Raw genomic sequence first — 72089 nt, forward strand, 5'->3', positions numbered from 1 at the left:
TGTCATCTCAAATGAGGGCAAATCAGTTGCCTCTTCTAACTCTAGTCCTCTTTAAATAGGAGCACAATGCTTTTAATGGTTCAGTGTACTTTCCCATTACACCTCCTACTTGCTGTGCAGTCATATTTACAGGTAGTTACCTAGTGTGTAATTGCTGATGTCTGGTCCTCCGGTGTAATCGTCACCAAGGGCGATTGGTCAAGTGGTGCCATTACATCACAAAGCTACAGCAGGATATCATCTAACATGAGGGCCAATCAGTTGCCTAGTACGCAATAGGATACATGTATCATGGTATAGCAAAGGGAGCAATGTAGACAGGATGCCCAGCTGAAGACTAAGGTGGTGAGATGAAATGACCTAGGCCATTATTTGAAACGTATACATTTGTTTGAAGGAGTGGTTGATCATAACATTCTGGAGTTCTCTATAGGTTAGCTGATAGGGATGTGCTAAAATTAAGATGTTGGAATCTGTTATTCATAGTTTTTATTATTCCCACAAACTGTAGCGTAAACCTTCCTCCCTTAACATATCAGATCACTGAATTGCGATGGTGTACCATAACCTATAATAATTCCTGTGAGAAGGGCACACTATCTTGTCTGCCAAAGAGATCTTTCTATCGAAGTCCTCATATAGGTGCTAGAGTTGTGTAGAGAGTACCAGCAAATGAGGTATAGGATGGAAAGAAGTCTGCTAGGTTGAAATCTAAATTGAGATTATAATTTTTAGTGAGCTTTAAATTGTCACAATATTAGACACGCCATAGTACTAATAATTGATGCTTTATAAAAATCTTTTTTGGTAGTGTTGCATTTGGTTTGGAAATATTCAAGTTCTAAAAATTGACTAACAGTGGACTTTTCCATCTGCAGATTATACTGAATGGCCAACAGAGACAGTGTTGCAGAGGAATATTTCTCTGCTTGCTGAGAGAAAAAAAAAGAAAAGTCATTCCTCAGCCTTCTCCATTCCTCGATAAATATACTTGGTAAGTCAAACTCTCATTTAATAATTTTGCCAATAATAAAAATTTCATACCATCTGATGGCACTCAGTGCCTTTTAGTGGGGTCTTCCGCATTTATATAATCTTCAAAGACGGTAGCAATATGGGTAACGCTATGGCCATCATGATAGTTTATCAAAGACTTTGGCTGTCTATGTGGCTGACAAAATCTTCTTTAGATACTTGTGCAGGCAATTTCTCCTCTGAGTTAATTACCATCTTTCAGGCTGGAATGAGGTTTCTTAGGTTAGAGCAATTGACTTACTTTCAGATGGAGGGAAGCTATTAAACCTGTTTCCCTGCTCTCTGCGAGTGGGACACTGATACTCAAGATGGACTGGTATTTAGAAACTGTGTTCTTCGAACTCTAGCCCTCTTTAAATAGGAGCCCAATGCTTTCAATGGTGCAGAGTACTTTCCCATTACACCTCCTACTTGCTGTGCAGACTTATTCCCAGATACATCCCTAGTGTGTAATTGCTGATGTCTGGTCCTCCGGTGTAATCGTCATCCAGGGCGATTGATCAAGTGGTGCCATTACATCACAAAGCTACAGCAGGATGTCATCTCACATGAAGGCCAATCAGTTGCCTCTTCTAACTCTAGTCCTCTTTAAATAGGACCACAATGCTTTTAATGGTTCAGTGTACTTTCCCATTACACCTCCTACTTGCTGTGCAGTCATATTTACAGGTAGTTACCTAGTGTGTAATTGCTGATGTCTGGTCCTCCGGTGTAATCGTCACCAAGGGCGATTGGTCAAGTGGTGCCATTACATCACAAAGCTACAGCAGGATATCATCTAACATGAGGGCCAATCAGTTGCCTAGTACGCAATAGGATACATGTATCATGGTATAGCAAAGGGAGCAATGTAGACAGGATGCCCAGCTGAAGACTAAGGTGGTGAGATGAAATGACCTAGGCCATTATTTGAAACGTATACATTTGTTTGAAGGAGTGGTTGATCATAACATTCTGGAGTTCTCTATAGGTTAGCTGATAGGGATGTGCTAAAATTAAGATGTTGGAATCTGTTATTCATAGTTTTTATTATTCCCACAAACTGTAGCGTAAACCTTCCTCCCTTAACATATCAGATCACTGAATTGCGATGGTGTACCATAACCTATAATAATTCCTGTGAGAAGGGCACACTATCTTGTCTGCCAAAGAGATCTTTCTATCGAAGTCCTCATATATGTGCTAGAGTTGTGTAGAGAGTACCAGCAAATGAGGTATAGGATGGAAAGAAGTCTGCTAGGTTGAAATCTAAATTGAGATTATAATTTTTAGTGAGCTTTAAATTGTCACAATATTAGACACGCCATAGTACTAATAATTGATGCTTAATAAAAATCTTTTTTTGGTAGTGTTGCATTTGGTTTGGAAATATTCAAGTTCTAAAAATTGACTAACAGTGGACTTTTCCATCTGCAGACTATACTGAATGGCCAACAGAGGCAGTGTTGCAGAGGAATATTTCTCTGCTTGCTGAGAGAAAAAAAAAAGAAAAGTCATTTCTCAGCCTTCTCCATGCCTCGATAAATATACATGGTAAGTCAAACTCTCATTTAATAATTTTGCCATTAATAAAAAGTTCATACCATCTGATGGCTCTCAGTGCCTTTTAGTGGGGTCTTCCACATTTATATAATCTTCAAAGACGGTAGCAATATGGGTAACGCTATGGCCATCATGATACTTTATCAAAGACTTTGGCTGTCTATGTGGCTGGCAAAATCTTCTTTAGATACTTGTGCAGGCAATTTCTCCTCTGAGTTAATTACCATCTTTCAGGCTGGAATGAGGTTTCTTAGGTTAGAGCAATTGACTTACTTTCAGATGGAGGGAAGCTATTTAACCTGTTTCCCTGCTCTCTGCGAGTGGGACACTGATACTCAAGATGGACTGGTATTTAGAAACTGTGTTCTTCTAACTCTAGCCCTCTTTAAATAGGAGCCCAATGCTTTCAATGGTGCAGAGTACTTTCCCATTACACCTCCTACTTGCTGTGCAGACTTATTCCCAGATACATCCCTAGTGTGTAATTGCTGATGTCTGGTCCTCCGGTGTAATCGTCATCCAGGGCGATTGATCAAGTGGTGCCATTACATCACAAAGCTACAGCAGGATGTCATCTCACATGAGGGCCAATCAGTTGCCTCTTCTAACTCTAGTCCTCTTTAAATAGGAGCACAATGCTTTTAATGGTTCAGTGTACTTTCCCATTACACCTCCTACTTGCTGTGCAGTCATATTTACAGGTAGTTACCTAGTGTGTAATTGCTGATGTCTGGTCCTCCGGTGTAATCGTCACCAAGGGCGATTGGTCAAGTGGTGCCATTACATCACAAAGCTACAGCAGGATATCATCTAACATGAGGGCCAATCAGTTGCCTAGTACGCAATAGGATACATGTATCATGGTATAGCAAAGGGAGCAATGTAGACAGGATGCCCAGCTGAAGACTAAGGTGGTGAGATGAAATGACCTAGGCCATTATTTGAAACGTATACATTTGTTTGAAGGAGTGGTTGATCATAACATTCTGGAGTTCTCTATAGGTTAGCTGATAGGGATGTGCTAAAATTAAGATGTTGGAATCTGTTATTCATAGTTTTTATTATTCCCACAAACTGTAGCGTAAACCTTCCTCCCTTAACATATCAGATCACTGAATTGCGATGGTGTACCATAACCTATAATAATTCCTGTGAGAAGGGCACACTATCTTGTCTGCCAAAGAGATCTTTCTATCGAAGTCCTCATATAGGTGCTAGAGTTGTGTAGAGAGTACCAGCAAATGAGGCATAGGATGGAAAGAAGTCTGCTAGGTTGAAATCTAAATTGAGATTATAATTTTTAGTGAGCTTTAAATTGTCACAATATTAGACACGCCATAGTACTAATAATTGATGCTTAATAAAAATCTTTTTTTGGTAGTGTTGCATTTGGTTTGGAAATATTCAAGTTCTAAAAATTGACTAACAGTGGACTTTTCCATCTGCAGACTATACTGAATGGCCAACAGAGGCAGTGTTGCAGAGGAATATTTCTCTGCTTGCTGAGAGAAAAAAAAAAGAAAAGTCATTTCTCAGCCTTCTCCATGCCTCGATAAATATACATGGTAAGTCAAACTCTCATTTAATAATTTTGCCATTAATAAAAAGTTCATACCATCTGATGGCTCTCAGTGCCTTTTAGTGGGGTCTTCCACATTTATATAATCTTCAAAGACGGTAGCAATATGGGTAACGCTATGGCCATCATGATACTTTATCAAAGACTTTGGCTGTCTATGTGGCTGGCAAAATCTTCTTTAGATACTTGTGCAGGCAATTTCTCCTCTGAGTTAATTACCATCTTTCAGGCTGGAATGAGGTTTCTTAGGTTAGAGCAATTGACTTACTTTCAGATGGAGGGAAGCTATTTAACCTGTTTCCCTGCTCTCTGCGAGTGGGACACTGATACTCAAGATGGACTGGTATTTAGAAACTGTGTTCTTCTAACTCTAGCCCTCTTTAAATAGGAGCCCAATGCTTTCAATGGTGCAGAGTACTTTCCCATTACACCTCCTACTTGCTGTGCAGACTTATTCCCAGATACATCCCTAGTGTGTAATTGCTGATGTCTGGTCCTCCGGTGTAATCGTCATCCAGGGCGATTGATCAAGTGGTGCCATTACATCACAAAGCTACAGCAGGATGTCATCTCACATGAGGGCCAATCAGTTGCCTCTTCTAACTCTAGTCCTCTTTAAATAGGAGCACAATGCTTTTAATGGTTCAGTGTACTTTCCCATTACACCTCCTACTTGCTGTGCAGTCATATTTACAGGTAGTTACCTAGTGTGTAATTGCTGATGTCTGGTCCTCCGGTGTAATCGTCACCAAGGGCGATTGGTCAAGTGGTGCCATTACATCACAAAGCTACAGCAGGATATCATCTAACATGAGGGCCAATCAGTTGCCTAGTACGCAATAGGATACATGTATCATGGTATAGCAAAGGGAGCAATGTAGACAGGATGCCCAGCTGAAGACTAAGGTGGTGAGATGAAATGACCTAGGCCATTATTTGAAACGTATACATTTGTTTGAAGGAGTGGTTGATCATAACATTCTGGAGTTCTCTATAGGTTAGCTGATAGGGATGTGCTAAAATTAAGATGTTGGAATCTGTTATTCATAGTTTTTATTATTCCCACAAACTGTAGCGTAAACCTTCCTCCCTTAACATATCAGATCACTGAATTGCGATGGTGTACCATAACCTATAATAATTCCTGTGAGAAGGGCACACTATCTTGTCTGCCAAAGAGATCTTTCTATCGAAGTCCTCATATAGGTGCTAGAGTTGTGTAGAGAGTACCAGCAAATGAGGCATAGGATGGAAAGAAGTCTGCTAGGTTGAAATCTAAATTGAGATTATAATTTTTAGTGAGCTTTAAATTGTCACAATATTAGACACGCCATAGTACTAATAATTGATGCTTAATAAAAATCTTTTTTTGGTAGTGTTGCATTTGGTTTGGAAATATTCAAGTTCTAAAAATTGACTAACAGTGGACTTTTCCATCTGCAGACTATACTGAATGGCCAACAGAGGCAGTGTTGCAGAGGAATATTTCTCTGCTTGCTGAGAGAAAAAAAAAAGAAAAGTCATTTCTCAGCCTTCTCCATGCCTCGATAAATATACATGGTAAGTCAAACTCTCATTTAATAATTTTGCCATTAATAAAAAGTTCATACCATCTGATGGCTCTCAGTGCCTTTTAGTGGGGTCTTCCACATTTATATAATCTTCAAAGACGGTAGCAATATGGGTAACGCTATGGCCATCATGATACTTTATCAAAGACTTTGGCTGTCTATGTGGCTGGCAAAATCTTCTTTAGATACTTGTGCAGGCAATTTCTCCTCTGAGTTAATTACCATCTTTCAGGCTGGAATGAGGTTTCTTAGGTTAGAGCAATTGACTTACTTTCAGATGGAGGGAAGCTATTTAACCTGTTTCCCTGCTCTCTGCGAGTGGGACACTGATACTCAAGATGGACTGGTATTTAGAAACTGTGTTCTTCTAACTCTAGCCCTCTTTAAATAGGAGCCCAATGCTTTCAATGGTGCAGAGTACTTTCCCATTACACCTCCTACTTGCTGTGCAGACTTATTCCCAGATACATCCCTAGTGTGTAATTGCTGATGTCTGGTCCTCCGGTGTAATCGTCATCCAGGGCGATTGATCAAGTGGTGCCATTACATCACAAAGCTACAGCAGGATGTCATCTCACATGAGGGCCAATCAGTTGCCTCTTCTAACTCTAGTCCTCTTTAAATAGGAGCACAATGCTTTTAATGGTTCAGTGTACTTTCCCATTACACCTCCTACTTGCTGTGCAGTCATATTTACAGGTAGTTACCTAGTGTGTAATTGCTGATGTCTGGTCCTCCGGTGTAATCGTCACCAAGGGCGATTGGTCAAGTGGTGCCATTACATCACAAAGCTACAGCAGGATATCATCTAACATGAGGGCCAATCAGTTGCCTAGTACGCAATAGGATACATGTATCATGGTATAGCAAAGGGAGCAATGTAGACAGGATGCCCAGCTGAAGACTAAGGTGGTGAGATGAAATGGCCTAGGCCATTATTTGAAACGTATACATTTGTTTGAAGGAGTGGTTGATCATAACATTCTGGAGTTCTCTATAGGTTAGCTGATAGGGATGTGCTAAAATTAAGATGTTGGAATCTGTTATTCATAGTTTTTATTATTCCCACAAACTGTAGCGTAAACCTTCCTCCCTTAACATATCAGATCACTGAATTGCGATGGTGTACCATAACCTATAATAATTCCTGTGAGAAGGGCACACTATCTTGTCTGCCAAAGAGATCTTTCTATCGAAGTCCTCATATAGGTGCTAGAGTTGTGTAGAGAGTACCAGCAAATGAGGCATAGGATGGAAAGAAGTCTGCTAGGTTGAAATCTAAATTGAGATTATAATTTTTAGTGAGCTTTAAATTGTCACAATATTAGACACGCCATAGTACTAATAATTGATGCTTTATAAAAATCTTTTTTTGGTAGTGTTGCATTTGGTTTGGAAATATTCAAGTTCTAAAAATTGACTAACAGTGGACTTTTCCATCTGCAGGTTATACTGAATGGCCAACAGAGGCAGTGTTGCAGAGGAATATTTCTCTGCTTGCTGAGAGAAAAAAAAGAAAAGTCATTCCTCAGCCTTCTCCATGCCTCGATAAATATACATGGTAAGCCAAACTCTCATTTAATAATTTTGCCATTAATAAAAAGTTCATACCATCTGATGGCTCTCAGTGCCTTTTAGTGGGGTCTTCCGCATTTATATAATCTTCACAGACGGTAGCAATATGGGTAACGCTATGGCCATCATGATAGTTTATCAAAGACTTTGGCTGTCTATGTGGCTGACAAAATCTTCTTTAGATACTTGTGCAGGCAATTTCTCCTCTGAGTTAATTACAATCTTTCAGGCTGGAATGAGGTTTCTTAGGTTAGAGCAATTGACTTACTTTCAGATGGAGGGAAGCTATTTAACCTGTTTCCCTGCTCTCTGCGAGTGGGACACTGATACTCAAGATGGACTGGTATTTAGAAACTGTGTTCTTCTAACTCTAGCCCTCTTTAAATAGGAGCCCAATGCTTTCAATGGTGCAGAGTACTTTCCCATTACACCTCCTACTTGCTGTGCAGACTTATTCCCAGATACATCCCTAGTGTATAATTGCTGATGTCTGGTCCTCCGGTGTAATCGTCATCCAGGGCGATTGATCAAGTGGTGCCATTACATCACAAAGCTACAGCAGGATGTCATCTCACATGAGGGCCAATCAGTTGCCTCTTCTAACTCTAGTCCTCTTTAAATAGGAGCACAATGCTTTTAATGGTTCAGTGTACTTTCCCATTACACCTCCTACTTGCTGTGCAGTCATATTTACAGGTAGTTACCTAGTGTGTAATTGCTGATGTCTGGTCCTCCGGTGTAATCGTCACCAAGGGCGATTGGTCAAGTGGTGCCATTACATCACAAAGCTACAGCAGGATATCATCTAACATGAGGGCCAATCAGTTGCCTAGTACGCAATAGGATACATGTATCATGGTATAGCAAAGGGAGCAATGTAGACAGGATGCCCAGCTGAAGACTAAGGTGGTGAGATGAAATGACCTAGGCCATTATTTGAAACGTATACATTTGTTTGAAGGAGTGGTTGATCATAACATTCTGGAGTTCTCTATAGGTTAGCTGATAGGGATGTGCTAAAATTAAGATGTTGGAATCTGTTATTCATAGTTTTTATTATTCCCACAAACTGTAGCGTAAACCTTCCTCCCTTAACATATCAGATCACTGAATTGCGATGGTGTACCATAACCTATAATAATTCCTGTGAGAAGGGCACACTATCTTGTCTGCCAAAGAGATCTTTCTATCGAAGTCCTCATATAGGTGCTAGAGTTGTGTAGAGAGTACCAGCAAATGAGGCATAGGATGGAAAGAAGTCTGCTAGGTTGAAATCTAAATTGAGATTATAATTTTTAGTGAGCTTTAAATTGTCACAATATTAGACACGCCATAGTACTAATAATTGATGCTTAATAAAAATCTTTTTTTGGTAGTGTTGCATTTGGTTTGGAAATATTCAAGTTCTAAAAATTGACTAACAGTGGACTTTTCCATCTGCAGACTATACTGAATGGCCAACAGAGGCAGTGTTGCAGAGGAATATTTCTCTGCTTGCTGAGAGAAAAAAAAAAAGAAAAGTCATTCCTCAGCCTTCTCCATGCCTCGATAAATATACATGGTAAGTCAAACTCTCATTTAATAATTTTGCCATTAATGAAAAGTTCATACCATCTGATGGCTCTCAGTGCCTTTTAGTGGGGTCTTCCGCATTTATATAATCTTCAAAGATGGTAGCAATATGGGTAACGCTATGGCCATCATGATACTTTATCAAAGACTTTGACTGTCTATGTGGCTGGCAAAATCTTCTTTAGATACTTGTGCAGGCAATTTCTCCTCTGAGTTAATTACCATCTTTCAGGCTGGAATGAGGTTTCTTAGGTTAGAGCAATTGACTTACTTTCAGATGGAGGGAAGCTATTTAACCTGTTTCCCTGCTCTTTGCGAGTGGGACACTGATACTCAAGATGGACTGGTATTTAGAAACTGTGTTCTTCTAACTCTAGCCCTCTTTAAATAGGAGCCCAATGCTTTCAATGGTGCAGAGTACTTTCCCATTACACCTCCTACTTGCTGTGCAGACTTATTCCCAGATACATCCCTAGTGTGTAATTGCTGATGTCTGGTCCTCCGGTGTAATCGTCATCCAGGGCGATTGATCAAGTGGTGCCATTACATCACAAAGCTACAGCAGGATGTCATCTCACATGAGGGCCAATCAGTTGCCTCTTCTAACTCTAGTCCTCTTTAAATAGGACCACAATGCTTTTAATGGTTCAGTGTACTTTCCCATTACACCTCCTACTTGCTGTGCAGTCATATTTACAGGTAGTTACCTAGTGTGTAATTGCTGATGTCTGGTCCTCCGGTGTAATTGTCACCAATGGCGATTGGTCAAGTGGTGTCATTACATCACAAAGCTACAGCAGGATATCATCTAACATGAGGGCCAATCAGTTGCCTAGTACGCAATAGGATACATGTATCATGGTATAGCAAAGGGAGCAATGTAGACAGGATGCCCAGCTGAAGACTAAGGTGGTGAGATGAAATGACCTAGGCCATTATTTAAAATGTATATATTTGTGAAGGAGTGGTTGATCATAACATTCTGGAGTTCTCTATAGGTTAGCTGATAGGGATGTGCTAAAATTAAGATGTTGGAATCTGTTATTCATAGTTTTTATTATTCCCACAAACTGTAGCGTAAACCTTCCTCCCTTAACATATCAGATCACTGAATTGCGATGGTGTACCATAACCTATAATAATTCCTGTGAGAAGGGCACACTATCTTGTCTGCCAAAGAGATCTTTCTATCGAAGTCCTCATATAGGTGCTAGAGTTGTGTAGAGAGTACCAGCAAATGAGGCATAGGATGGAAAGAAGTCTGCTAGGTTGAAATCTAAATTGAGATTATAATTTTTAGTGAGCTTTAAATTGTCACAATATTAGACACGCCATAGTACTAATAATTGATGCTTTATAAAAATCTTTTTTTGGTAGTGTTGCATTTGGTTTGGAAATATTCAAGTTCTAAAAATTGACTAACAGTGGACTTTTCCATCTGCAGATTATACTGAATGGCCAACAGAGGCAGTGTTGCAGAGGAATATTTCTCTGCTTGCTGAGAGAAAAAAAAAGAAAAGTCATTCCTCAGCCTTCTCCATGCCTCGATAAATATACATGGTAAGTCAAACTCTCATTTAATAATTTCGCCATTAATAAAAATGTCATACCATCTGATGGCACTCAGTGCCTTTTAGTGGGGTCTTCCGCATTTATATAATCTTCAAAGACGGTAGCAATATGGGTAACGCTATGGCCATCATGATAGTTTATCAAAGACTTTGGCTGTCTATGTGGCTGACAAAATCTTCTTTAGATACTTATGCAGGCGATTTCTCCTCTGAGTTAATTACCATCTTTCAGGCTGGAATGAGGTTTCTTAGGTTAGAGCAATTGACTTACTTTCAGATGGAGGGAAGCCATTTAACCTGTTTCCCTGCTCTCTGCGAGTGGGACACTGATACTCAAGATGGACTGGTATTTAGAAACTGTGTTCTTCTAACTCTAGCCCTCTTTAAATAGGAGCCCAATGCTTTCAATGGTGCAGAGTACTTTCCCATTACACCTCCTACTTGCTGTGCAGACTTATTCCCAGATACATCCCTAGTGTGTAATTGCTGATGTCTGGTCCTCCGGTGTAATCGTCATCCAGGGCGATTGATCAAGTGGTGCCATTACATCACAAAGGTACAGCAGGATGTCATCTCACATGAGGGCCAATCAGTTGCCTCTTCTAACTCTAGTCCTCTTTAAATAGGAGCACAATGCTTTTAATGGTTCAGTGTACTTTCCAATTACACCTCCTACTTGCTGTGCAGTCATATTTACAGGTAGTTACCTAGTGTGTAATTGCTGATGTCTGGTCCTCCGGTGTAATCGTCACCAAGGGCGATTGGTCAAGTGGTGCCATTACATCACAAAGCTACAGCAGGATATCATCTAACATGAGGGCCAATCAGTTGCCTAGTACGCAATAGGATACATGTATCATGGTATAGCAAAGGGAGCAATGTAGACAGGATGCCCAGCTGAAGACTAAGGTGGTGAGATGAAATGACCTAGGCCATTATTTGAAACGTATACATTTGTTTGAAGGAGTGGTTGATCATAACATTCAGGAGTTCTCTATAGGTTAGCTGATAGGGATGTGCTAAAATTAAGATGTTGGAATCTGTTATTCATAGTTTTTATTATTCCCACAAACTGTAGCGTAAACCTTCCTCCCTTAACATATCAGATCACTGAATTGCGATGGTGTACCATAACCTATAATAATTCCTGTGAGAAGGGCACACTATCTTGTCTGCCAAAGAGATCTTTCTATCGAAGTCCTCATATAGGTGCTAGAGTTGTGTAGAGAGTACCAGCAAATGAGGCATAGGATGGAAAGAATTCTGCTAGGTTGAAATCTAAATTGAGATTATAATTTTTAGTGAGCTTTAAATTGTCACAATATTAGACACGCCATAGTACTAATAATTGATGCTTTATAAAAATCTTTTTTTGGTAGTGTTGCATTTGGTTTGGAAATATTCAAGTTCTAAAAATTGACTAACAGTGGACTTTTCCATCTGCAGATTATACTGAATGGCCAACAGAGGCAGTGTTGCAGAGGAATATTTCTCTGCTTGCTGAGAGAAAAAAAAGAAAAGTCATTCCTCAGCCTTCTCCATGCCTCGATAAATATACATGGTAAGCCAAACTCTCATTTAATAATTTTGCCATTAATAAAAAGTTCATACCATCTGATGGCTCTCAGTGCCTTTTAGTGGGGTCTTCCGCATTTATATAATCTTCACAGACGGTAGCAATATGGGTAACGCTATGGCCATCATGATAGTTTATCAAAGACTTTGGCTGTCTATGTGGCTGACAAAATCTTCTTTAGATACTTGTGCAGGCAATTTCTCCTCTGAGTTAATTACCATCTTTCAGGCTGGAATGAGGTTTCTTAGGTTAGAGCAATTGACTTACTTTCAGATGGAGGGAAGCTATTTAACCTGTTTCCCTGCTCTCTGCGAGTGGGACACTGATACTCAAGATGGACTGGTATTTAGAAACTGTGTTCTTCTAACTCTAGCCCTCTTTAAATAGGAGCCCAATGCTTTCAATGGTGCAGAGTACTTTCCCATTACACCTCCTACTTGCTGTGCAGACTTATTCCCAGATACATTCCTAGTGTGTAATTGCTGATGTCTGGTCCTCCGGTGTAATCGTCATCCAGGGCGATTGATCAAGTGGTGCCATTACATCACAAAGCTACAGCAGGATGTCATCTCAAATGAGGGCAAATCAGTTGCCTCTTCTAACTCTAGTCCTCTTTAAATAGGAGCACAATGCTTTTAATGGTTCAGTGTACTTTCCCATTACACCTCCTACTTGCTGTGCAGTCATATTTACAGGTAGTTACCTAGTGTGTAATTGCTGATGTCTGGTCCTCCGGTGTAATCGTCACCAAGGGCGATTGGTCAAGTGGTGCCATTACATCACAAAGCTACAGCAGGATATCATCTAACATGAGGGCCAATCAGTTGCCTAGTACGCAATAGGATACATGTATCATGGTATAGCAAAGGGAGCAATGTAGACAGGATGCCCAGCTGAAGACTAAGGTGGTGAGATGAAATGACCTAGGCCATTATTTGAAACGTATACATTTGTTTGAAGGAGTGGTTGATCATAACATTCTGGAGTTCTCTATAGGTTAGCTGATAGGGATGTGCTAAAATTAAGATGTTGGAATCTGTTATTCATAGTTTTTATTATTCCCACAAACTGTAGCGTAAACCTTCCTCCCTTAACATATCAGATCACTGAATTGCGATGGTGTACCATAACCTATAATAATTCCTGTGAGAAGGGCACACTATCTTGTCTGCCAAAGAGATCTTTCTATCGAAGTCCTCATATAGGTGCTAGAGTTGTGTAGAGAGTACCAGCAAATGAGGTATAGGATGGAAAGAAGTCTGCTAGGTTGAAATCTAAATTGAGATTATAATTTTTAGTGAGCTTTAAATTGTCACAATATTAGACACGCCATAGTACTAATAATTGATGCTTTATAAAAATCTTTTTTGGTAGTGTTGCATTTGGTTTGGAAATATTCAAGTTCTAAAAATTGACTAACAGTGGACTTTTCCATCTGCAGATTATACTGAATGGCCAACAGAGACAGTGTTGCAGAGGAATATTTCTCTGCTTGCTGAGAGAAAAAAAAAGAAAAGTCATTCCTCAGCCTTCTCCATTCCTCGATAAATATACTTGGTAAGTCAAACTCTCATTTAATAATTTTGCCAATAATAAAAATTTCATACCATCTGATGGCACTCAGTGCCTTTTAGTGGGGTCTTCCGCATTTATATAATCTTCAAAGACGGTAGCAATATGGGTAACGCTATGGCCATCATGATAGTTTATCAAAGACTTTGGCTGTCTATGTGGCTGACAAAATCTTCTTTAGATACTTGTGCAGGCAATTTCTCCTCTGAGTTAATTACCATCTTTCAGGCTGGAATGAGGTTTCTTAGGTTAGAGCAATTGACTTACTTTCAGATGGAGGGAAGCTATTAAACCTGTTTCCCTGCTCTCTGCGAGTGGGACACTGATACTCAAGATGGACTGGTATTTAGAAACTGTGTTCTTCGAACTCTAGCCCTCTTTAAATAGGAGCCCAATGCTTTCAATGGTGCAGAGTACTTTCCCATTACACCTCCTACTTGCTGTGCAGACTTATTCCCAGATACATCCCTAGTGTGTAATTGCTGATGTCTGGTCCTCCGGTGTAATCGTCATCCAGGGCGATTGATCAAGTGGTGCCATTACATCACAAAGCTACAGCGGGATGTCATCTCACATGAAGGCCAATCAGTTGCCTCTTCTAACTCTAGTCCTCTTTAAATAGGACCACAATGCTTTTAATGGTTCAGTGTACTTTCCCATTACACCTCCTACTTGCTGTGCAGTCATATTTACAGGTAGTTACCTAGTGTGTAATTGCTGATGTCTGGTCCTCCGGTGTAATCGTCACCAAGGGCGATTGGTCAAGTGGTGCCATTACATCACAAAGCTACAGCAGGATATCATCTAACATGAGGGCCAATCAGTTGCCTAGTACGCAATAGGATACATGTATCATGGTATAGCAAAGGGAGCAATGTAGACAGGATGCCCAGCTGAAGACTAAGGTGGTGAGATGAAATGACCTAGGCCATTATTTGAAACGTATACATTTGTTTGAAGGAGTGGTTGATCATAACATTCTGGAGTTCTCTATAGGTTAGCTGATAGGGATGTGCTAAAATTAAGATGTTGGAATCTGTTATTCATAGTTTTTATTATTCCCACAAACTGTAGCGTAAACCTTCCTCCCTTAACATATCAGATCACTGAATTGCGATGGTGTACCATAACCTATAATAATTCCTGTGAGAAGGGCACACTATCTTGTCTGCCAAAGAGATCTTTCTATCGAAGTCCTCATATATGTGCTAGAGTTGTGTAGAGAGTACCAGCAAATGAGGTATAGGATGGAAAGAAGTCTGCTAGGTTGAAATCTAAATTGAGATTATAATTTTTAGTGAGCTTTAAATTGTCACAATATTAGGCACGCCATAGTACTAATAATTGATGCTTAATAAAAATCTTTTTTTGGTAGTGTTGCATTTGGTTTGGAAATATTCAAGTTCTAAAAATTGACTAACAGTGGACTTTTCCATCTGCAGACTATACTGAATGGCCAACAGAGGCAGTGTTGCAGAGGAATATTTCTCTGCTTGCTGAGAGAAAAAAAAAAGAAAAGTCATTTCTCAGCCTTCTCCATGCCTCGATAAATATACATGGTAAGTCAAACTCTCATTTAATAATTTTGCCATTAATAAAAAGTTCATACCATCTGATGGCTCTCAGTGCCTTTTAGTGGGGTCTTCCACATTTATATAATCTTCAAAGACGGTAGCAATATGGGTAACGCTATGGCCATCATGATACTTTATCAAAGACTTTGGCTGTCTATGTGGCTGGCAAAATCTTCTTTAGATACTTGTGCAGGCAATTTCTCCTCTGAGTTAATTACCATCTTTCAGGCTGGAATGAGGTTTCTTAGGTTAGAGCAATTGACTTACTTTCAGATGGAGGGAAGCTATTTAACCTGTTTCCCTGCTCTCTGCGAGTGGGACACTGATACTCAAGATGGACTGGTATTTAGAAACTGTGTTCTTCTAACTCTAGCCCTCTTTAAATAGGAGCCCAATGCTTTCAATGGTGCAGAGTACTTTCCCATTACACCTCCTACTTGCTGTGCAGACTTATTCCCAGATACATCCCTAGTGTGTAATTGCTGATGTCTGGTCCTCCGGTGTAATCGTCATCCAGGGCGATTGATCAAGTGGTGCCATTACATCACAAAGCTACAGCAGGATGTCATCTCACATGAGGGCCAATCAGTTGCCTCTTCTAACTCTAGTCCTCTTTAAATAGGAGCACAATGCTTTTAATGGTTCAGTGTACTTTCCCATTACACCTCCTACTTGCTGTGCAGTCATATTTACAGGTAGTTACCTAGTGTGTAATTGCTGATGTCTGGTCCTCCGGTGTAATCGTCACCAAGGGCGATTGGTCAAGTGGTGCCATTACATCACAAAGCTACAGCAGGATATCATCTAACATGAGGGCCAATCAGTTGCCTAGTACGCAATAGGATACATGTATCATGGTATAGCAAAGGGAGCAATGTAGACAGGATGCCCAGCTGAAGACTAAGGTGGTGAGATGAAATGACCTAGGCCATTATTTGAAACGTATACATTTGTTTGAAGGAGTGGTTGATCATAACATTCTGGAGTTCTCTATAGGTTAGCTGATAGGGATGTGCTAAAATTAAGATGTTGGAATCTGTTATTCATAGTTTTTATTATTCCCACAAACTGTAGCGTAAACCTTCCTCCCTTAACATATCAGATCACTGAATTGCGATGGTGTACCATAACCTATAATAATTCCTGTGAGAAGGGCACACTATCTTGTCTGCCAAAGAGATCTTTCTATCGAAGTCCTCATATAGGTGCTAGAGTTGTGTAGAGAGTACCAGCAAATGAGGCATAGGATGGAAAGAAGTCTGCTAGGTTGAAATCTAAATTGAGATTATAATTTTTAGTGAGCTTTAAATTGTCACAATATTAGACACGCCATAGTACTAATAATTGATGCTTTATAAAAATCTTTTTTTGGTAGTGTTGCATTTGGTTTGGAAATATTCAAGTTCTAAAAATTGACTAACAGTGGACTTTTCCATCTGCAGACTATACTGAATGGCCAACAGAGGCAGTGTTGCAGAGGAATATTTCTCTGCTTGCTGAGAGAAAAAAAAAAGAAAAGTCATTTCTCAGCCTTCTCCATGCCTCGATAAATATACATGGTAAGTCAAACTCTCATTTAATAATTTTGCCATTAATAAAAAGTTCATACCATCTGATGGCTCTCAGTGCCTTTTAGTGGGGTCTTCCGCATTTATATAATCTTCACAGACGGTAGCAATATGGGTAACGCTATGGCCATCATGATAGTTTATCAAAGACTTTGGCTGTCTATGTGGCTGACAAAATCTTCTTTAGATACTTGTGCAGGCAATTTCTCCTCTGAGTTAATTACAATCTTTCAGGCTGGAATGAGGTTTCTTAGGTTAGAGCAATTGACTTACTTTCAGATGGAGGGAAGCTATTTAACCTGTTTCCCTGCTCTCTGCGAGTGGGACACTGATACTCAAGATGGACTGGTATTTAGAAACTGTGTTCTTCTAACTCTAGCCCTCTTTAAATAGGAGCCCAATGCTTTCAATGGTGCAGAGTACTTTCCCATTACACCTCCTACTTGCTGTGCAGACTTATTCCCAGATACATCCCTAGTGTATAATTGCTGATGTCTGGTCCTCCGGTGTAATCGTCATCCAGGGCGATTGATCAAGTGGTGCCATTACATCACAAAGCTACAGCAGGATGTCATCTCACATGAGGGCCAATCAGTTGCCTCTTCTAACTCTAGTCCTCTTTAAATAGGAGCACAATGCTTTTAATGGTTCAGTGTACTTTCCCATTACACCTCCTACTTGCTGTGCAGTCATATTTACAGGTAGTTACCTAGTGTGTAATTGCTGATGTCTGGTCCTCCGGTGTAATCGTCACCAAGGGCGATTGGTCAAGTGGTGCCATTACATCACAAAGCTACAGCAGGATATCATCTAACATGAGGGCCAATCAGTTGCCTAGTACGCAATAGGATACATGTATCATGGTATAGCAAAGGGAGCAATGTAGACAGGATGCCCAGCTGAAGACTAAGGTGGTGAGATGAAATGACCTAGGCCATTATTTGAAACGTATACATTTGTTTGAAGGAGTGGTTGATCATAACATTCTGGAGTTCTCTATAGGTTAGCTGATAGGGATGTGCTAAAATTAAGATGTTGGAATCTGTTATTCATAGTTTTTATTATTCCCACAAACTGTAGCGTAAACCTTCCTCCCTTAACATATCAGATCACTGAATTGCGATGGTGTACCATAACCTATAATAATTCCTGTGAGAAGGGCACACTATCTTGTCTGCCAAAGAGATCTTTCTATCGAAGTCCTCATATAGGTGCTAGAGTTGTGTAGAGAGTACCAGCAAATGAGGCATAGGATGGAAAGAAGTCTGCTAGGTTGAAATCTAAATTGAGATTATAATTTTTAGTGAGCTTTAAATTGTCACAATATTAGACACGCCATAGTACTAATAATTGATGCTTAATAAAAATCTTTTTTTGGTAGTGTTGCATTTGGTTTGGAAATATTCAAGTTCTAAAAATTGACTAACAGTGGACTTTTCCATCTGCAGACTATACTGAATGGCCAACAGAGGCAGTGTTGCAGAGGAATATTTCTCTGCTTGCTGAGAGAAAAAAAAAAGAAAAGTCATTCCTCAGCCTTCTCCATGCCTCGATAAATATACATGGTAAGTCAAACTCTCATTTAATAATTTTGCCATTAATGAAAAGTTCATACCATCTGATGGCTCTCAGTGCCTTTTAGTGGGGTCTTCCGCATTTATATAATCTTCAAAGATGGTAGCAATATGGGTAACGCTATGGCCATCATGATACTTTATCAAAGACTTTGACTGTCTATGTGGCTGGCAAAATCTTCTTTAGATACTTGTGCAGGCAATTTCTCCTCTGAGTTAATTACCATCTTTCAGGCTGGAATGAGGTTTCTTAGGTTAGAGCAATTGACTTACTTTCAGATGGAGGGAAGCTATTTAACCTGTTTCCCTGCTCTTTGCGAGTGGGACACTGATACTCAAGATGGACTGGTATTTAGAAACTGTGTTCTTCTAACTCTAGCCCTCTTTAAATAGGAGCCCAATGCTTTCAATGGTGCAGAGTACTTTCCCATTACACCTCCTACTTGCTGTGCAGACTTATTCCCAGATACATCCCTAGTGTGTAATTGCTGATGTCTGGTCCTCCGGTGTAATCGTCATCCAGGGCGATTGATCAAGTGGTGCCATTACATCACAAAGCTACAGCAGGATGTCATCTCACATGAGGGCCAATCAGTTGCCTCTTCTAACTCTAGTCCTCTTTAAATAGGACCACAATGCTTTTAATGGTTCAGTGTACTTTCCCATTACACCTCCTACTTGCTGTGCAGTCATATTTACAGGTAGTTACCTAGTGTGTAATTGCTGATGTCTGGTCCTCCGGTGTAATTGTCACCAATGGCGATTGGTCAAGTGGTGTCATTACATCACAAAGCTACAGCAGGATATCATCTAACATGAGGGCCAATCAGTTGCCTAGTACGCAATAGGATACATGTATCATGGTATAGCAAAGGGAGCAATGTAGACAGGATGCCCAGCTGAAGACTAAGGTGGTGAGATGAAATGACCTAGGCCATTATTTAAAATGTATACATTTGTTTGAAGGAGTGGTTGATCATAACATTCTGGAGTTCTCTATAGGTTAGCTGATAGGGATGTGCTAAAATTAAGATGTTGGAATCTGTTATTCATAGTTTTTATTATTCCCACAAACTGTAGCGTAAACCTTCCTCCCTTAACATATCAGATCACTGAATTGCGATGGTGTACCATAACCTATAATAATTCCTGTGAGAAGGGCACACTATCTTGTCTGCCAAAGAGATCTTTCTATCGAAGTCCTCATATAGGTGCTAGAGTTGTGTAGAGAGTACCAGCAAATGAGGCATAGGATGGAAAGAAGTCTGCTAGGTTGAAATCTAAATTGAGATTATAATTTTTAGTGAGCTTTAAATTGTCACAATATTAGACACGCCATAGTACTAATAATTGATGCTTTATAAAAATCTTTTTTTGGTAGTGTTGCATTTGGTTTGGAAATATTCAAGTTCTAAAAATTGACTAACAGTGGACTTTTCCATCTGCAGATTATACTGAATGGCCAACAGAGGCAGTGTTGCAGAGGAATATTTCTCTGCTTGCTGAGAGAAAAAAAAGAAAAGTCATTCCTCAGCCTTCTCCATGCCTCGATAAATATACATGGTAAGCCAAACTCTCATTTAATAATTTTGCCATTAATAAAAAGTTCATACCATCTGATGGCTCTCAGTGCCTTTTAGTGGGGTCTTCCGCATTTATATAATCTTCACAGACGGTAGCAATATGGGTAACGCTATGGCCATCATGATAGTTTATCAAAGACTTTGGCTGTCTATGTGGCTGACAAAATCTTCTTTAGATACTTGTGCAGGCAATTTCTCCTCTGAGTTAATTACCATCTTTCAGGCTGGAATGAGGTTTCTAAGGTTAGAGCAATTGACTTACTTTCAGATGGAGGGAAGCTATTTAACCTGTTTCCCTGCTCTCTGCGAGTGGGACACTGATACTCAAGATGGACTGGTATTTAGAAACTGTGTTCTTCTAACTCTAGCCCTCTTTAAATAGGAGCCCAATGCTTTCAATGGTGCAGAGTACTTTCCCATTACACCTCCTACTTGCTGTGCAGACTTATTCCCAGATACATCCCTAGTGTGTAATTGCTGATGTCTGGTCCTCCGGTGTAATCGTCATCCAGGGCGATTGATCAAGTGGTGCCATTACATCACAAAGCTACAGCAGGATGTCATCTCACATGAGGGCCAATCAGTTGCCTCTTCTAATTCTAGTCCTCTTTAAATAGGAGCACAATGCTTTTAATGGTTCAGTGTACTTTCCCATTACACCTCCTACTTGCTGTGCAGTCATATTTACAGGTAGTTACCTAGTGTGTAATTGCTGATGTCTGGTCCTCCGGTGTAATCGTCACCAAGGGCGATTGGTCAAGTGGTGCCATTACATCACAAAGCTACAGCAGGATATCATCTAACATGAGGGCCAATCAGTTGCCTAGTACGCAATAGGATACATGTATCATGGTATAGCAAAGGGAGCAATGTAGACAGGATGCCCAGCTGAAGACTAAGGTGGTGAGATGAAATGACCTAGGCCATTATTTAAAACGTATACATTTGTTTGAAGGAGTGGTTGATCATAACATTCTGGAGTTCTCTATAGGTTAGCTGATAGGGATGTGCTAAAATTAAGATGTTGGAATCTGTTATTCATAGTTTTTATTATTCCCACAAACTGTAGCGTAAACCTTCCTCCCTTAACATATCAGATCACTGAATTGCGATGGTGTACCATAACCTATAATAATTCCTGTGAGAAGGGCACACTATCTTGTCTGCCAAAGAGATCTTTCTATCGAAGTCCTCATATAGGTGCTAGAGTTGTGTAGAGAGTACCAGCAAATGAGGCATAGGATGGAAAGAATTCTGCTAGGTTGAAATCTAAATTGAGATTATAATTTTTAGTGAGCTTTAAATTGTCACAATATTAGACACGCCATAGTACTAATAATTGATGCTTTATAAAAATCTTTTTTTGGTAGTGTTGCATTTGGTTTGGAAATATTCAAGTTCTAAAAATTGACTAACAGTGGACTTTTCCATCTGCAGATTATACTGAATGGCCAACAGAGGCAGTGTTGCAGAGGAATATTTCTCTGCTTGCTGAGAGAAAAAAAAGAAAAGTCATTCCTCCGCCTTCTCCATGCCTCGATAAATATACATTGTAAGCCAAACTCTCATTTAATAATTTTGCCATTAATAAAAAGTTCATACCATCTGATGGCTCTCAGTGCCTTTTAGTGGGGTCTTCCGCATTTATATAATCTTCACAGACGGTAGCAATATGGGTAACGCTATGGCCATCATGATAGTTTATCAAAGACTTTGGCTGTCTATGTGGCTGACAAAATCTTCTTTAGATACTTGTGCAGGCAATTTCTCCTCTGAGTTAATTACCATCTTTCAGGCTGGAATGAGGTTTCTAAGGTTAGAGCAATTGACTTACTTTCAGATGGAGGGAAGCTATTTAACCTGTTTCCCTGCTCTCTGCGAGTGGGACACTGATACTCAAGATGGACTGGTATTTAGAAACTGTGTTCTTCTAACTCTAGCCCTCTTTAAATAGGAGCCCAATGCTTTCAATGGTGCAGAGTACTTTCCCATTACACCTCCTACTTGCTGTGCAGACTTATTCCCAGATACATCCCTAGTGTGTAATTGCTGATGTCTGGTCCTCCGGTGTAATCGTCATCCAGGGCGATTGATCAAGTGGTGCCATTACATCACAAAGCTACAGCAGGATGTCATCTCACATGAGGGCCAATCAGTTGCCTCTTCTAATTCTAGTCCTCTTTAAATAGGAGCACAATGCTTTTAATGGTTCAGTGTACTTTCCCATTACACCTCCTACTTGCTGTGCAGTCATATTTACAGGTAGTTACCTAGTGTGTAATTGCTGATGTCTGGTCCTCCGGTGTAATCGTCACCAAGGGCGATTGGTCAAGTGGTGCCATTACATCACAAAGCTACAGCAGGATATCATCTAACATGAGGGCCAATCAGTTGCCTAGTACGCAATAGGATACATGTATCATGGTATAGCAAAGGGAGCAATGTAGACAGGATGCCCAGCTGAAGACTAAGGTGGTGAGATGAAATGACCTAGGCCATTATTTGAAACGTATACATTTGTTTGAAGGAGTGGTTGATCATAACATTCTGGAGTTCTCTATAGGTTAGCTGATAGGGATGTGCTAAAATTAAGATGTTGGAATCTGTTATTCATAGTTTTTATTATTCCCACAAACTGTAGCGTAAACCTTCCTCCCTTAACATATCAGATCACTGAATTGCGATGGTGTACCATAACCTATAATAATTCCTGTGAGAAGGGCACACTATCTTGTCTGCCAAAGAGATCTTTCTATCGAAGTCCTCATATAGGTGCTAGAGTTGTGTAGAGAGTACCAGCAAATGAGGCATAGGATGGAAAGAAGTCTGCTAGGTTGAAATCTAAATTGAGATTATAATGTTTTAGTGAGCTTTAAATTGTCACAATATTAGACACGCCATAGTACTAATAATTGATGCTTAATAAAAATCTTTTTTTGGTAGTGTTGCATTTGGTTTGGAAATATTCAAGTTCTAAAAATTGACTAACAGTGCATTTTTTCATCTGCAGACTATACTGAATGGCCAACAGAGGCAGTGTTGCAGAGGAATATTTCTCTGCTTGCTGAGAGAAAAAAAAAAGAAAAGTCATTCCTCAGCCTTCTCCATGCCTCGATAAATATACATGGTAAGCCAAACTCTCATTTAATAATTTTGCCATTAATAAAAAGTTCATACCATCTGATGGCTCTCAGTGCCTTTTAGTGGGGTCTTCCGCATTTATATAAACTTCAAAGATGGTAGCAATATGGGTAACGCTATGGCCATCATGATACTTTATCAAAGACTTTGACTGTCTATGTGGCTGGCAAAATCTTCTTTAGATACTTGTGCAGGCAATTTCTCCTCTGAGTTAATTACCATCTTTCAGGCTGGAATGAGGTTTCTTAGGTTAGAGCAATTGACTTACTTTCAGATGGAGGGAAGCTATTTAACCTGTTTCCCTGCTCTCTGCGAGTGGGACACTGATACTCAAGATGGACTGGTATTTAGAAACTGTGTTATTCTAACTCTAGCCCTCTTTAAATAGGAGCCCAATGCTTTCAATGGTGCAGAGTACTTTCCCATTACACCTCCTACTTGCTGTGCAGACTTATTCCCAGATACATCCCTAGTGTGTAATTGCTGATGTCTGGTCCTCCGGTGTAATCGTCATCCAGGGCGATTGATCAAGTGGTGCCATTACATCACAAAGCTACAGCAGGATGTCATCTCACATGAGGGCCAATCAGTTGCCTCTTCTAACTCTAGTCCTCTTTAAATAGGACCACAATGCTTTTAATGGTTCAGTGTACTTTCCCATTACACCTCCTACTTGCTGTGCAGTCATATTTACAGGTAGTTACCTAGTGTGTAATTGCTGATGTCTGGTCCTCCGGTGTAATTGTCACCAATGGCGATTGGTCAAGTGGTGTCATTACATCACAAAGCTACAGCAGGATATCATCTAACATGAGGGCCAATCAGTTGCCTAGTACGCAATAGGATACATGTATCATGGTATAGCAAAGGGAGCAATGTAGACAGGATGCCCAGCTGAAGACTAAGGTGGTGAGATGAAATGACCTAGGCCATTATTTAAAATGTATACATTTGTTTGAAGGAGTGGTTGATCATAACATTCTGGAGTTCTCTATAGGTTAGCTGATAGGGATGTGCTAAAATTAAGATGTTGGAATCTGTTATTCATAGTTTTTATTATTCCCACAAACTGTAGCGTAAACCTTCCTCCCTTAACATATCAGATCACTGAATTGCGATGGTGTACCATAACCTATAATAATTCCTGTGAGAAGGGCACACTATCTTGTCTGCCAAAGAGATCTTTCTATCGAAGTCCTCATATAGGTGCTAGAGTTGTGTAGAGAGTACCAGCAAATGAGGCATAGGATGGAAAGAAGTCTGCTAGGTTGAAATCTAAATTGAGATTATAATTTTTAGTGAGCTTTAAATTGTCACAATATTAGACACGCCATAGTACTAATAATTGATGCTTTATAAAAATCTTTTTTTGGTAGTGTTGCATTTGGTTTGGAAATATTCAAGTTCTAAAAATTGACTAACAGTGGACTTTTCCATCTGCAGATTATACTGAATGGCCAACAGAGGCAGTGTTGCAGAGGAATATTTCTCTGCTTGCTGAGAGAAAAAAAAAGAAAAGTCATTCCTCAGCCTTCTCCATGCCTCGATAAATATACATGGTAAGTCAAACTCTCATTTAATAATTTCGCCATTAATAAAAATGTCATACCATCTGATGGCACTCAGTGCCTTTTAGTGGGGTCTTCCGCATTTATATAATCTTCAAAGACGGTAGCAATATGGGTAACGCTATGGCCATCATGATAGTTTATCAAAGACTTTGGCTGTCTATGTGGCTGACAAAATCTTCTTTAGATACTTATGCAGGCGATTTCTCCTCTGAGTTAATTACCATCTTTCAGGCTGGAATGAGGTTTCTTAGGTTAGAGCAATTGACTTACTTTCAGATGGAGGGAAGCCATTTAACCTGTTTCCCTGCTCTCTGCGAGTGGGACACTGATACTCAAGATGGACTGGTATTTAGAAACTGTGTTCTTCTAACTCTAGCCCTCTTTAAATAGGAGCCCAATGCTTTCAATGGTGCAGAGTACTTTCCCATTACACCTCCTACTTGCTGTGCAGACTTATTCCCAGATACATCCCTAGTGTGTAATTGCTGATGTCTGGTCCTCCGGTGTAATCGTCATCCAGGGCGATTGATCAAGTGGTGCCATTACATCAAAAAGGTACAGCAGGATGTCATCTCACATGAGGGCCAATCAGTTGCCTCTTCTAACTCTAGTCCTCTTTAAATAGGAGCACAATGCTTTTAATGGTTCAGTGTACTTTCCAATTACACCTCCTACTTGCTGTGCAGTCATATTTACAGGTAGTTACCTAGTGTGTAATTGCTGATGTCTGGTCCTCCGGTGTAATCGTCACCAAGGGCGATTGGTCAAGTGGTGCCATTACATCACAAAGCTACAGCAGGATATCATCTAACATGAGGGCCAATCAGTTGCCTAGTACGCAATAGGATACATGTATCATGGTATAGCAAAGGGAGCAATGTAGACAGGATGCCCAGCTGAAGACTAAGGTGGTGAGATGAAATGACCTAGGCCATTATTTGAAACGTATACATTTGTTTGAAGGAGTGGTTGATCATAACATTCAGGAGTTCTCTATAGGTTAGCTGATAGGGATGTGCTAAAATTAAGATGTTGGAATCTGTTATTCATAGTTTTTATTATTCCCACAAACTGTAGCGTAAACCTTCCTCCCTTAACATATCAGATCACTGAATTGCGATGGTGTACCATAACCTATAATAATTCCTGTGAGAAGGGCACACTATCTTGTCTGCCAAAGAGATCTTTCTATCGAAGTCCTCATATAGGTGCTAGAGTTGTGTAGAGAGTACCAGCAAATGAGGCATAGGATGGAAAGAATTCTGCTAGGTTGAAATCTAAATTGAGATTATAATTTTTAGTGAGCTTTAAATTGTCACAATATTAGACACGCCATAGTACTAATAATTGATGCTTTATAAAAATCTTTTTTTGGTAGTGTTGCATTTGGTTTGGAAATATTCAAGTTCTAAAAATTGACTAACAGTGGACTTTTCCATCTGCAGATTATACTGAATGGCCAACAGAGGCAGTGTTGCAGAGGAATATTTCTCTGCTTGCTGAGAGAAAAAAAAGAAAAGTCATTCCTCAGCCTTCTCCATGCCTCGATAAATATACATGGTAAGCCAAACTCTCATTTAATAATTTTGCCATTAATAAAAAGTTCATACCATCTGATGGCTCTCAGTGCCTTTTAGTGGGGTCTTCCGCATTTATATAATCTTCACAGACGGTAGCAATATGGGTAACGCTATGGCCATCATGATAGTTTATCAAAGACTTTGGCTGTCTATGTGGCTGACAAAATCTTCTTTAGATACTTGTGCAGGCAATTTCTCCTCTGAGTTAATTACCATCTTTCAGGCTGGAATGAGGTTTCTAAGGTTAGAGCAATTGACTTACTTTCAGATGGAGGGAAGCTATTTAACCTGTTTCCCTGCTCTCTGCGAGTGGGACACTGATACTCAAGATGGACTGGTATTTAGAAACTGTGTTCTTCTAACTCTAGCCCTCTTTAAATAGGAGCCCAATGCTTTCAATGGTGCAGAGTACTTTCCCATTACACCTCCTACTTGCTGTGCAGACTTATTCCCAGATACATCCCTAGTGTGTAATTGCTGATGTCTGGTCCTCCGGTGTAATCGTCATCCAGGGCGATTGATCAAGTGGTGCCATTACATCACAAAGCTACAGCAGGATGTCATCTCACATGAGGGCCAATCAGTTGCCTCTTCTAATTCTAGTCCTCTTTAAATAGGAGCACAATGCTTTTAATGGTTCAGTGTACTTTCCCATTACACCTCCTACTTGCTGTGCAGTCATATTTACAGGTAGTTACCTAGTGTGTAATTGCTGATGTCTGGTCCTCCGGTGTAATCGTCACCAAGGGCGATTGGTCAAGTGGTGCCATTACATCACAAAGCTACAGCAGGATATCATCTAACATGAGGGCCAATCAGTTGCCTAGTACGCAATAGGATACATGTATCATGGTATAGCAAAGGGAGCAATGTAGACAGGATGCCCAGCTGAAGACTAAGGTGGTGAGATGAAATGACCTAGGCCATTATTTAAAACATATACATTTGTTTGAAGGAGTGGTTGATCATAACATTCTGGAGTTCTCTATAGGTTAGCTGATAGGGATGTGCTAAAATTAAGATGTTGGAATCTGTTATTCATAGTTTTTATTATTCCCACAAACTGTAGCGTAAACCTTCCTCCCTTAACATATCAGATCACTGAATTGCGATGGTGTACCATAACCTATAATAATTCCTGTGAGAAGGGCACACTATCTTGTCTGCCAAAGAGATCTTTCTATCGAAGTCCTCATATAGGTGCTAGAGTTGTGTAGAGAGTACCAGCAAATGAGGCATAGGATGGAAAGAAGTCTGCTAGGTTGAAATCTAAATTGAGATTATAATTTTTAGTGAGCTTTAAATTGTCACAATATTAGACACGCCATAGTACTAATAATTGATGCTTAATAAAAATCTTTTTTTGGTAGTGTTGCATTTGGTTTGGAAATATTCAAGTTCTAAAAATTGACTAACAGTGGACTTTTCCATCTGCAGATTATACTGAATGGCCAACAGAGGCAGTGTTGCAGAGGAATATTTCTCTGCTTGCTGAGAGAAAAAAAAAGAAAAGTCATTCCTCAGCCTTCTCCATGCCTCGATAAATATACATGGTAAGCCAAACTCTCATTTAATAATTTTGCCATTAATAAAAAGTTCATACCATCTGATGGCTCTCAGTGCCTTTTAGTTGGGTCTTCCGCATTTATATAATCTTCACAGACGGTAGCAATATGGGTAACGCTATGGCCATCATGATAGTTTATCAAAGACTTTGGCTGTCTATGTGGCTGACAAAATCTTCTTTAGATACTTGTGCAGGCAATTTCTCCTCTGAGTTAATTACCATCTTTCAGGCTGGAATGAGGTTTCTTAGGTTAGACCAATTGACTTACTTTCAGATGGAGGGAAGCTATTTAACCTGTTTCCCTGCTCTCTGCGAGTGGGACACTGATACTCAAGATGGACTGGTATTTAGAAACTGTGTTCTTCTAACTCTAGCCCTCTTTAAATAGGAGCCCAATGCTTTCAATGGTGCAGAGTACTTTCCCATTACACCTCCTACTTGCTGTGCAGACTTATTCCCAGATACATCCCTAGTGTGTAATTGCTGATGTCTGGTCCTCCGGTGTAATCGTCATCCAGGGAGATTGATCAAGTGGTGCCATTACATCACAAAGGTACAGCAGGATGTCATCTCACATGAGGGCCAATCAGTTGCCTCTTCTAACTCTAGTCCTCTTTAAATAGGAGCACAATGCTTTTAATGGTTCAGTGTACTTTCCAATTACACCTCCTACTTGCTGTGCAGTCATATTTACAGGTAGTTACCTAGTGTGTAATTGCTGATGTCTGGTCCTCCGGTGTAATCGTCACCAAGGGCGATTGGTCAAGTGGTGCCATTACATCACAAAGCTACAGCAGGATATCATCTAACATGAGGGCCAATCAGTTGCCTAGTACGCAATAGGATACATGTATCATGGTATAGCAAAGGGAGCAATGTAGACAGGATGCCCAGCTGAAGACTAAGGTGGTGAGATGAAATGACCTAGGCCATTATTTGAAACGTATACATTTGTTTGAAGGAGTGGTTGATCATAACATTCAGGAGTTCTCTATAGGTTAGCTGATAGGGATGTGCTAAAATTAAGATGTTGGAATCTGTTATTCATAGTTTTTATTATTCCCACAAACTGTAGCGTAAACCTTCCTCCCTTAACATATCAGATCACTGAATTGCGATGGTGTACCATAACCTATAATAATTCCTGTGAGAAGGGCACACTATCTTGTCTGCCAAAGAGATCTTTCTATCGAAGTCCTCATATAGGTGCTAGAGTTGTGTAGAGAGTACCAGCAAATGAGGCATAGGATGGAAAGAAGTCTGCTAGGTTGAAATCTAAATTGAGATTATAATTTTTAGTGAGCTTTAAATTGTCACAATATTAGACACGCCATAGTACTAATAATTGATGCTTTATAAAAATCTTTTTTTGGTAGTGTTGCATTTGGTTTGGAAATATTCAAGTTCTAAAAATTGACTAACAGTGGACTTTTCCATCTGCAGATTATACTGAATGGCCAACAGAGGCAGTGTTGCAGAGGAATATTTCTCTGCTTGCTGAGAGAAAAAAAAGAAAAGTCATTCCTCAGCCTTCTCCATGCCTCGATAAATATACATGGTAAGCCAAACTCTCATTTAATAATTTTGCCATTAATAAAAAGTTCATACCATCTGATGGCTCTCAGTGCCTTTTAGTGGGGTCTTCCGCATTTATATAATCTTCACAGACGGTAGCAATATGGGTAACGCTATGGCCATCATGATAGTTTATCAAAGACTTTGGCTGTCTATGTGGCTGACAAAATCTTCTTTAGATACTTGTGCAGGCAATTTCTCCTCTGAGTTAATTACCATCTTTCAGGCTGGAATGAGGTTTCTTAGGTTAGAGCAATTGACTTACTTTCAGATGGAGGGAAGCTATTTAACCTGTTTCCCTGCTCTCTGCGAGTGGGACACTGATACTCAAGATGGACTGGTATTTAGAAACTGTGTTCTTCTAACTCTAGCCCTCTTTAAATAGGAGCCCAATGCTTTCAATGGTGCAGAGTACTTTCCCATTACACCTCCTACTTGCTGTGCAGACTTATTCCCAGATACATCCCTAGTGTGTAATTGCTGATGTCTGGTCCTCCGGTGTAATCGTCATCCAGGGAGATTGATCAAGTGGTGCCATTACATCACAAAGGTACAGCAGGATGTCATCTCACATGAGGGCCAATCAGTTGCCTCTTCTAACTCTAGTCCTCTTTAAATAGGAGCACAATGCTTTTAATGGTTCAGTGTACTTTCCAATTACACCTCCTACTTGCTGTGCAGTCATATTTACAGGTAGTTACCTAGTGTGTAATTGCTGATGTCTGGTCCTCCGGTGTAATCGTCACCAAGGGCGATTGGTCAAGTGGTGCCATTACATCACAAAGCTACAGCAGGATATCATCTAACATGAGGGCCAATCAGTTGCCTAGTACGCAATAGGATACATGTATCATGGTATAGCAAAGGGAGCAATGTAGACAGGATGCCCAGCTGAAGACTAAGGTGGTGAGATGAAATGACCTAGGCCATTATTTGAAACGTATACATTTGTTTGAAGGAGTGGTTGATCATAACATTCAGGAGTTCTCTATAGGTTAGCTGATAGGGATGTGCTAAAATTAAGATGTTGGAATCTGTTATTCATAGTTTTTATTATTCCCACAAACTGTAGCGTAAACCTTCCTCCCTTAACATATCAGATCACTGAATTGCGATGGTGTACCATAACCTATAATAATTCCTGTGAGAAGGGCACACTATCTTGTCTGCCAAAGAGATCTTTCTATCGAAGTCCTCATATAGGTGCTAGAGTTGTGTAGAGAGTACCAGCAAATGAGGCATAGGATGGAAAGAAGTCTGCTAGGTTGAAATCTAAATTGAGATTATAATTTTTAGTGAGCTTTAAATTGTCACAATATTAGACACGCCATAGTACTAATAATTGATGCTTTATAAAAATCTTTTTTTGGTAGTGTTGCATTTGGTTTGGAAATATTCAAGTTCTAAAAATTGACTAACAGTGGACTTTTCCATCTGCAGATTATACTGAATGGCCAACAGAGGCAGTGTTGCAGAGGAATATTTCTCTGCTTGCTGAGAGAAAAAAAAGAAAAGTCATTCCTCAGCCTTCTCCATGCCTCGATAAATATACATGGTAAGCCAAACTCTCATTTAATAATTTTGCCATTAATAAAAAGTTCATACCATCTGATGGCTCTCAGTGCCTTTTAGTGGGGTCTTCCGCATTTATATAATCTTCACAGACGGTAGCAATATGGGTAACGCTATGGCCATCATGATAGTTTATCAAAGACTTTGGCTGTTTATGTGGCTGACAAAATCTTCTTTAGATACTTGTGCAGGCAATTTCTCCTCTGAGTTAATTACCATCTTTCAGGCTGGAATGAGGTTTCTTAGGTTAGAGCAATTGACTTACTTTCAGATGGAGGGAAGCTATTTAACCTGTTTCCCTGCTCTCTGCGAGTGGGACACTGATACTCAAGATGGACTGGTATTTAGAAACTGTGTTCTTCTAACTCTAGCCCTCTTTAAATAGGAGCCCAATGCTTTCAATGGTGCAGAGTACTTTCCCATTACACCTCCTACTTGCTGTGCAGACTTATTCCCAGATACATCCCTAGTGTGTAATTGCTGATGTCTGGTCCTCCGGTGTAATCGTCATCCAGGGAGATTGATCAAGTGGTGCCATTACATCACAAAGGTACAGCAGGATGTCATCTCACATGAGGGCCAATCAGTTGCCTCTTCTAACTCTAGTCCTCTTTAAATAGGAGCACAATGCTTTTAATGGTTCAGTGTACTTTCCAATTACACCTCCTACTTGCTGTGCAGTCATATTTACAGGTAGTTACCTAGTGTGTAATTGCTGATGTCTGGTCCTCCGGTGTAATCGTCACCAAGGGCGATTGGTCAAGTGGTGCCATTACATCACAAAGCTACAGCAGGATATCATCTAACATGAGGGCCAATCAGTTGCCTAGTACGCAATAGGATACATGTATCATGGTATAGCAAAGGGAGCAATGTAGACAGGATGCCCAGCTGAAGACTAAGGTGGTGAGATGAAATGACCTAGGCCATTATTTGAAACGTATACATTTGTTTGAAGGAGTGGTTGATCATAACATTCAGGAGTTCTCTATAGGTTAGCTGATAGGGATGTGCTAAAATTAAGATGTTGGAATCTGTTATTCATAGTTTTTATTATTCCCACAAACTGTAGCGTAAACCTTCCTCCCTTAACATATCAGATCACTGAATTGCGATGGTGTACCATAACCTATAATAATTCCTGTGAGAAGGGCACACTATCTTGTCTGCCAAAGAGATCTTTCTATCGAAGTCCTCATATAGGTGCTAGAGTTGTGTAGAGAGTACCAGCAAATGAGGCATAGGATGGAAAGAAGTCTGCTAGGTTGAAATCTAAATTGAGATTATAATTTTTAGTGAGCTTTAAATTGTCACAATATTAGACACGCCATAGTACTAATAATTGATGCTTTATAAAAATCTTTTTTTGGTAGTGTTGCATTTGGTTTGGAAATATTCAAGTTCTAAAAATTGACTAACAGTGGACTTTTCCATCTGCAGATTATACTGAATGGCCAACAGAGGCAGTGTTGCAGAGGAATATTTCTCTGCTTGCTGAGAGAAAAAAAAGAAAAGTCATTCCTCAGCCTTCTCCATGCCTCGATAAATATACATGGTAAGCCAAACTCTCATTTAATAATTTTGCCATTAATAAAAAGTTCATACCATCTGATGGCTCTCAGTGCCTTTTAGTGGGGTCTTCCGCATTTATATAATCTTCACAGACGGTAGCAATATGGGTAACGCTATGGCCATCATGATAGTTTATCAAAGACTTTGGCTGTCTATGTGGCTGACAAAATCTTCTTTAGATACTTGTGCAGGCAATTTCTCCTCTGAGTTAATTACCATCTTTCAGGCTGGAATGAGGTTTCTTAGGTTAGAGCAATTGACTTACTTTCAGATGGAGGGAAGCTATTTAACCTGTTTCCCTGCTCTCTGCGAGTGGGACACTGATACTCAAGATGGACTGGTATTTAGAAACTGTGTTCTTCTAACTCTAGCCCTCTTTAAATAGGAGCCCAATGCTTTCAATGGTGCAGAGTACTTTCCCATTACACCTCCTACTTGCTGTGCAGACTTATTCCCAGATACATCCCTAGTGTGTAATTGCTGATGTCTGGTCCTCCGGTGTAATCGTCATCCAGGGAGATTGATCAAGTGGTGCCATTACATCACAAAGGTACAGCAGGATGTCATCTCACATGAGGGCCAATCAGTTGCCTCTTCTAACTCTAGTCCTCTTTAAATAGGAGCACAATGCTTTTAATGGTTCAGTGTACTTTCCAATTACACCTCCTACTTGCTGTGCAGTCATATTTACGGGTAGTTACCTAGTGTGTAATTGCTGATGTCTGGTCCTCCGGTGTAATCGTCACCAAGGGCGATTGGTCAAGTGGTGCCATTACATCACAAAGCTACAGCAGGATATCATCTAACATGAGGGCCAATCAGTTGCCTAGTACGCAATAGGATACATGTATCATGGTATAGCAAAGGGAGCAATGTAGACAGGATGCCCAGCTGAAGACTAAGGTGGTGAGATGAAATGACCTAGGCCATTATTTGAAACGTATACATTTGTTTGAAGGAGTGGTTGATCATAACATTCAGGAGTTCTCTATAGGTTAGCTGATAGGGATGTGCTAAAATTAAGATGTTGGAATCTGTTATTCATAGTTTTTATTATTCCCACAAACTGTAGCGTAAACCTTCCTCCCTTAACATATCAGATCACTGAATTGCGATGGTGTACCATAACCTATAATAATTCCTGTGAGAAGGGCACACTATCTTGTCTGCCAAAGAGATCTTTCTATCGAAGTCCTCATATAGGTGCTAGAGTTGTGTAGAGAGTACCAGCAAATGAGGCATAGGATGGAAAGAAGTCTGCTAGGTTGAAATCTAAATTGAGATTATAATTTTTAGTGAGCTTTAAATTGTCACAATATTAGACACGCCATAGTACTAATAATTGATGCTTTATAAAAATCTTTTTTTGGTAGTGTTGCATTTGGTTTGGAAATATTCAAGTTCTAAAAATTGACTAACAGTGGACTTTTCCATCTGCAGATTATACTGAATGGCCAACAGAGGCAGTGTTGCAGAGGAATATTTCTCTGCTTGCTGAGAGAAAAAAAAGAAAAGTCATTCCTCAGCCTTCTCCATGCCTCGATAAATATACATGGTAAGCCAAACTCTCATTTAATAATTTTGCCATTAATAAAAAGTTCATACCATCTGATGGCTCTCAGTGCCTTTTAGTGGGGTCTTCCGCATTTATATAATCTTCACAGACGGTAGCAATATGGGTAACGCTATGGCCATCATGATAGTTTATCAAAGACTTTGGCTGTCTATGTGGCTGACAAAATCTTCTTTAGATACTTGTGCAGGCAATTTCTCCTCTGAGTTAATTACCATCTTTCAGGCTGGAATGAGGTTTCTTAGGTTAGACCAATTGACTTACTTTCAGATGGAGGGAAGCTATTTAACCTGTTTCCCTGCTCTCTGCGAGTGGGACACTGATACTCAAGATGGACTGGTATTTAGAAACTGTGTTCTTCTAACTCTAGCCCTCTTTAAATAGGAGCCCAATGCTTTCAATGGTGCAGAGTACTTTCCCATTACACCTCCTACTTGCTGTGCAGACTTATTCCCAGATACATCCCTAGTGTGTAATTGCTGATGTCTGGTCCTCCGGTGTAATCGTCATCCAGGGAGATTGATCAAGTGGTGCCATTACATCACAAAGGTACAGCAGGATGTCATCTCACATGAGGGCCAATCAGTTGCCTCTTCTAACTCTAGTCCTCTTTAAATAGGAGCACAATGCTTTTAATGGTTCAGTGTACTTTCCAATTACACCTCCTACTTGCTGTGCAGTCATATTTACAGGTAGTTACCTAGTGTGTAATTGCTGATGTCTGGTCCTCCGGTGTAATCGTCACCCAGGGCGATTGGTCAAGTGGTGCCATTACATCACAAAGCTACAGCAGGATATCATCTAACATGAGGGCCAATCAGTTGCCTAGTACGCAATAGGATACATGTATCATGGTACAGCAAAGGGAGCAATGTAGACAGGATGCCCAGCTGAAGACTAAGGTGGTGAGATGAAATGACCTAGGCCATTATTTGAAACGTATACATTTGTTTGAAGGAGTGGTTGATCATAACATTCAGGAGTTCTCTATAGGTTAGCTGATAGGGATGTGCTAAAATTAAGATGTTGGAATCTGTTATTCATAGTTTTTATTATTCCCACAAACTGTAGCGTAAACCTTCCTCCCTTAACATATCAGATCACTGAATTGCGATGGTGTACCATAACCTATAATAATTCCTGTGAGAAGGGCACACTATCTTGTCTGCCAAAGAGATCTTTCTATCGAAGTCCTCATATAGGTGCTAGAGTTGTGTAGAGAGTACCAGCAAATGAGGCATAGGATGGAAAGAAGTCTGCTAGGTTGAAATCTAAATTGAGATTATAATTTTTAGTGAGCTTTAAATTGTCACAATATTAGACACGCCATAGTACTAATAATTGATGCTTTATAAAAATCTTTTTTTGGTAGTGTTGCATTTGGTTTGGAAATATTCAAGTTCTAAAAATTGACTAACAGTGGACTTTTCCATCTGCAGATTATACTGAATGGCCAACAGAGGCAGTGTTGCAGAGGAATATTTCTCTGCTTGCTGAGAGAAAAAAAAGAAAAGTCATTCCTCAGCCTTCTCCATGCCTCGATAAATATACATGGTAAGCCAAACTCTCATTTAATAATTTTGCCATTAATAAAAAGTTCATACCATCTGATGGCTCTCAGTGCCTTTTAGTGGGGTCTTCCGCATTTATATAATCTTCACAGACGGTAGCAATATGGGTAACGCTATGGCCATCATGATAGTTTATCAAAGACTTTGGCTGTCTATGTGGCTGACAAAATCTTCTTTAGATACTTGTGCAGGCAATTTCTCCTCTGAGTTAATTACCATCTTTCAGGCTGGAATGAGGTTTCTTAGGTTAGACCAATTGACTTACTTTCAGATGGAGGGAAGCTATTTAACCTGTTTCCCTGCTCTCTGCGAGTGGGACACTGATACTCAAGATGGACTGGTATTTAGAAACTGTGTTCTTCTAACTCTAGCCCTCTTTAAATAGGAGCCCAATGCTTTCAATGGTGCAGAGTACTTTCCCATTACACCTCCTACTTGCTGTGCAGACTTATTCCCAGATACATCCCTAGTGTGTAATTGCTGATGTCTGGTCCTCCGGTGTAATCGTCATCCAGGGAGATTGATCAAGTGGTGCCATTACATCACAAAGGTACAGCAGGATGTCATCTCACATGAGGGCCAATCAGTTGCCTCTTCTAACTCAAGTCCTCTTTAAATAGGAGCACAATGCTTTTAATGGTTCAGTGTACTTTCCAATTACACCTCCTACTTGCTGTGCAGTCATATTTACAGGTAGTTACCTAGTGTGTAATTGCTGATGTCTGGTCCTCCGGTGTAATCGTCACCAAGGGCGATTGGTCAAGTGGTGCCATTACATCACAAAGCTACAGCAGGATATCATCTAACATGAGGGCCAATCAGTTGCCTAGTACGCAATAGGATACATGTATCATGGTACAGCAAAGGGAGCAATGTAGACAGGATGCCCAGCTGAAGACTAAGGTGGTGAGATGAAATGACCTAGGCCATTATTTGAAACGTATACATTTGTTTGAAGGAGTGGTTGATCATAACATTCAGGAGTTCTCTATAGGTTAGCTGATAGGGATGTGCTAAAATTAAGATGTTGGAATCTGTTATTCATAGTTTTTATTATTCCCACAAACTGTAGCGTAAACCTTCCTCCCTTAACATATCAGATCACTGAATTGCGATGGTGTACCATAACCTATAATAATTCCTGTGAGAAGGGCACACTATCTTGTCTGCCAAAGAGATCTTTCTATCGAAGTCCTCATATAGGTGCTAGAGTTGTGTAGAGAGTACCAGCAAATGAGGCATAGGATGGAAAGAAGTCTGCTAGGTTGAAATCTAAATTGAGATTATAATTTTTAGTGAGCTTTAAATTGTCACAATATTAGACACGCCATAGTACTAATAATTGATGCTTTATAAAAATCTTTTTTTGGTAGTGTTGCATTTGGTTTGGAAATATTCAAGTTCTAAAAATTGACTAACAGTGGACTTTTCCATCTGCAGATTATACTGAATGGCCAACAGAGGCAGTGTTGCAGAGGAATATTTCTCTGCTTGCTGAGAGAAAAAAAAGAAAAGTCATTCCTCAGCCTTCTCCATGCCTCGATAAATATACATGGTAAGCCAAACTCTCATTTAATAATTTTGCCATTAATAAAAAGTTCATACCATCTGATGGCTCTCAGTGCCTTTTAGTGGGGTCTTCCGCATTTATATAATCTTCACAGACGGTAGCAATATGGGTAACGCTATGGCCATCATGATAGTTTATCAAAGACTTTGGCTGTCTATGTGGCTGACAAAATCTTCTTTAGATACTTGTGCAGGCAATTTCTCCTCTGAGTTAATTACCATCTTTCAGGCTGGAATGAGGTTTCTTAGGTTAGACCAATTGACTTACTTTCAGATGGAGGGAAGCTATTTAACCTGTTTCCCTGCTCTCTGCGAGTGGGACACTGATACTCAAGATGGACTGGTATTTAGAAACTGTGTTCTTCTAACTCTAGCCCTCTTTAAATAGGAGCCCAATGCTTTCAATGGTGCAGAGTACTTTCCCATTACACCTCCTACTTGCTGTGCAGACTTATTCCCAGATACATCCCTAGTGTGTAATTGCTGATGTCTGGTCCTCCGGTGTAATCGTCATCCAGGGAGATTGATCAAGTGGTGCCATTACATCACAAAGGTACAGCAGGATGTCATCTCACATGAGGGCCAATCAGTTGCCTCTTCTAACTCTAGTCCTCTTTAAATAGGAGCACAATGCTTTTAATGGTTCAGTGTACTTTCCAATTACACCTCCTACTTGCTGTGCAGTCATATTTACAGGTAGTTACCTAGTGTGTAATTGCTGATGTCTGGTCCTCCGGTGTAATCGTCACCCAGGGCGATTGGTCAAGTGGTGCCATTACATCACAAAGCTACAGCAGGATATCATCTAACATGAGGGCCAATCAGTTGCCTAGTACGCAATAGGATACATGTATCATGGTACAGCAAAGGGAGCAATGTAGACAGGATGCCCAGCTGAAGACTAAGGTGGTGAGATGAAATGACCTAGGCCATTATTTGAAACGTATACATTTGTTTGAAGGAGTGGTTGATCATAACATTCAGGAGTTCTCTATAGGTTAGCTGATAGGGATGTGCTAAAATTAAGATGTTGGAATCTGTTATTCATAGTTTTTATTATTCCCACAAACTGTAGCGTAAACCTTCCTCCCTTAACATATCAGATCACTGAATTGCGATGGTGTACCATAACCTATAATAATTCCTGTGAGAAGGGCACACTATCTTGTCTGCCAAAGAGATCTTTCTATCGAAGTCCTCATATAGGTGCTAGAGTTGTGTAGAGAGTACCAGCAAATGAGGCATAGGATGGAAAGAAGTCTGCTAGGTTGAAATCTAAATTGAGATTATAATTTTTAGTGAGCTTTAAATTGTCACAATATTAGACACGCCATAGTACTAATAATTGATGCTTTATAAAAATCTTTTTTTGGTAGTGTTGCATTTGGTTTGGAAATATTCAAGTTCTAAAAATTGACTAACAGTGGACTTTTCCATCTGCAGATTATACTGAATGGCCAACAGAGGCAGTGTTGCAGAGGAATATTTCTCTGCTTGCTGAGAGAAAAAAAAGAAAAGTCATTCCTCAGCCTTCTCCATGCCTCGATAAATATACATGGTAAGCCAAACTCTCATTTAATAATTTTGCCATTAATAAAAAGTTCATACCATCTGATGGCTCTCAGTGCCTTTTAGTGGGGTCTTCCGCATTTATATAATCTTCACAGACGGTAGCAATATGGGTAACGCTATGGCCATCATGATAGTTTATCAAAGACTTTGGCTGTCTATGTGGCTGACAAAATCTTCTTTAGATACTTGTGCAGGCAATTTCTCCTCTGAGTTAATTACCATCTTTCAGGCTGGAATGAGGTTTCTTAGGTTAGAGCAATTGACTTACTTTCAGATGGAGGGAAGCTATTCAACCTGTTTCCCTGCTCTCTGCGAGTGGGACACTGATACAAAAGATGGACTGGTATTTAGAAACTGTGTTCTTCTAACTCTAGCCCTCTTTAAATAGGAGCCCAATGCTTTCAATGGTGCAGAGTACTTTCCCATTACACCTCCTACTTGCTGTGCAGACTTATTCCCAGATACATCCCTAGTGTGTAATTGCTGATGTCTGGTCCTCCGGTGTAATCGTCATCCAGGGCGATTGATCAAGTGGTGCCATTACATCACAAAGCTACAGCAGGATGTCATCTCACATGAGGGCCAATCAGTTGCCTCTTCTAACTCTAGTCCTCTTTAAATAGGACCACAATGCTTTTAATGGTTCAGTGTACTTTCCAATTACACCTCCTACTTGCTGTGCAGTCATATTTACAGGTAGTTACCTAGTGTGTAATTGCTGATGTCTGGTCCTCCGGTGTAATTGTCACCAAGGGCGATTGGTCAAGTGGTGCCATTACATCACAAAGCTACAGCAGGATATCATCTAACATGAGGGCCAATCAGTTGCCTAGTACGCAATAGGATACATGTATCATGGTATAGCAAAGGGAGCAATGTAGACAGGATGCCCAGCTGAAGACTAAGGTGGTGAGATGAAATGACCTAGGCCATTATTTAAAACGTATACATTTGTTTGAAGGAGTGGTTGATCATAACATTCTGGGGTTCTCTATAGGTTAGCTGATAGGGATGTGCTAAAATTAAGATGTTGGAATCTGTTATTCATAGTTTTTATTATTCCCACAAACTGTAGCGTAAACCTTCCTCCCTTAACATATCAGATCACTGAATTGCGATGGTGTACCATAACCTATAATAATTCCTGTGAGAAGGGCACACTATCTTGTCTGCCAAAGAGATCTTTCTATCGAAGTCCTCATATAGGTGCTAGAGTTGTGTAGAGAGTACCAGCAAATGAGGCATAGGATGGAAAGAAGTCTGCTAGGTTGAAATCTAAATTGAGATTATAATTTTTAGTGAGCTTTAAATTGTCACAATATTAGACACGCCATAGTACTAATAATTGATGCTTTATAAAAATCTTTTTTTGGTAGTGTTGCATTTGGTTTGGAAATATTCAAGTTCTAAAAATTGACTAACAGTGGACTTTTCCATCTGCAGATTATACTGAATGGCCAACAGAGGCAGTGTTGCAGAGGAATATTTCTCTGCTTGCTGAGAGAAAAAAAAGAAAAGTCATTCCCCAGCCTTCTCCATGCCTCGATAAATATACATGGTAAGCCAAACTCTCATTTAATAATTTTGCCATTAATAAAAAGTTCATACCATCTGATGGCTCTCAGTGCCTTTAAGTGGGGTCTTCCGCATTTATATAATCTTCACAGACGGTAGCAATATGGGTAACGCTATGGCCATCATGATAGTTTATCAAAGACTTTGGCTGTCTATGTGGCTGACAAAATCTTCTTTAGATACTTGTGCAGGCAATTTCTCCTCTGAGTTAATTACCATCTTTCAGGCTGGAATGAGGTTTCTTAGGTTAGAGCAATTGACTTACTTTCAGATGGAGGGAAGCTATTTAACCTGTTTCCCTGCTCTCTGCGAGTGGGACACTGATACTCAAGATGGACTGGTATTTAGAAACTGTGTTCTTCTAACTCTAGCCCTCTTTAAATAGGAGCCCAATGCTTTCAATGGTGCAGAGTACTTTCCCATTACACCTCCTACTTGCTGTGCAGACTTATTCCCAGATACATCCCTAGTGTGTAATTGCTGATGTCTGGTCCTCCGGTGTAATCGTCATCCAGGGCGATTGATCAAGTGGTGCCATTACATCACAAAGCTACAGCAGGATGTCATCTCACATGAGGGCCAATCAGTTGCCTCTTCTAACTCTAGTCCTCTTTAAATAGGACCACAATGCTTTTAATGGTTCAGTGTACTTTCCAATTACACCTCCTACTTGCTGTGCAGTCATATTTACAGGTAGTTACCTAGTGTGTAATTGCTGATGTCTGGTCCTCCGGTGTAATTGTCACCAAGGGCGATTGGTCAAGTGGTGCCATTACATCACAAAGCTACAGCAGGATATCATCTAACATGAGGGCCAATCAGTTGCCTAGTACGCAATAGGATACATGTATCATGGTATAGCAAAGGGAGCAATGTAGACAGGATGCCCAGCTGAAGACTAAGGTGGTGAGATGAAATGACCTAGGCCATTATTTGAAACGTATACATTTGTTTGAAGGAGTGGTTGATCATAACATTCAGGAGTTCTCTATAGGTTAGCTGATAGGGATGTGCTAAAATTAAGATGTTGGAATCTGTTATTCATAGTTTTTATTATTCCCACAAACTGTAGCGTAAACCTTCCTCCCTTAACATATCAGATCACTGAATTGCGATGGTGTACCATAACCTATAATAATTCCTGTGAGAAGGGCACACTATCTTGTCTGCCAAAGAGATCTTTCTATCGAAGTCCTCATATAGGTGCTAGAGTTGTGTAGAGAGTACCAGCAAATGAGGCATAGGATGGAAAGAAGTCTGCTAGGTTGAAATCTAAATTGAGATTATAATTTTTAGTGAGCTTTAAATTGTCACAATATTAGACACGCCATAGTACTAATAATTGATGCTTTATAAAAATCTTTTTTTGGTAGTGTTGCATTTGGTTTGGAAATATTCAAGTTCTAAAAATTGACTAACAGTGGACTTTTCCATCTGCAGATTATACTGAATGGCCAACAGAGGCAGTGTTGCAGAGGAATATTTCTCTGCTTGCTGAGAGAAAAAAAAGAAAAGTCATTCCTCAGCCTTCTCCATGCCTCGATAAATATACATGGTAAGCCAAACTCTCATTTAATAATTTTGCCATTAATAAAAAGTTCATACCATCTGATGGCTCTCAGTGCCTTTTAGTGGGGTCTTCCGCATTTATATAATCTTCACAGACGGTAGCAATATGGGTAACGCTATGGCCATCATGATAGTTTATCAAAGACTTTGGCTGTCTATGTGGCTGACAAAATCTTCTTTAGATACTTGTGCAGGCAATTTCTCCTCTGAGTTAATTACCATCTTTCAGGCTGGAATGAGGTTTCTTAGGTTAGAGCAATTGACTTACTTTCAGATGGAGGGAAGCTATTTAACCTGTTTCCCTGCTCTCTGCGAGTGGGACACTGATACTCAAGATGGACTGGTATTTAGAAACTGTGTTCTTCTAACTCTAGCCCTCTTTAAATAGGAGCCCAATGCTTTCAATGGTGCAGAGTACTTTCCCATTACACCTCCTACTTGCTGTGCAGACTTATTCCCAGATACATCCCTAGTGTGTAATTGCTGATGTCTGGTCCTCCGGTGTAATCGTCATCCAGGGAGATTGATCAAGTGGTGCCATTACATCACAAAGGTACAGCAGGATGTCATCTCACATGAGGGCCAATCAGTTGCCTCTTCTAACTCTAGTCCTCTTTAAATAGGAGCACAATGCTTTTAATGGTTCAGTGTACTTTCCAATTACACCTCCTACTTGCTGTGCAGTCATATTTACAGGTAGTTACCTAGTGTGTAATTGCTGATGTCTGGTCCTCCGGTGTAATCGTCACCAAGGGCGATTGGTCAAGTGGTGCCATTACATCACAAAGCTACAGCAGGATATCATCTAACATGAGGGCCAATCAGTTGCCTAGTACGCAATAGGATACATGTATCATGGTATAGCAAAGGGAGCAATGTAGACAGGATGCCCAGCTGAAGACTAAGGTGGTGAGATGAAATGACCTAGGCCATTATTTGAAACGTATACATTTGTTTGAAGGAGTGGTTGATCATAACATTCAGGAGTTCTCTATAGGTTAGCTGATAGGGATGTGCTAAAATTAAGATGTTGGAATCTGTTATTCATAGTTTTTATTATTCCCACAAACTGTAGCGTAAACCTTCCTCCCTTAACATATCAGATCACTGAATTGTGATGGTGTACCATAACCTATAATAATTCCTGTGAGAAGGGCACACTATCTTGTCTGCCAAAGAGATCTTTCTATCGAAGTCCTCATATAGGTGCTAGAGTTGTGTAGAGAGTACCAGCAAATGAGGCATAGGATGGAAAGAAGTCTGCTAGGTTGAAATCTAAATTGAGATTATAATTTTTAGTGAGCTTTAAATTGTCACAATATTAGACACGCCATAGTACTAATAATTGATGCTTTATAAAAATCTTTTTTTGGTAGTGTTGCATTTGGTTTGGAAATATTCAAGTTCTAAAAATTGACTAACAGTGGACTTTTCCATCTGCAGATTATACTGAATGGCCAACAGAGGCAGTGTTGCAGAGGAATATTTCTCTGCTTGCTGAGAGAAAAAAAAGAAAAGTCATTCCTCAGCCTTCTCCATGCCTCGATAAATATACATGGTAAGCCAAACTCTCATTTAATAATTTTGCCATTAATAAAAAGTTCATACCATCTGATGGCTCTCAGTGCCTTTTAGTGGGGTCTTCCGCATTTATATAATCTTCACAGACGGTAGCAATATGGGTAACGCTATGGCCATCATGATAGTTTATCAAAGACTTTGGCTGTCTATGTGGCTGACAAAATCTTCTTTAGATACTTGTGCAGGCAATTTCTCCTCTGAGTTAATTACCATCTTTCAGGCTGGAATGAGGTTTCTTAGGTTAGAGCAATTGACTTACTTTCAGATGGAGGGAAGCTATTTAACCTGTTTCCCTGCTCTCTGCGAGTGGGACACTGATACTCAAGATGGACTGGTATTTAGAAACTGTGTTCTTCTAACTCTAGCCCTCTTTAAATAGGAGCCCAATGCTTTCAATGGTGCAGAGTACTTTCCCATTACACCTCCTACTTGCTGTGCAGACTTATTCCCAGATACATCCCTAGTGTGTAATTGCTGATGTCTGGTCCTCCGGTGTAATCGTCATCCAGGGAGATTGATCAAGTGGTGCCATTACATCACAAAGGTACAGCAGGATGTCATCTCACATGAGGGCCAATCAGTTGCCTCTTCTAACTCTAGTCCTCTTTAAATAGGAGCACAATGCTTTTAATGGTTCAGTGTACTTTCCAATTACACCTCCTACTTGCTGTGCAGTCATATTTACAGGTAGTTACCTAGTGTGTAATTGCTGATGTCTGGTCCTCCGGTGTAATTGTCACCAAGGGCGATTGGTCAATTGGTGCCATTACATCACAAAGCTACAGCAGGATATCATCTAACATGAGGGCCAATCAGTTGCCTAGTACGCAATAGGATACATGTATCATGGTATAGCAAAGGGAGCAATGTAGACAGGATGCCCAGCTGAAGACTAAGGTGGTGAGATGAAATGACCTAGGCCATTATTTGAAACGTATACATTTGTTTGAAGGAGTGGTTGATCATAACATTCAGGAGTTCTCTATAGGTTAGCTGATAGGGATGTGCTAAAATTAAGATGTTGGAATCTGTTATTCATAGTTTTTATTATTCCCACAAACTGTAGCGTAAACCTTCCTCCCTTAACATATCAGATCACTGAATTGCGATGGTGTACCATAACCTATAATAATTCCTGTGAGAAGGGCACACTATCTTGTCTGCCAAAGAGATCTTTCTATCGAAGTCCTCATATAGGTGCTAGAGTTGTGTAGAGAGTACCAGCAAATGAGGCATAGGATGGAAAGAAGTCTGCTAGGTTGAAATCTAAATTGAGATTATAATTTTTAGTGAGCTTTAAATTGTCACAATATTAGACACGCCATAGTACTAATAATTGATGCTTTATAAAAATCTTTTTTTGGTAGTGTTGCATTTGGTTTGGAAATATTCAAGTTCTAAAAATTGACTAACAGTGGACTTTTCCATCTGCAGATTATACTGAATGGCCAACAGAGGCAGTGTTGCAGAGGAATATTTCTCTGCTTGCTGAGAGAAAAAAAAGAAAAGTCATTCCTCAGCCTTCTCCATGCCTCGATAAATATACATGGTAAGCCAAACTCTCATTTAATAATTTTGCCATTAATAAAAAGTTCATACCATCTGATGGCTCTCAGTGCCTTTTAGTGGGGTCTTCCGCATTTATATAATCTTCACAGACGGTAGCAATATGGGTAACGCTATGGCCATCATGATAGTTTATCAAAGACTTTGGCTGTCTATGTGGCTGACAAAATCTTCTTTAGATACTTGTGCAGGCAATTTCTCCTCTGAGTTAATTACCATCTTTCAGGCTGGAATGAGGTTTCTTAGGTTAGAGCAATTGACTTACTTTCAGATGGAGGGAAGCTATTTAACCTGTTTCCCTGCTCTCTGCGAGTGGGACACTGATACTCAAGATGGACTGGTATTTAGAAACTGTGTTCTTCTAACTCTAGCCCTCTTTAAATAGGAGCCCAATGCTTTCAATGGTGCAGAGTACTTTCCCATTACACCTCCTACTTGCTGTGCAGACTTATTCCCAGATACATCCCTAGTGTGTAATTGCTGATGTCTGGTCCTCCGGTGTAATCGTCATCCAGGGAGATTGATCAAGTGGTGCCATTACATCACAAAGGTACAGCAGGATGTCATCTCACATGAGGGCCAATCAGTTGCCTCTTCTAACTCTAGTCCTCTTTAAATAGGAGCACAATGCTTTTAATGGTTCAGTGTACTTTCCAATTACACCTCCTACTTGCTGTGCAGTCATATTTACAGGTAGTTACCTAGTGTGTAATTGCTGATGTCTGGTCCTCCGGTGTAATCGTCACCAAGGGCGATTGGTCAAGTGGTGCCATTACATCACAAAGCTACAGCAGGATATCATCTAACATGAGGGCCAATCAGTTGCCTAGTACGCAATAGGATACATGTATCATGGTATAGCAAAGGGAGCAATGTAGACAGGATGCCCAGCTGAAGACTAAGGTGGTGAGATGAAATGACCTAGGCCATTATTTGAAACGTATACATTTGTTTGAAGGAGTGGTTGATCATAACATTCAGGAGTTCTCTATAGGTTAGCTGATAGGGATGTGCTAAAATTAAGATGTTGGAATCTGTTATTCATAGTTTTTATTATTCCCACAAACTGTAGCGTAAACCTTCCTCCCTTAACATATCAGATCACTGAATTGCGATGGTGTACCATAACCTATAATAATTCCTGTGAGAAGGGCACACTATCTTGTCTGCCAAAGAGATCTTTCTATCGAAGTCCTCATATAGGTGCTAGAGTTGTGTAGAGAGTACCAGCAAATGAGGCATAGGATGGAAAGAAGTCTGCTAGGTTGAAATCTAAATTGAGATTATAATTTTTAGTGAGCTTTAAATTGTCACAATATTAGACACGCCATAGTACTAATAATTGATGCTTTATAAAAATCTTTTTTTGGTAGTGTTGCATTTGGTTTGGAAATATTCAAGTTCTAAAAATTGACTAACAGTGGACTTTTCCATCTGCAGATTATACTGAATGGCCAACAGAGGCAGTGTTGCAGAGGAATATTTCTCTGCTTGCTGAGAGAAAAAAAAGAAAAGTCATTCCTCAGCCTTCTCCATGCCTCAATAAATATACATGGTAAGCCAAACTCTCATTTAATAATTTTGCCATTAATAAAAAGTTCATACCATCTGATGGCTCTCAGTGCCTTTTAGTGGGGTCTTCCGCATTTATATAATCTTCACAGACGGTAGCAATATGGGTAACGCTATGGCCATCATGATAGTTTATCAAAGACTTTGGCTGTCTATGTGGCTGACAAAATCTTCTTTAGATACTTGTGCAGGCAATTTCTCCTCTGAGTTAATTACCATCTTTCAGGCTGGAATGAGGTTTCTTAGGTTAGACCAATTGACTTACTTTCAGATGGAGGGAAGCTATTTAACCTGTTTCCCTGCTCTCTGCGAGTGGGACACTGATACTCAAGATGGACTGGTATTTAGAAACTGTGTTCTTCTAACTCTAGCCCTCTTTAAATAGGAGCCCAATGCTTTCAATGGTGCAGAGTACTTTCCCATTACACCTCCTACTTGCTGTGCAGACTTATTCCCAGATACATCCCTAGTGTGTAATTGCTGATGTCTGGTCCTCCGGTGTAATCGTCATCCAGGGAGATTGATCAAGTGGTGCCATTACATCACAAAGGTACAGCAGGATGTCATCTCACATGAGGGCCAATCAGTTGCCTCTTCTAACTCTAGTCCTCTTTAAATAGGAGCACAATGCTTTTAATGGTTCAGTGTACTTTCCAATTACACCTCCTACTTGCTGTGCAGTCATATTTACAGGTAGTTACCTAGTGTGTAATTGCTGATGTCTGGTCCTCCGGTGTAATCGTCACCAAGGGCGATTGGTCAAGTGGTGCCATTACATCACAAAGCTACAGCAGGATATCATCTAACATGAGGGCCAATCAGTTGCCTAGTACGCAATAGGATACATGTATCATGGTACAGCAAAGGGAGCAATGTAGACAGGATGCCCAGCTGAAGACTAAGGTGGTGAGATGAAATGACCTAGGCCATTATTTGAAACGTATACATTTGTTTGAAGGAGTGGTTGATCATAACATTCAGGAGTTCTCTATAGGTTAGCTGATAGGGATGTGCTAAAATTAAGATGTTGGAATCTGTTATTCATAGTTTTTATTATTCCCACAAACTGTAGCGTAAACCTTCCTCCCTTAACATATCAGATCACTGAATTGCGATGGTGTACCATAACCTATAATAATTCCTGTGAGAAGGGCACACTATCTTGTCTGCCAAAGAGATCTTTCTATCGAAGTCCTCATATAGGTGCTAGAGTTGTGTAGAGAGTACCAGCAAATGAGGCATAGGATGGAAAGAAGTCTGCTAGGTTGAAATCTAAATTGAGATTATAATTTTTAGTGAGCTTTAAATTGTCACAATATTAGACACGCCATAGTACTAATAATTGATGCTTTATAAAAATCTTTTTTTGGTAGTGTTGCATTTGGTTTGGAAATATTCAAGTTCTAAAAATTGACTAACAGTGGACTTTTCCATCTGCAGATTATACTGAATGGCCAACAGAGGCAGTGTTGCAGAGGAATATTTCTCTGCTTGCTGAGAGAAAAAAAAGAAAAGTCATTCCTCAGCCTTCTCCATGCCTCGATAAATATACATGGTAAGCCAAACTCTCATTTAATAATTTTGCCATTAATAAAAAGTTCATACCATCTGATGGCTCTCAGTGCCTTTTAGTGGGGTCTTCCGCATTTATATAATCTTCACAGACGGTAGCAATATGGGTAACGCTATGGCCATCATGATAGTTTATCAAAGACTTTGGCTGTCTATGTGGCTGACAAAATCTTCTTTAGATACTTGTGCAGGCAATTTCTCCTCTGAGTTAATTACCATCTTTCAGGCTGGAATGAGGTTTCTTAGGTTAGAGCAATTGACTTACTTTCAGATGGAGGGAAGCTATTCAACCTGTTTCCCTGCTCTCTGCGAGTGGGACACTGATACAAAAGATGGACTGGTATTTAGAAACTGTGTTCTTCTAACTCTAGCCCTCTTTAAATAGGAGCCCAATGCTTTCAATGGTGCAGAGTACTTTCCCATTACACCTCCTACTTGCTGTGCAGACTTATTCCCAGATACATCCCTAGTGTGTAATTGCTGATGTCTGGTCCTCCGGTGTAATCGTCATCCAGGGCGATTGATCAAGTGGTGCCATTACATCACAAAGCTACAGCAGGATGTCATCTCACATGAGGGCCAATCAGTTGCCTCTTCTAACTCTAGTCCTCTTTAAATAGGACCACAATGCTTTTAATGGTTCAGTGTACTTTCCAATTACACCTCCTACTTGCTGTGCAGTCATATTTACAGGTAGTTACCTAGTGTGTAATTGCTGATGTCTGGTCCTCCGGTGTAATCGTCACCAAGGGCGATTGGTCAAGTGGTGCCATTACATCACAAAGCTACAGCAGGATATCATCTAACATGAGGGCCAATCAGTTGCCTAGTACGCAATAGGATACATGTATCATGGTATAGCAAAGGGAGCAATGTAGACAGGATGCCCAGCTGAAGACTAAGGTGGTGAGATGAAATGACCTAGGCCATTATTTGAAACGTATACATTTGTTTGAAGGAGTGGTTGATCATAACATTCAGGAGTTCTCTATAGGTTAGCTGATAGGGATGTGCTAAAATTAAGATGTTGGAATCTGTTATTCATAGTTTTTATTATTCCCACAAACTGTAGCGTAAACCTTCCTCCCTTAACATATCAGATCACTGAATTGCGATGGTGTACCATAACCTATAATAATTCCTGTGAGAAGGGCACACTATCTTGTCTGCCAAAGAGATCTTTCTATCGAAGTCCTCATATAGGTGCTAGAGTTGTGTAGAGAGTACCAGCAAATGAGGCATAGGATGGAAAGAAGTCTGCTAGGTTGAAATCTAAATTGAGATTATAATTTTTAGTGAGCTTTAAATTGTCACAATATTAGACACGCCATAGTACTAATAATTGATGCTTTATAAAAATCTTTTTTTGGTAGTGTTGCATTTGGTTTGGAAATATTCAAGTTCTAAAAATTGACTAACAGTGGACTTTTCCATCTGCAGATTATACTGAATGGCCAACAGAGGCAGTGTTGCAGAGGAATATTTCTCTGCTTGCTGAGAGAAAAAAAAGAAAAGTCATTCCTCAGCCTTCTCCATGCCTCGATAAATATACATGGTAAGCCAAACTCTCATTTAATAATTTTGCCATTAATAAAAAGTTCATACCATCTGATGGCTCTCAGTGCCTTTTAGTGGGGTCTTCCGCATTTATATAATCTTCACAGACGGTAGCAATATGGGTAACGCTATGGCCATCATGATAGTTTATCAAAGACTTTGGCTGTCTATGTGGCTGACAAAATCTTCTTTAGATACTTGTGCAGGCAATTTCTCCTCTGAGTTAATTACCATCTTTCAGGCTGGAATGAGGTTTCTTAGGTTAGAGCAATTGACTTACTTTCAGATGGAGGGAAGCTATTTAACCTGTTTCCCTGCTCTCTGCGAGTGGGACACTGATACTCAAGATGGACTGGTATTTAGAAACTGTGTTCTTCTAACTCTAGCCCTCTTTAAATAGGAGCCCAATGCTTTCAATGGTGCAGAGTACTTTCCCATTACACCTCCTACTTGCTGTGCAGACTTATTCCCAGATACATCCCTAGTGTGTAATTGCTGATGTCTGGTCCTCCGGTGTAATCGTCATCCAGGGAGATTGATCAAGTGGTGCCATTACATCACAAAGGTACAGCAGGATGTCATCTCACATGAGGGCCAATCAGTTGCCTCTTCTAACTCTAGTCCTCTTTAAATAGGAGCACAATGCTTTTAATGGTTCAGTGTACTTTCCAATTACACCTCCTACTTGCTGTGCAGTCATATTTACAGGTAGTTACCTAGTGTGTAATTGCTGATGTCTGGTCCTCCGGTGTAATTGTCACCAAGGGCGATTGGTCAAGTGGTGCCATTACATCACAAAGCTACAGCAGGATATCATCTAACATGAGGGCCAATCAGTTGCCTAGTACGCAATAGGATACATGTATCATGGTATAGCAAAGGGAGCAATGTAGACAGGATGCCCAGCTGAAGACTAAGGTGGTGAGATGAAATGACCTAGGCCATTATTTGAAACGTATACATTTGTTTGAAGGAGTGGTTGATCATAACATTCAGGAGTTCTCTATAGGTTAGCTGATAGGGATGTGCTAAAATTAAGATGTTGGAATCTGTTATTCATAGTTTTTATTATTCCCACAAACTGTAGCGTAAACCTTCCTCCCTTAACATATCAGATCACTGAATTGCGATGGTGTACCATAACCTATAATAATTCCTGTGAGAAGGGCACACTATCTTGTCTGCCAAAGAGATCTTTCTATCGAAGTCCTCATATAGGTGCTAGAGTTGTGTAGAGAGTACCAGCAAATGAGGCATAGGATGGAAAGAAGTCTGCTAGGTTGAAATCTAAATTGAGATTATAATTTTTAGTGAGCTTTAAATTGTCACAATATTAGACACGCCATAGTACTAATAATTGATGCTTTATAAAAATCTTTTTTTGGTAGTGTTGCATTTGGTTTGGAAATATTCAAGTTCTAAAAATTGACTAACAGTGGACTTTTCCATCTGCAGATTATACTGAATGGCCAACAGAGGCAGTGTTGCAGAGGAATATTTCTCTGCTTGCTGAGAGAAAAAAAAGAAAAGTCATTCCTCAGCCTTCTCCATGCCTCGATAAATATACATGGTAAGCCAAACTCTCATTTAATAATTTTGCCATTAATAAAAAGTTCATACCATCTGATGGCTCTCAGTGCCTTTTAGTGGGGTCTTCCGCATTTATATAATCTTCACAGACGGTAGCAATATGGGTAACGCTATGGCCATCATGATAGTTTATCAAAGACTTTGGCTGTCTATGTGGCTGACAAAATCTTCTTTAGATACTTGTGCAGGCAATTTCTCCTCTGAGTTAATTACCATCTTTCAGGCTGGAATGAGGTTTCTTAGGTTAGAGCAATTGACTTACTTTCAGATGGAGGGAAGCTATTTAACCTGTTTCCCTGCTCTCTGCGAGTGGGACACTGATACTCAAGATGGACTGGTATTTAGAAACTGTGTTCTTCTAACTCTAGCCCTCTTTAAATAGGAGCCCAATGCTTTCAATGGTGCAGAGTACTTTCCCATTACACCTCCTACTTGCTGTGCAGACTTATTCCCAGATACATCCCTAGTGTGTAATTGCTGATGTCTGGTCCTCCGGTGTAATCGTCATCCAGGGAGATTGATCAAGTGGTGCCATTACATCACAAAGGTACAGCAGGATGTCATCTCACATGAGGGCCAATCAGTTGCCTCTTCTAACTCTAGTCCTCTTTAAATAGGAGCACAATGCTTTTAATGGTTCAGTGTACTTTCCAATTACACCTCCTACTTGCTGTGCAGTCATATTTACAGGTAGTTACCTAGTGTGTAATTGCTGATGTCTGGTCCTCCGGTGTAATCGTCACCAAGGGCGATTGGTCAAGTGGTGCCATTACATCACAAAGCTACAGCAGGATATCATCTAACATGAGGGCCAATCAGTTGCCTAGTACGCAATAGGATACATGTATCATGGTATAGCAAAGGGAGCAATGTAGACAGGATGCCCAGCTGAAGACTAAGGTGGTGAGATGAAATGACCTAGGCCATTATTTGAAACGTATACATTTGTTTGAAGGAGTGGTTGATCATAACATTCAGGAGTTCTCTATAGGTTAGCTGATAGGGATGTGCTAAAATTAAGATGTTGGAATCTGTTATTCATAGTTTTTATTATTCCCACAAACTGTAGCGTAAACCTTCCTCCCTTAACATATCAGATCACTGAATTGCGATGGTGTACCATAACCTATAATAATTCCTGTGAGAAGGGCACACTATCTTGTCTGCCAAAGAGATCTTTCTATCGAAGTCCTCATATAGGTGCTAGAGTTGTGTAGAGAGTACCAGCAAATGAGGCATAGGATGGGAAGAAGTCTGCTAGGTTGAAATCTAAATTGAGATTATAATTTTTAGTGAGCTTTAAATTGTCACAATATTAGACACGCCATAGTACTAATAATTGATGCTTTATAAAAATCTTTTTTTGGTAGTGTTGCATTTGGTTTGGAAATATTCAAGTTCTAAAAATTGACTAACAGTGGACTTTTCCATCTGCAGATTATACTGAATGGCCAACAGAGGCAGTGTTGCAGAGGAATATTTCTCTGCTTGCTGAGAGAAAAAAAAGAAAAGTCATTCCTCAGCCTTCTCCATGCCTCGATAAATATACATGGTAAGCCAAACTCTCATTTAATAATTTTGCCATTAATAAAAAGTTCATACCATCTGATGGCTCTCAGTGCCTTTTAGTGGGGTCTTCCGCATTTATATAATCTTCACAGACGGTAGCAATATGGGTAACGCTATGGCCATCATGATAGTTTATCAAAGACTTTGGCTGTCTATGTGGCTGACAAAATCTTCTTTAGATACTTGTGCAGGCAATTTCTCCTCTGAGTTAATTACCATCTTTCAGGCTGGAATGAGGTTTCTTAGGTTAGACCAATTGACTTACTTTCAGATGGAGGGAAGCTATTTAACCTGTTTCCCTGCTCTCTGCGAGTGGGACACTGATACTCAAGATGGACTGGTATTTAGAAACTGTGTTCTTCTAACTCTAGCCCTCTTTAAATAGGAGCCCAATGCTTTCAATGGTGCAGAGTACTTTCCCATTACACCTCCTACTTGCTGTGCAGACTTATTCCCAGATACATCCCTAGTGTGTAATTGCTGATGTCTGGTCCTCCGGTGTAATCGTCATCCAGGGAGATTGATCAAGTGGTGCCATTACATCACAAAGGTACAGCAGGATGTCATCTCACATGAGGGCCAATCAGTTGCCTCTTCTAACTCTAGTCCTCTTTAAATAGGAGCACAATGCTTTTAATGGTTCAGTGTACTTTCCAATTACACCTCCTACTTGCTGTGCAGTCATATTTACAGGTAGTTACCTAGTGTGTAATTGCTGATGTCTGGTCCTCCGGTGTAATCGTCACCAAGGGCGATTGGTCAAGTGGTGCCATTACATCACAAAGCTACAGCAGGATATCATCTAACATGAGGGCCAATCAGTTGCCTAGTACGCAATAGGATACATGTATCATGGTATAGCAAAGGGAGCAATGTAGACAGGATGCCCAGCTGAAGACTAAGGTGGTGAGATGAAATGACCTAGGCCATTATTTGAAACGTATACATTTGTTTGAAGGAGTGGTTGATCATAACATTCAGGAGTTCTCTATAGGTTAGCTGATAGGGATGTGCTAAAATTAAGATGTTGGAATCTGTTATTCATAGTTTTTATTATTCCCACAAACTGTAGCGTAAACCTTCCTCCCTTAACATATCAGATCACTGAATTGCGATGGTGTACCATAACCTATAATAATTCCTGTGAGAAGGGCACACTATCTTGTCTGCCAAAGAGATCTTTCTATCGAAGTCCTCATATAGGTGCTAGAGTTGTGTAGAGAGTACCAGCAAATGAGGCATAGGATGGAAAGAAGTCTGCTAGGTTGAAATCTAAATTGAGATTATAATTTTTAGTGAGCTTTAAATTGTCACAATATTAGACACGCCATAGTACTAATAATTGATGCTTTATAAAAATCTTTTTTTGGTAGTGTTGCATTTGGTTTGGAAATATTCAAGTTCTAAAAATTGACTAACAGTGGACTTTTCCATCTGCAGATTATACTGAATGGCCAACAGAGGCAGTGTTGCAGAGGAATATTTCTCTGCTTGCTGAGAGAAAAAAAAGAAAAGTCATTCCTCAGCCTTCTCCATGCCTCGATAAATATACATGGTAAGCCAAACTCTCATTTAATAATTTTGCCATTAATAAAAAGTTCATACCATCTGATGGCTCTCAGTGCCTTTTAGTGGGGTCTTCCGCATTTATATAATCTTCACAGACGGTAGCAATATGGGTAACGCTATGGCCATCATGATAGTTTATCAAAGACTTTGGCTGTCTATGTGGCTGACAAAATCTTCTTTAGATACTTGTGCAGGCAATTTCTCCTCTGAGTTAATTACCATCTTTCAGGCTGGAATGAGGTTTCTTAGGTTAGAGCAATTGACTTACTTTCAGATGGAGGGAAGCTATTTAACCTGTTTCCCTGCTCTCTGCGAGTGGGACACTGATACTCAAGATGGACTGGTATTTAGAAACTGTGTTCTTCTAACTCTAGCCCTCTTTAAATAGGAGCCCAATGCTTTCAATGGTGCAGAGTACTTTCCCATTACACCTCCTACTTGCTGTGCAGACTTATTCCCAGATACATCCCTAGTGTGTAATTGCTGATGTCTGGTCCTCCGGTGTAATCGTCATCCAGGGAGATTGATCAAGTGGTGCCATTACATCACAAAGGTACAGCAGGATGTCATCTCACATGAGGGCCAATCAGTTGCCTCTTCTAACTCTAGTCCTCTTTAAATAGGAGCACAATGCTTTTAATGGTTCAGTGTACTTTCCAATTACACCTCCTACTTGCTGTGCAGTCATATTTACAGGTAGTTACCTAGTGTGTAATTGCTGATGTCTGGTCCTCCGGTGTAATCGTCACCAAGGGCGATTGGTCAAGTGGTGCCATTACATCACAAAGCTACAGCAGGATATCATCTAACATGAGGGCCAATCAGTTGCCTAGTACGCAATAGGATACATGTATCATGGTATAGCAAAGGGAGCAATGTAGACAGGATGCCCAGCTGAAGACTAAGGTGGTGAGATGAAATGACCTAGGCCATTATTTGAAACGTATACATTTGTTTGAAGGAGTGGTTGATCATAACATTCAGGAGTTCTCTATAGGTTAGCTGATAGGGATGTGCTAAAATTAAGATGTTGGAATCTGTTATTCATAGTTTTTATTATTCCCACAAACTGTAGCGTAAACCTTCCTCCCTTAACATATCAGATCACTGAATTGCGATGGTGTACCATAACCTATAATAATTCCTGTGAGAAGGGCACACTATCTTGTCTGCCAAAGAGATCTTTCTATCGAAGTCCTCATATAGGTGCTAGAGTTGTGTAGAGAGTACCAGCAAATGAGGCATAGGATGGAAAGAAGTCTGCTAGGTTGAAATCTAAATTGAGATTATAATTTTTAGTGAGCTTTAAATTGTCACAATATTAGACACGCCATAGTACTAATAATTGATGCTTTATAAAAATCTTTTTTTGGTAGTGTTGCATTTGGTTTGGAAATATTCAAGTTCTAAAAATTGACTAACAGTGGACTTTTCCATCTGCAGATTATACTGAATGGCCAACAGAGGCAGTGTTGCAGAGGAATATTTCTCTGCTTGCTGAGAGAAAAAAAAGAAAAGTCATTCCTCAGCCTTCTCCATGCCTCGATAAATATACATGGTAAGCCAAACTCTCATTTAATAATTTTGCCATTAATAAAAAGTTCATACCATCTGATGGCTCTCAGTGCCTTTTAGTGGGGTCTTCCGCATTTATATAATCTTCACAGACGGTAGCAATATGGGTAACGCTATGGCCATCATGATAGTTTATCAAAGACTTTGGCTGTCTATGTGGCTGACAAAATCTTCTTTAGATACTTGTGCAGGCAATTTCTCCTCTGAGTTAATTACCATCTTTCAGGCTGGAATGAGGTTTCTTAGGTTAGACAAATTGACTTACTTTCAGATGGAGGGAAGCTATTTAACCTGTTTCCCTGCTCTCTGCGAGTGGGACACTGATACTCAAGATGGACTGGTATTTAGAAACTGTGTTCTTCTAACTCTAGCCCTCTTTAAATAGGAGCCCAATGCTTTCAATGGTGCAGAGTACTTTCCCATTACACCTCCTACTTGCTGTGCAGACTTATTCCCAGATACATCCCTAGTGTGTAATTGCTGATGTCTGGTCCTCCGGTGTAATCGTCATCCAGGGAGATTGATCAAGTGGTGCCATTACATCACAAAGGTACAGCAGGATGTCATCTCACATGAGGGCCAATCAGTTGCCTCTTCTAACTCTAGTCCTCTTTAAATAGGAGCACAATGCTTTTAATGGTTCAGTGTACTTTCCAATTACACCTCCTACTTGCTGTGCAGTCATATTTACAGGTAGTTACCTAGTGTGTAATTGCTGATGTCTGGTCCTCCGGTGTAATCGTCACCAAGGGCGATTGGTCAAGTGGTGCCATTACATCACAAAGCTACAGCAGGATATCATCTAACATGAGGGCCAATCAGTTGCCTAGTACGCAATAGGATACATGTATCATGGTATAGCAAAGGGAGCAATGTAGACAGGATGCCCAGCTGAAGACTAAGGTGGTGAGATGAAATGACCTAGGCCATTATTTGAAACGTATACATTTGTTTGAAGGAGTGGTTGATCATAACATTCAGGAGTTCTCTATAGGTTAGCTGATAGGGATGTGCTAAAATTAAGATGTTGGAATCTGTTATTCATAGTTTTTATTATTCCCACAAACTGTAGCGTAAACCTTCCTCCCTTAACATATCAGATCACTGAATTGCGATGGTGTACCATAACCTATAATAATTCCTGTGAGAAGGGCACACTATCTTGTCTGCCAAAGAGATCTTTCTATCGAAGTCCTCATATAGGTGCTAGAGTTGTGTAGAGAGTACCAGCAAATGAGGCATAGGATGGAAAGAAGTCTGCTAGGTTGAAATCTAAATTGAGATTATAATTTTTAGTGAGCTTTAAATTGTCACAATATTAGACACGCCATAGTACTAATAATTGATGCTTTATAAAAATCTTTTTTTGGTAGTGTTGCATTTGGTTTGGAAATATTCAAGTTCTAAAAATTGACTAACAGTGGACTTTTCCATCTGCAGATTATACTGAATGGCCAACAGAGGCAGTGTTGCAGAGGAATATTTCTCTGCTTGCTGAGAGAGAAAAAAAAGAAAAGTCATTCCTCAGCCTTCTCCATGCCTCGATAAATATACATGGTAAGCCAAACTCTCATTTAATAATTTTGCCATTAATAAAAAGTTCATACCATCTGATGGCTCTCAGTGCCTTTTAGTGGGGTCTTCCGCATTTATATAATCTTCACAGACGGTAGCAATATGGGTAACGCTATGGCCATCATGATAGTTTATCAAAGACTTTGGCTGTCTATGTGGCTGACAAAATCTTCTTTAGATACTTGTGCAGGCAATTTCTCCTCTGAGTTAATTACCATCTTTCAGGCTGGAATGAGGTTTCTTAGGTTAGACCAATTGACTTACTTTCAGATGGAGGGAAGCTATTTAACCTGTTTCCCTGCTCTCTGCGAGTGGGACACTGATACTCAAGATGGACTGGTATTTAGAAACTGTGTTCTTCTAACTCTAGCCCTCTTTAAATAGGAGCCCAATGCTTTCAATGGTGCAGAGTACTTTCCCATTACACCTCCTACTTGCTGTGCAGACTTATTCCCAGATACATCCCTAGTGTGTAATTGCTGATGTCTGGTCCTCCGGTGTAATCGTCATCCAGGGAGATTGATCAAGTGGTGCCATTACATCACAAAGGTACAGCAGGATGTCATCTCACATGAGGGCCAATCAGTTGCCTCTTCTAACTCTAGTCCTCTTTAAATAGGAGCACAATGCTTTTAATGGTTCAGTGTACTTTCCAATTACACCTCCTACTTGCTGTGCAGTCATATTTACAGGTAGTTACCTAGTGTGTAATTGCTGATGTCTGGTCCTCCGGTGTAATCGTCACCAAGGGCGATTGGTCAAGTGGTGCCATTACATCACAAAGCTACAGCAGGATATCATCTAACATGAGGGCCAATCAGTTGCCTAGTACGCAATAGGATACATGTATCATGGTACAGCAAAGGGAGCAATGTAGACAGGATGCCCAGCTGAAGACTAAGGTGGTGAGATGAAATGACCTAGGCCATTATTTGAAACGTATACATTTGTTTGAAGGAGTGGTTGATCATAACATTCAGGAGTTCTCTATAGGTTAGCTGATAGGGATGTGCTAAAATTAAGATGTTGGAATCTGTTATTCATAGTTTTTATTATTCCCACAAACTGTAGCGTAAACCTTCCTCCCTTAACATATCAGATCACTGAATTGCGATGGTGTACCATAACCTATAATAATTCCTGTGAGAAGGGCACACTATCTTGTCTGCCAAAGAGATCTTTCTATCGAAGTCCTCATATAGGTGCTAGAGTTGTGTAGAGAGTACCAGCAAATGAGGCATAGGATGGAAAGAAGTCTGCTAGGTTGAAATCTAAATTGAGATTATAATTTTTAGTGAGCTTTAAATTGTCACAATATTAGACACGCCATAGTACTAATAATTGATGCTTTATAAAAATCTTTTTTTGGTAGTGTTGCATTTGGTTTGGAAATATTCAAGTTCTAAAAATTGACTAACAGTGGACTTTTCCATCTGCAGATTATACTGAATGGCCAACAGAGGCAGTGTTGCAGAGGAATATTTCTCTGCTTGCTGAGAGAAAAAAAAGAAAAGTCATTCCTCAGCCTTCTCCATGCCTCGATAAATATACATGGTAAGCCAAACTCTCATTTAATAATTTTGCCATTAATAAAAAGTTCATACCATCTGATGGCTCTCAGTGCCTTTTAGTGGGGTCTTCCGCATTTATATAATCTTCACAGACGGTAGCAATATGGGTAACGCTATGGCCATCATGATAGTTTATCAAAGACTTTGGCTGTCTATGTGGCTGACAAAATCTTCTTTAGATACTTGTGCAGGCAATTTCTCCTCTGAGTTAATTACCATCTTTCAGGCTGGAATGAGGTTTCTTAGGTTAGAGCAATTGACTTACTTTCAGATGGAGGGAAGCTATTCAACCTGTTTCCCTGCTCTCTGCGAGTGGGACACTGATACAAAAGATGGACTGGTATTTAGAAACTGTGTTCTTCTAACTCTAGCCCTCTTTAAATAGGAGCCCAATGCTTTCAATGGTGCAGAGTACTTTCCCATTACACCTCCTACTTGCTGTGCAGACTTATTCCCAGATACATCCCTAGTGTGTAATTGCTGATGTCTGGTCCTCCGGTGTAATCGTCATCCAGGGCGATTGATCAAGTGGTGCCATTACATCACAAAGCTACAGCAGGATGTCATCTCACATGAGGGCCAATCAGTTGCCTCTTCTAACTCTAGTCCTCTTTAAATAGGACCACAATGCTTTTAATGGTTCAGTGTACTTTCCAATTACACCTCCTACTTGCTGTGCAGTCATATTTACAGGTAGTTACCTAGTGTGTAATTGCTGATGTCTGGTCCTCCGGTGTAATCGTCACCAAGGGCGATTGGTCAAGTGGTGCCATTACATCACAAAGCTACAGCAGGATATCATCTAACATGAGGGCCAATCAGTTGCCTAGTACGCAATAGGATACATGTATCATGGTATAGCAAAGGGAGCAATGTAGACAGGATGCCCAGCTGAAGACTAAGGTGGTGAGATGAAATGACCTAGGCCATTATTTGAAACGTATACATTTGTTTGAAGGAGTGGTTGATCATAACATTCAGGAGTTCTCTATAGGTTAGCTGATAGGGATGTGCTAAAATTAAGATGTTGGAATCTGTTATTCATAGTTTTTATTATTCCCACAAACTGTAGCGTAAACCTTCCTCCCTTAACATATCAGATCACTGAATTGCGATGGTGTACCATAACCTATAATAATTCCTGTGAGAAGGGCACACTATCTTGTCTGCCAAAGAGATCTTTCTATCGAAGTCCTCATATAGGTGCTAGAGTTGTGTAGAGAGTACCAGCAAATGAGGCATAGGATGGAAAGAAGTCTGCTAGGTTGAAATCTAAATTGAGATTATAATTTTTAGTGAGCTTTAAATTGTCACAATATTAGACACGCCATAGTACTAATAATTGATGCTTTATAAAAATCTTTTTTTGGTAGTGTTGCATTTGGTTTGGAAGTATTCAAGTTCTAAAAATTGACTAACAGTGGACTTTTCCATCTGCAGATTATACTGAATGGCCAACAGAGGCAGTGTTGCAGAGGAATATTTCTCTGCTTGCTGAGAGAAAAAAAAGAAAAGTCATTCCTCAGCCTTCTCCATGCCTCGATAAATATACATGGTAAGCCAAACTCTCATTTAATAATTTTGCCATTAATAAAAAGTTCATACCATCTGATGGCTCTCAGTGCCTTTTAGTGGGGTCTTCCGCATTTATATAATCTTCACAGACGGTAGCAATATGGGTAACGCTATGGCCATCATGATAGTTTATCAAAGACTTTGGCTGTCTATGTGGCTGACAAAATCTTCTTTAGATACTTGTGCAGGCAATTTCTCCTCTGAGTTAATTACCATCTTTCAGGCTGGAATGAGGTTTCTTAGGTTAGAGCAATTGACTTACTTTCAGATGGAGGGAAGCTATTTAACCTGTTTCCCTGCTCTCTGCGAGTGGGACACTGATACTCAAGATGGACTGGTATTTAGAAACTGTGTTCTTCTAACTCTAGCCCTCTTTAAATAGGAGCCCAATGCTTTCAATGGTGCAGAGTACTTTCCCATTACACCTCCTACTTGCTGTGCAGACTTATTCCCAGATACATCCCTAGTGTGTAATTGCTGATGTCTGGTCCTCCGGTGTAATCGTCATCCAGGGAGATTGATCAAGTGGTGCCATTACATCACAAAGGTACAGCAGGATGTCATCTCACATGAGGGCCAATCAGTTGCCTCTTCTAACTCTAGTCCTCTTTAAATAGGAGCACAATGCTTTTAATGGTTCAGTGTACTTTCCAATTACACCTCCTACTTGCTGTGCAGTCATATTTACAGGTAGTTACCTAGTGTGTAATTGCTGATGTCTGGTCCTCCGGTGTAATTGTCACCAAGGGCGATTGGTCAAGTGGTGCCATTACATCACAAAGCTACAGCAGGATATCATCTAACATGAGGGCCAATCAGTTGCCTAGTACGCAATAGGATACATGTATCATGGTATAGCAAAGGGAGCAATGTAGACAGGATGCCCAGCTGAAGACTAAGGTGGTGAGATGAAATGACCTAGGCCATTATTTGAAACGTATACATTTGTTTGAAGGAGTGGTTGATCATAACATTCAGGAGTTCTCTATAGGTTAGCTGATAGGGATGTGCTAAAATTAAGATGTTGGAATCTGTTATTCATAGTTTTTATTATTCCCACAAACTGTAGCGTAAACCTTCCTCCCTTAACATATCAGATCACTGAATTGCGATGGTGTACCATAACCTATAATAATTCCTGTGAGAAGGGCACACTATCTTGTCTGCCAAAGAGATCTTTCTATCGAAGTCCTCATATAGGTGCTAGAGTTGTGTAGAGAGTACCAGCAAATGAGGCATAGGATGGAAAGAAGTCTGCTAGGTTGAAATCTAAATTGAGATTATAATTTTTAGTGAGCTTTAAATTGTCACAATATTAGACACGCCATAGTACTAATAATTGATGCTTTATAAAAATCTTTTTTTGGTAGTGTTGCATTTGGTTTGGAAATATTCAAGTTCTAAAAATTGACTAACAGTGGACTTTTCCATCTGCAGATTATACTGAATGGCCAACAGAGGCAGTGTTGCAGAGGAATATTTCTCTGCTTGCTGAGAGAAAAAAAAGAAAAGTCATTCCTCAGCCTTCTCCATGCCTCGATAAATATACATGGTAAGCCAAACTCTCATTTAATAATTTTGCCATTAATAAAAAGTTCATACCATCTGATGGCTCTCAGTGCCTTTTAGTGGGGTCTTCCGCATTTATATAATCTTCACAGACGGTAGCAATATGGGTAACGCTATGGCCATCATGATAGTTTATCAAAGACTTTGGCTGTCTATGTGGCTGACAAAATCTTCTTTAGATACTTGTGCAGGCAATTTCTCCTCTGAGTTAATTACCATCTTTCAGGCTGGAATGAGGTTTCTTAGGTTAGAGCAATTGACTTACTTTCAGATGGAGGGAAGCTATTTAACCTGTTTCCCTGCTCTCTGCGAGTGGGACACTGATACTCAAGATGGACTGGTATTTAGAAACTGTGTTCTTCTAACTCTAGCCCTCTTTAAATAGGAGCCCAATGCTTTCAATGGTGCAGAGTACTTTCCCATTACACCTCCTACTTGCTGTGCAGACTTATTCCCAGATACATCCCTAGTGTGTAATTGCTGATGTCTGGTCCTCCGGTGTAATCGTCATCCAGGGAGATTGATCAAGTGGTGCCATTACATCACAAAGGTACAGCAGGATGTCATCTCACATGAGGGCCAATCAGTTGCCTCTTCTAACTCTAGTCCTCTTTAAATAGGAGCACAATGCTTTTAATGGTTCAGTGTACTTTCCAATTACACCTCCTACTTGCTGTGCAGTCATATTTACAGGTAGTTACCTAGTGTGTAATTGCTGATGTCTGGTCCTCCGGTGTAATCGTCACCAAGGGCGATTGGTCAAGTGGTGCCATTACATCACAAAGCTACAGCAGGATATCATCTAACATGAGGGCCAATCAGTTGCCTAGTACGCAATAGGATACATGTATCATGGTATAGCAAAGGGAGCAATGTAGACAGGATGCCCAGCTGAAGACTAAGGTGGTGAGATGAAATGACCTAGGCCATTATTTGAAACGTATACATTTGTTTGAAGGAGTGGTTGATCATAACATTCAGGAGTTCTCTATAGGTTAGCTGATAGGGATGTGCTAAAATTAAGATGTTGGAATCTGTTATTCATAGTTTTTATTATTCCCACAAACTGTAGCGTAAACCTTCCTCCCTTAACATATCAGATCACTGAATTGCGATGGTGTACCATAACCTATAATAATTCCTGTGAGAAGGGCACACTATCTTGTCTGCCAAAGAGATCTTTCTATCGAAGTCCTCATATAGGTGCTAGAGTTGTGTAGAGAGTACCAGCAAATGAGGCATAGGATGGAAAGAAGTCTGCTAGGTTGAAATCTAAATTGAGATTATAATTTTTAGTGAGCTTTAAATTGTCACAATATTAGACACGCCATAGTACTAATAATTGATGCTTTATAAAAATCTTTTTTTGGTAGTGTTGCATTTGGTTTGGAAATATTCAAGTTCTAAAAATTGACTAACAGTGGACTTTTCCATCTGCAGATTATACTGAATGGCCAACAGAGGCAGTGTTGCAGAGGAATATTTCTCTGCTTGCTGAGAGAAAAAAAAGAAAAGTCATTCCTCAGCCTTCTCCATGCCTCGATAAATATACATGGTAAGCCAAACTCTCATTTAATAATTTTGCCATTAATAAAAAGTTCATACCATCTGATGGCTCTCAGTGCCTTTTAGTGGGGTCTTCCGCATTTATATATTCTTCACAGACGGTAGCAATATGGGTAACGCTATGGCCATCATGATAGTTTATCAAAGACTTTGGCTGTCTATGTGGCTGACAAAATCTTCTTTAGATACTTGTGCAGGCAATTTCTCCTCTGAGTTAATTACCATCTTTCAGGCTGGAATGAGGTTTCTTAGGTTAGACCAATTGACTTACTTTCAGATGGAGGGAAGCTATTTAACCTGTTTCCCTGCTCTCTGCGAGTGGGACACTGATACTCAAGATGGACTGGTATTTAGAAACTGTGTTCTTCTAACTCTAGCCCTCTTTAAATAGGAGCCCAATGCTTTCAATGGTGCAGAGTACTTTCCCATTACACCTCCTACTTGCTGTGCAGACTTATTCCCAGATACATCCCTAGTGTGTAATTGCTGATGTCTGGTCCTCCGGTGTAATCGTCATCCAGGGAGATTGATCAAGTGGTGCCATTACATCACAAAGGTACAGCAGGATGTCATCTCACATGAGGGCCAATCAGTTGCCTCTTCTAACTCTAGTCCTCTTTAAATAGGAGCACAATGCTTTTAATGGTTCAGTGTACTTTCCAATTACACCTCCTACTTGCTGTGCAGTCATATTTACAGGTAGTTACCTAGTGTGTAATTGCTGATGTCTGGTCCTCCGGTGTAATCGTCACCAAGGGCGATTGGTCAAGTGGTGCCATTACATCACAAAGCTACAGCAGGATATCATCTAACATGAGGGCCAATCAGTTGCCTAGTACGCAATAGGATACATGTATCATGGTATAGCAAAGGGAGCAATGTAGACAGGATGCCCAGCTGAAGACTAAGGTGGTGAGATGAAATGACCTAGGCCATTATTTGAAACGTATACATTTGTTTGAAGGAGTGGTTGATCATAACATTCAGGAGTTCTCTATAGGTTAGCTGATAGGGATGTGCTAAAATTAAGATGTTGGAATCTGTTATTCATAGTTTTTATTATTCCCACAAACTGTAGCGTAAACCTTCCTCCCTTAACATATCAGATCACTGAATTGCGATGGTGTACCATAACCTATAATAATTCCTGTGAGAAGGGCACACTATCTTGTCTGCCAAAGAGATCTTTCTATCGAAGTCCTCATATAGGTGCTAGAGTTGTGTAGAGAGTACCAGCAAATGAGGCATAGGATGGAAAGAAGTCTGCTAGGTTGAAATCTAAATTGAGATTATAATTTTTAGTGAGCTTTAAATTGTCACAATATTAGACACGCCATAGTACTAATAATTGATGCTTTATAAAAATCTTTTTTTGGTAGTGTTGCATTTGGTTTGGAAATATTCAAGTTCTAAAAATTGACTAACAGTGGACTTTTCCATCTGCAGATTATACTGAATGGCCAACAGAGGCAGTGTTGCAGAGGAATATTTCTCTGCTTGCTGAGAGAAAAAAAAGAAAAGTCATTCCTCAGCCTTCTCCATGCCTCGATAAATATACATGGTAAGCCAAACTCTCATTTAATAATTTTGCCATTAATAAAAAGTTCATACCATCTGATGGCTCTCAGTGCCTTTTAGTGGGGTCTTCCGCATTTATATAATCTTCACAGACGGTAGCAATATGGGTAACGCTATGGCCATCATGATAGTTTATCAAAGACTTTGGCTGTCTATGTGGCTGACAAAATCTTCTTTAGATACTTGTGCAGGCAATTTCTCCTCTGAGTTAATTACCATCTTTCAGGCTGGAATGAGGTTTCTTAGGTTAGAGCAATTGACTTACTTTCAGATGGAGGGAAGCTATTTAACCTGTTTCCCTGCTCTCTGCGAGTGGGACACTGATACTCAAGATGGACTGGTATTTAGAAACTGTGTTCTTCTAACTCTAGCCCTCTTTAAATAGGAGCCCAATGCTTTCAATGGTGCAGAGTACTTTCCCATTACACCTCCTACTTGCTGTGCAGACTTATTCCCAGATACATCCCTAGTGTGTAATTGCTGATGTCTGGTCCTCCGGTGTAATCGTCATCCAGGGAGATTGATCAAGTGGTGCCATTACATCACAAAGGTACAGCAGGATGTCATCTCACATGAGGGCCAATCAGTTGCCTCTTCTAACTCTAGTCCTCTTTAAATAGGAGCACAATGCTTTTAATGGTTCAGTGTACTTTCCAATTACACCTCCTACTTGCTGTGCAGTCATATTTACAGGTAGTTACCTAGTGTGTAATTGCTGATGTCTGGTCCTCCGGTGTAATCGTCACCAAGGGCGATTGGTCAAGTGGTGCCATTACATCACAAAGCTACAGCAGGATATCATCTAACATGAGGGCCAATCAGTTGCCTAGTACGCAATAGGATACATGTATCATGGTATAGCAAAGGGAGCAATGTAGACAGGATGCCCAGCTGAAGACTAAGGTGGTGAGATGAAATGACCTAGGCCATTATTTGAAACGTATACATTTGTTTGAAGGAGTGGTTGATCATAACATTCAGGAGTTCTCTATAGGTTAGCTGATAGGGATGTGCTAAAATTAAGATGTTGGAATCTGTTATTCATAGTTTTTATTATTCCCACAAACTGTAGCGTAAACCTTCCTCCCTTAACATATCAGATCACTGAATTGCGATGGTGTACCATAACCTATAATAATTCCTGTGAGAAGGGCACACTATCTTGTCTGCCAAAGAGATCTTTCTATCGAAGTCCTCATATAGGTGCTAGAGTTGTGTAGAGAGTACCAGCAAATGAGGCATAGGATGGAAAGAAGTCTGCTAGGTTGAAATCTAAATTGAGATTATAATTTTTAGTGAGCTTTAAATTGTCACAATATTAGACACGCCATAGTACTAATAATTGATGCTTTATAAAAATCTTTTTTTGGTAGTGTTGCATTTGGTTTGGAAATATTCAAGTTCTAAAAATTGACTAACAGTGGACTTTTCCATCTGCAGATTATACTGAATGGCCAACAGAGGCAGTGTTGCAGAGGAATATTTCTCTGCTTGCTGAGAGAAAAAAAAGAAAAGTCATTCCTCAGCCTTCTCCATGCCTCGATAAATATACATGGTAAGCCAAACTCTCATTTAATAATTTTGCCATTAATAAAAAGTTCATACCATCTGATGGCTCTCAGTGCCTTTTAGTGGGGTCTTCCGCATTTATATAATCTTCACAGACGGTAGCAATATGGGTAACGCTATGGCCATCATGATAGTTTATCAAAGACTTTGGCTGTCTATGTGGCTGACAAAATCTTCTTTAGATACTTGTGCAGGCAATTTCTCCTCTGAGTTAATTACCATCTTTCAGGCTGGAATGAGGTTTCTTAGGTTAGACAAATTGACTTACTTTCAGATGGAGGGAAGCTATTTAACCTGTTTCCCTGCTCTCTGCGAGTGGGACACTGATACTCAAGATGGACTGGTATTTAGAAACTGTGTTCTTCTAACTCTAGCCCTCTTTAAATAGGAGCCCAATGCTTTCAATGGTGCAGAGTACTTTCCCATTACACCTCCTACTTGCTGTGCAGACTTATTCCCAGATACATCCCTAGTGTGTAATTGCTGATGTCTGGTCCTCCGGTGTAATCGTCATCCAGGGCGATTGATCAAGTGGTGCCATTACATCACAAAGCTACAGCAGGATGTCATCTCACATGAGGGCCAATCAGTTGCCTCTTCTAACTCTAGTCCTCTTTAAATAGGAGCACAATGCTTTTAATGGTTCAGTGTACTTTCCAATTACACCTCCTACTTGCTGTGCAGTCATATTTACAGGTAGTTACCTAGTGTGTAATTGCTGATGTCTGGTCCTCCGGTGTAATCGTCACCAAGGGCGATTGGTCAAGTGGTGCCATTACATCACAAAGCTACAGCAGGATATCATCTAACATGAGGGCCAATCAGTTGCCTAGTACGCAATAGGATACATGTATCATGGTATAGCAAAGGGAGCAATGTAGACAGGATGCCCAGCTGAAGACTAAGGTGGTGAGATGAAATGACCTAGGCCATTATTTGAAACGTATACATTTGTTTGAAGGAGTGGTTGATCATAACATTCTGGAGTTCTCTATAGGTTAGCTGATAGGGATGTGCTAAAATTAAGATGTTGGAATCTGTTATTCATAGTTTTTATTATTCCCACAAACTGTAGCGTAAACCTTCCTCCCTTAACATATCAGATCACTGAATTGCGATGGTGTACCATAACCTATAATAATTCCTGTGAGAAGGGCACACTATCTTGTCTGCCAAAGAGATCTTTCTATCAAAGTCCTCATATATGTGCTAGAGTTGTGTAGAGAGTACCAGCAAATGAGGTATAGGATGGAAAGAAGTCTGCTAGGTTGAAATCTAAATTGAGATTATAATTTTTAGTGAGCTTTAAATTGTCACAATATTAGACACGCCATAGTACTAATAATTGATGCTTTATAAAAATCTTTTTTTGGTAGTGTTGCATTTTGTTTGGAAATATTCAAGTTCTAAAAATTGACTAACAGTGGACTTTTCCATCTGCAGATTATACTGAATGGCCAACAGAGGCAGTGTTGCAGAGGAATATTTCTCTGCTTGCTGAGAGAAAAAAAAGAAAAGTCATTCCTCAGCCTTCTCCATGCCTCGATAAATATACATGGTAAGCCAAACTCTCATTTAATAATTTTGCCATTAATAAAAAGTTCATACCATCTGATGGCTCTCAGTGCCTTTTAGTGGGGTCTTCCGCATTTATATAATCTTCACAGACGGTAGCAATATGGGTAACGCTATGGCCATCATGATAGTTTATCAAAGACTTTGGCTGTCTATGTGGCTGACAAAATCTTCTTTAGATACTTGTGCAGGCAATTTCTCCTCTGAGTTAATTACCATCTTTCAGGCTGGAATGAGGTTTCTTAGGTTAGAGCAATTGACTTACTTTCAGATGGAGGGAAGCTATTTAACCTGTTTCCCTGCTCTCTGCGAGTGGGACACTGATACTCAAGATGGACTGGTATTTAGAAACTGTGTTCTTCTAACTCTAGCCCTCTTTAAATAGGAGCCCAATGCTTTCAATGGTGCAGAGTACTTTCCCATTACACCTCCTACTTGCTGTGCAGACTTATTCCCAGATACATCCCTAGTGTGTAATTGCTGATGTCTGGTCCTCCGGTGTAATCGTCATCCAGGGCGATTGATCAAGTGGTGCCATTACATCACAAAGCTACAGCAGGATGTCATCTCACATGAGGGCCAATCAGTTGCCTCTTCTAACTCTAGTCCTCTTTAAATAGGACCACAATGCTTTTAATGGTTCAGTGTACTTTCCAATTACACCTCCTACTTGCTGTGCAGTCATATTTACAGGTAGTTACCTAGTGTGTAATTGCTGATGTCTGGTCCTCCGGTGTAATTGTCACCAAGGGCGATTGGTCAAGTGGTGCCATTACATCACAAAGCTACAGCAGGATATCATCTAACATGAGGGCCAATCAGTTGCCTAGTACGCAATAGGATACATGTATCATGGTATAGCAAAGGGAGCAATGTAGACAGGATGCCCAGCTGAAGACTAAGGTGGTGAGATGAAATGACCTAGGCCATTATTTAAAACGTATACATTTGTTTGAAGGAGTGGTTGATCATAACATTCTGGGGTTCTCTATAGGTTAGCTGATAGGGATGTGCTAAAATTAAGATGTTGGAATCTGTTATTCATAGTTTTTATTATTCCCACAAACTGTAGCGTAAACCTTCCTCCCTTAACATATCAGATCACTGAATTGCGATGGTGTACCATAACCTATAATAATTCCTGTGAGAAGGGCACACTATCTTGTCTGCCAAAGAGATCTTTCTATCGAAGTCCTCATATAGGTGCTAGAGTTGTGTAGAGAGTACCAGCAAATGAGGCATAGGATGGAAAGAAGTCTGCTAGGTTGAAATCTAAATTGAGATTATAATTTTTAGTGAGCTTTAAATTGTCACAATATTAGACACGCCATAGTACTAATAATTGATGCTTTATAAAAATCTTTTTTTGGTAGTGTTGCATTTGGTTTGGAAATATTCAAGTTCTAAAAATTGACTAACAGTGGACTTTTCCATCTGCAGATTATACTGAATGGCCAACAGAGGCAGTGTTGCAGAGGAATATTTCTCTGCTTGCTGAGAGAAAAAAAAAGAAAAGTCATTCCTCAGCCTTCTCCATGCCTCGATAAATATACATGGTAAGCCAAACTCTCATTTAATAATTTTGCCATTAATAAAAAGTTCATACCATCTGATGGCTCTCAGTGCCTTTTAGTTGGGTCTTCCGCATTTATATAATCTTAACAGACGGTAGCAATATGGGTAACGCTATGGCCATCATGATAGTTTATCAAAGACTTTGGCTGTCTATGTGGCTGACAAAATCTTCTTTAGATACTTGTGCAGGCAATTTCTCCTCTGAGTTAATTACCATCTTTCAGGCTGGAATGAGGTTTCTTAGGTTAGACCAATTGACTTACTTTCAGATGGAGGGAAGCTATTTAACCTGTTTCCCTGCTCTCTGCGAGTGGGACACTGATACTCAAGATGGACTGGTATTTAGAAACTGTGTTCTTCTAACTCTAGCCCTCTTTAAATAGGAGCCCAATGCTTTCAATGGTGCAGAGTACTTTCCCATTACACCTCCTACTTGCTGTGCAGACTTATTCCCAGATACATCCCTAGTGTGTAATTGCTGATGTCTGGTCCTCCGGTGTAATCGTCATCCAGGGCGATTGATCAAGTGGTGCCATTACATCACAAAGCTACAGCAGGATGTCATCTCACATGAGGGCCAATCAGTTGCCTCTTCTAACTCTAGTCCTCTTTAAATAGGAGCACAATGCTTTTAATGGTTCAGTGTACTTTCCAATTACACCTCCTACTTGCTGTGCAGTCATATTTACAGGTAGTTACCTAGTGTGTAATTGCTGATGTCTGGTCCTCCGGTGTAATCGTCACCAAGGGCGATTGGTCAAGTGGTGCCATTACATCACAAAGCTACAGCAGGATATCATCTAACATGAGGGCCAATCAGTTGCCTAGTACGCAATAGGATACATGTATCATGGTATAGCAAAGGGAGCAATGTAGACAGGATGCCCAGCTGAAGACTAAGGTGGTGAGATGAAATGACCTAGGCCATTATTTGAAACGTATACATTTGTTTGAAGGAGTGGTTGATCATAACATTCTGGAGTTCTCTATAGGTTAGCTGATAGGGATGTGCTAAAATTAAGATGTTGGAATCTGTTATTCATAGTTTTTATTATTCCCACAAACTGTAGCGTAAACCTTCCTCCCTTAACATATCAGATCACTGAATTGCGATGGTGTACCATAACCTATAATAATTCCTGTGAGAAGGGCACACTATCTTGTCTGCCAAAGAGATCTTTCTATCAAAGTCCTCATATATGTGCTAGAGTTGTGTAGAGAGTACCAGCAAATGAGGTATAGGATGGAAAGAAGTCTGCTAGGTTGAAATCTAAATTGAGATTATAATTTTTAGTGAGCTTTAAATTGTCACAATATTAGACACGCCATAGTACTAATAATTGATGCTTTATAAAAATCTTTTTTTGGTAGTGTTGCATTTTGTTTGGAAATATTCAAGTTCTAAAAATTGACTAACAGTGGACTTTTCCATCTGCAGATTATACTGAATGGCCAACAGAGGCAGTGTTGCAGAGGAATATTTCTCTGCTTGCTGAGAAAAAAAAAAAAAAAGTCATTCCTCAGCCTTCTCCATGCCTCGATAAATATACTTGGTAAGTCAAACTCTCATTTAATAATTTTGCCATTAATAAAAATTTCATACCATCTGATGGCACTCAGTGCCTTTTAGTGGGGTCTTCCGCATTTATATAATCTTCAAAGACGGTAGCAATATGGGTAACGCTATGGCCATCATGATAGTTTATCAAAGACTTTGGCTGTCTATGTGGCTGACAAAATCTTCTTTAGATACTTGTGCAGGCAATTTCTCCTCTGAGTTAATTACCATCTTTCAGGCTGGAATGAGGTTTCTTAGGTTAGAGCAATTGACTTACTTTCAGATGGAGGGAAGCTATTTAACCTGTTTCCCTGCTATCTGCGAGTGG

Source organism: Lissotriton vulgaris, chromosome 10 (assembly GCF_964263255.1).
Source record: "Lissotriton vulgaris chromosome 10, aLisVul1.2, whole genome shotgun sequence".
Classification (NCBI taxonomy): Eukaryota; Metazoa; Chordata; class Amphibia; order Caudata; family Salamandridae; genus Lissotriton; species Lissotriton vulgaris.